Source organism: Pristiophorus japonicus, chromosome 31 (assembly GCF_044704955.1).
Source record: "Pristiophorus japonicus isolate sPriJap1 chromosome 31, sPriJap1.hap1, whole genome shotgun sequence".
In the NCBI taxonomy this organism is placed as follows: Eukaryota; Metazoa; Chordata; class Chondrichthyes; family Pristiophoridae; genus Pristiophorus; species Pristiophorus japonicus.
This window is the reverse complement of record NC_092007.1, coordinates 7,627,735-7,699,360: the sequence shown is the minus strand read 5'-3', so window position 1 is coordinate 7,699,360 and position 71,626 is coordinate 7,627,735. Positions and strand designations below refer to the sequence as shown.

The 71,626-nt window shown below is 54.0% G+C and overlaps 2 protein-coding genes across 2 annotated transcripts in view; both read right to left on the bottom strand.

Moving 5' to 3' along the window:
* LOC139240432 (apolipoprotein A-IV-like) overlaps positions 1-2,923 on the bottom strand; it is a 41,761-nt gene extending 38,838 nt beyond the window's left edge. The window contains exon 1 of the mRNA XM_070868954.1: positions 2,882-2,923. The gene's annotated coding sequence lies outside the window, so the exon portion shown is untranslated. The remainder of the gene's footprint in view (positions 1-2,881) is intronic.
* Positions 2,924-20,476: 17,553 nt separating this feature from the next.
* On the bottom strand, positions 20,477-51,410 carry LOC139240388 (mitochondrial import receptor subunit TOM40 homolog). The gene is made up of 9 exons (XM_070868882.1): positions 51,107-51,410; positions 36,836-36,903; positions 35,155-35,247; positions 34,485-34,586; positions 32,485-32,590; positions 26,810-26,932; positions 23,753-23,829; positions 23,499-23,601; positions 20,477-21,791 (listed from the first exon to the last, which is right to left on the bottom strand). The coding sequence occupies exons 1-9, from the start codon at positions 51,282-51,284 to the stop codon at positions 21,652-21,654; spliced, it is 990 nt and encodes a 329-aa protein (XP_070724983.1). The 5' UTR covers positions 51,285-51,410; the 3' UTR covers positions 20,477-21,651.
* Positions 51,411-71,626: the final 20,216 nt, after the last annotated feature.

Sequence of the window (71,626 nt, the reverse complement as noted above, 5' to 3'; positions counted from 1 at the left end):
GGAGCGTGTGGGAGTTATACTGACAGGAGTGTGTGGGAGTTATACTGACAGGGGCATGTGGGAGTTATACTGACAGGGGCATGTGGGAGTTATACTGACAGGAGTGTGTGTAAGTTATACTGACGGGAGCGTGTGGGAGTTATACTGACAGGGGCATATGGGAGTTATACTGACAGGAGTGTGTGGGAGTTATACTGACAGGGGCATGTGGGAGTTATACTGACAGGAGTGTGTGTAAGTTATACTGACAGGGGCATATGGGAGTTATACTGACAGGAGTGTGTGGGAGGTATACTGACAGGAGTGTGTGGGAGTTATACTGACAGGGGCATGTGGGAGTTATACTGACAGGAGCGTGTGGGAGTTATACTGACGGGGACGTGTGGGAGTTATACTGACAGGGGCATGTGGGAGTTATACTGACAGGAGTGTGTGTAAGTTATACTGACGGGAGCGTGTGGGAGTTATACTGACAGGGGCATATGGGAGTTATACTGACAGGAGTGTGTGGGAGTTATACTGACAGGGGCATGTGGTAGTTATACTGACAGGGGCATGTGGGAGTTATACTGACAGGAGTGTGTGTAAGTTATACTGACGGGAGCGTGTGGGAGTTATACTGACAGGGGCATATGGGAGTTATACTGACAGGAGTGTGTGGGAGGTATACTGACAGGAGTGTGTGGGAGTTATACTGACAGGGGCATGTGGGAGTTATACTGACAGGGGCGTGTGGGAGTTATACTGACAGGAGCGTGTGGGAGTTATACTGACAGGGGCATGTGGGAGTTATACTGACGGGAGAGTGTGGGAGTTATACTGACAGGAGTGTGTGGGAGTTATACTGACAGGGGCGTGTGGGAGTTATACTGACAGGAGCGTGTGGGAGTTATACTGACAGTTGCATGTGGGAGTTATACTGACAGGAGTGTATGGGAGTTATACTCACAGGAGTGTGTGGGAGTTATACTGACAGGAGCGTGTGGGAGTTATACTGACGGGACCGTGTGGAAGTTATACTGACAGGAGCGTGTGGGAGTTATACTGACAGGAGTGTGTGGGAGTTATACTGACAGGAGCGTGTGGGAGTTATACTGACGGGGACGTGTGGGAGTTATACTCACAGGAGTGTGTGGGAGTTATACTGACAGGAGCGTGTGGGAGTTATACTGACAGGAGCGTGTGGGAGTTATACTGACAGGAGTGTGTGGGAGTTATACTGACAGGAGTGTGTGGGAGTTATACTGACGGGAGCGTGTGAGAGTTATACTGACGGGAGCGTGTGGGAGTTATACTGACAGGGGCATGTGGGAGTTATACTGACAGGAGTGTGTGGGAGTTATACTGACGGGAGTGTGTGGGAGTTATACTGACAGGAGTGTGTGGGAGTTATACTGACCGGGGCATGTGGGAGTTATACTGACAGGGGCATGTGGGAGTTATACTGACAGGAGTGTGTGGGAGTTATACTGACGGGAGCGTGTGGGAGTTATACTGACAGGGGCATGAGGGATATATACTGACAGGAGTGTGTGGGAGGTATACTGACAGGAGTGTGTGGGAGTTATACTGACAGGGGCATGTGGGAGTTATACTGACGGGGACGTATGGGAGTTATACTGACAGGAGCATGATGGGTGTATACTGACAGGAGTGTGTGGGAGTTATACTGACAGGAGTGTGTGGGAGTTATACTGACAGGGGCATGTGGGAGTTATACTGACAGGAGTGTGTGGGAATTATACTGACAGGAGTGTGTGGGAGTTATACTGACAGGGGTGTGTGGGAGGTATACTGACAGGGGCATGTGGGAGTTATACTGACAGGGGCGTGTGGGAGGTATACTGACAGGAGTGTGTGGGAGTTATACTGACAGGAGTGTGTGGGAGTTATACTGAAGGGACCGTGTGGAAGTTATACTGACAGGAGCGTGTGGGAGTTATACTGACAGGGGCATGTGGGAGTTATACTGACAGGAGTGTGTGGGAGTTATACTGACAGGAATGTGTGGGAGGTATACTGACAGGAGTGTGTGGGAGTTATACTGACAGGAGTGTGTGGGAGTTATACTGACAGGAATGTGTGGGAGGTATACTGACAGGACCGTGTGGGAGTTATACTGACAGGAGCATGTGGGAGTTATACTGACAGGGGCGTGTGGGAGTTATACTGACAGGAGCATGATGGGAGTTATACTGACAGAGGCATGATGGGAGCCATGCCGACGGCAGTGTGTGGGAGTTATACTCACAGGTGCATGATGGGAGTTATACTGACGGGAGCATGCTGGGAATTATACTGACGGGAGCGTGTGAGAGTTATACTGACGGGAGCGTGTGGGAGTTATACTGACGGGAGCAGCGTGCTTGGAGATATACTGACAGAGGCGTGTGGGAGTTATACTGACAGGAGCACACTGGTAATTATACTGATGGCAGCGTGTGGGAGTTGTACTGACGGTAGCATGTGGGAGTTATACTGACAGCGGCGTGTGGGCGCTGTCTGTCACATGTCTGTAATTGGGGAGAGGAATCTTGTTGGTCGTGAGCTAGTTGTCGGTCACGATAACAAGTTGCTTCTGATAAATCCACCGTGTGCTGCCCGAAGTGGGTGAAAGGTCTCGACGAGGGTTTGTTGACGTGATTCTGGATCCCGGGTTAATGACCTGAAGTAATCCCGAGGCACCGCTCCCGTGTGTTGTGATAGTTGAGCAATGTTTGTGCAGTCGCCTCTGCCTGAGTCATTGCCTTCCTAACCATCGCACGCTGTGGGCCTCCTGTCCCCCCGAGCTAAAACCAGAGCACACAACAAGCCACACAAAGAAAGAAGAAGAAAAACCCATGGCTCAGCATTAACCCCTGCCGGGCCATCGGAATCAAACCGCACAAAACTCCTGCCGGGAAGCGGGAGTCCTGCCGAGGGGTCAAGGGGCACCGACAGGCGGTCTGAAACATAGCAACATAGAAACATAGAAAATAGGTGCAGAGTAGGCCATTCGGCCCTTCGAGCCTGCACCGCCATTCAATAAGATCATGCCTGATCATTCCCTCAGTACCCCTTTCCTGCTTTCTCTCCTTAGCCGTAAGGGCCATATCTAACTCCCTCTTCAATATATCCAATGAACTGGCATCAACAACTCTCTGCGGCAGGGAATTCCACAGGTTAACAACTCTCTGAGTGAAGAAGTTTCTCCTCATCTCAGTCCTGAATGGCTTACCCCTTATCCTAAGACTGTGTCCCCTGGTTCTGGACTTCCCCCAACATTGGGAACAATCTACCCGCATCTAACCTGTCCTGTCCCGTCAGAATCTTGTATGTTTCTATAAGATCCCCTCTCATCCTTCTAAACTCCAATGTATAAAGCCCCAGTTGATTCAGTCTCTCCTCTCATCCCGGGAATCAGTCTGGTGAACCTTCGCTGCACTCCCTCAATAGCAAGAACGTCCTTCCTCAGATTAGGGGACCAAAACTGAACACAATATTCCAGGTGAGGCCTCACCAAGGCCCTGTATAACTGCAGTAACACCTCCCTGCTCCTATACTCAAATCCCCTCGCTATGAAGGCCAACATACCATTTGCCGCCTTCACCGCCTGCTGTACCTGCATGCCAACTTTCAATGACTGATGAACCATGACACCCAGGTCTCGTTGCACCGCCCCTTTTCCTAATCTGCCACCATTCAGATAATATTCTGTCTTCGTGTTTTTGCCACCAAAGTGGATAACCTCACATTTATCCGCATTATACTGTATCTGCCGTGCATTTGCCCACTCACCTAACCTGTCCAAGTCGCCCTGCAGCCTCTAAGCATCCCCCTCACAGCTCACACCGCCACCCAGCTTAGTGTCATCTGCAAACTTGGAGATAATACACTCAATTCCCTCGTCCAAATCATTGATGCATATTGTAAATAGCTGGGGCCCCAGCACTGAGCCCTGCGGCACTCCACTAGTCACTGCCTGCCACTCTGGAGCAATTCCGGGAGAGTGAAGAGATCGGGGAAAGTGAGTCAGCTCGGTAAACGAAGAAACTTCATCTTAAAGTGCGGATTTTTTTAACGGAGGGTGGCTGTTGCACACCAGCCAGCACGCGGGCTTGACAGAGCGAGGTCTTGGTCCAATGGCAAGGGGGCCCGAGATGACTGGAGACCAGGCTCCATTGTATGGGCCTACGAAGAAAAGGATAGGATCGATGGGCCGAATGGTCATTGTCCATATCTTATCCTTCGGGTGAAAATGCTCTGCCAGACTTACTGTTAACCTTTAAATTGTTTTTGTTGTATCTGCAGGCCATAGATATACTCTCTGTGTAGTCACTGTACAGTTGCATAAGATGGAGACTTGTTACCTGATGTACTATCAATAAGGTTTACACTGTGTATATACTATGCTGGCACCACTAGAGGGTGCAACTGGTGGAGACTGGGGTTTCCTGCCCCTGTGGCAGATACTGTCCATCAGAGGGCACTGTGGTGGGAGAACTGAGGGTCACCTGCCTAGGTGTGCAGGGCCCAGTATAAAAGGCTGCCCACCATGCTTGTTCCTCACTCTGGAGTTACAAATAAAGGATCGAGGTCACTACAGTTTGAGTACAACACATTGCCTCGTGGAGTCATTCATAGGTACATTGCAGACATAATAGTTTTCATACAATGATACCACACAGGAGGAGGCCACTGGGCCCCTCGAGCCCGTGCTGTGCCGGCTCTGTGACAGAGCGACCCAATCAGTCCCACTCCCCCCCCCTGCTCTTTCCCCACAGCCCGGCACATTTCCCCCTTCCAGTATTTACCCAATTCCCCCCGTTTGAAAGTCACTATTGAACCTGCTCCGACCGACCTTTCAGGCAGCGCGTTCCCGATCACAACAACTCGCTGCGTACAAACATTCTCCTCATCTCCCCCTCGGGTTCTTTACCGATTATCGTCAATCTGTGTCCCTCTGGTTACCCTCCCTCCTGCCCCGGGGAACAGTTCCTCCTGATTTACTCCATCAAAACCCCCCTCGTGATTCTGAACACCTCCCCTTGGCCTTCTCTACTCGATGGAGAACAACCCCAGCTTCTCCCGTCTCTCCAGGTCACTGAAGTCCCTCATCCCCGGAACCATCCCCCCTAGAGTGTGGCAGTGCCCAGAATCGAGACGCAGACCTGTACAGTATTGGAGCAGCATTATGGCCACCATGGGCCGCTCCTCAGTTAAATGAGACTCGGGGTAAACCTGGGGGTTGGTCGCTATGGGAGGGGACGGATGGTGAGGTTGAGGGGGGGGTGGGCGCAGGAGAAGGGACAGAATGGATTGAGAGGCACGGGGGCTGGTGATCGAGCATTGCTCAAAGCACTGGAGAAATACCACCAACGATGTCTTCGCACGATCCTGCAAATCCCCCGGGAGGACAGACGCACCAACGTTAGCGTCCTCGACCAGGCCCAACATCCCCAGCATCGAAGCACTGACCACACTCGACCAGCTGCGCTGGGCAGGGCCACATCGTCCACATGCCTGTAAGGATTGCACACTTTTACAGAAGGCACAGGAAGAGGCCACAAACTAAAAATGATTTAATACAAGCTTTTGGGAGTGACTGGACAAAGGGAGTAGAAGGAACCAAGCCTGGGGCACGTGTGACTCAGCACCAATTATAACCAAGTCTCTGCGGTTGAGAACCAGACCTGTTTATGCAGCGAAACAAAGCGGTTGATACAATTCATAGAAACCCACAGAACAGTCCCGGGATTAATCGGCCGGAGGGGGAAAAACAATGCTCTCTGGAGACTCCACGTCTTCAAGGAATCAGAACAACAAAGAATCCCACAAGGCGTGCATTTTTGGAGAAGGGGGTGCTAAAGATGAGGAGTTATCTTTTGCCCTGTGGACTCCGTGTCTAAATTGTGGCGATCCAGGTTCATCGTCACAACCAGTCAAACGGACCACCACAAACAACGTATTGGTCCAGACACATTAGCGGAAACCGGAGCTCGGCGGGTGATTTATTCATAAAATATATACACGAGCTGGGAGCAGCTCAGCGAACCAAAAAGAACGGAACGACCGCGGAAGAAACGGAAGAGAAAAGAATGATCAGAAGAGGGAACAACCGATGACAGAACGAACGACCACGAACCTACAATCTACGATAACAGCTGCCAACTGGAAGGGTGATTGTATGTCTTCAGTCAATTCTCTCAGAAGTCTAGTTCTGCAGGGTTTTAGTTAGTTTTTGCGTAATAGAACTGACACTGGGTTAACTTTGCGTCACGTGTCGTCCTTTCCTGTAATTCCCGAGATCTACAAACCAAGGTAGAGTGTAAAGCGAAACACCCTTACATTGCCCGACACGAGACTCCCAAAGCGAGCGCTCTACATGGACACGGCAAGCGAGCCCCAGGTGGGCAGAGAAAACGTTACAAGGGACCACCCTCAAAGCCTCCCTGATAAAGTGCAACATCCCCCACCGACACCTGGGAGTCCCTGACCCAAAGACCAGCCCGCCCGAAGTGGAGGAGGTGCATCCGGGAGGGCGCTGAGCACCTCGAGTCTCGTCGCCGAGAGCGTGCAGAAAGCAAGCGCAGGCAGCGGAAGGAGCGTACGGCAAACCAGTCCCACCCTCCCCTTCCCTCAACCACTGTCTGTCCCACCTGTGACAGGGACTGTGGTTCTCGTATTGGGACTGTTCAGTCATCCGAGAACTCACTTTTAGAGTGGAAGCAAGTCTTCCTCGACTCCGAGGGACTGCCCGCGATGGTGGTGATGGAGCATGAACGTGGGATAGCTGTAAATCTCGAACCGGAGCAGCTCAGATATCAGAGCGACTGGGATTGGCGACTCCATACATAACTGGGTTTTACGGTGGGACTGGGCGTCCCCTCTGTCGGCTGGCTGTGTGAGGCTGTGTGGGACCGACAGCATAACGCTGCCTCAGTCCAGACCCTCGGAGTTCTCTCACCCTCTCCGTCAGAAGGTCCTGGGTTCGAGCCCCACCCCAGAGACTTGAGATTTTTCGGATGAACGTTAAACCGACAGCCCCTGTCTGCGCTCTCAGGCGGCCACTATTTGGAAGAAGAGCAGAGGGAGTTCTCCCCGGTGTCCTGGGCCGATAATCATCCCTCATCCCAGGCCACTCAAAAACAGATGATCTAGGTCATAGGTGTCAGCTGTGGCTCAGTGGGATGAGCACTCTGGCCTCCGAGTCAGAAGGTTGTGGGTTCAAATGCAGTACTGAGGGAGTACAGCACTGTCGGAGGGGCGGTACTGAGGGAGTGCTGCACTGTCGGAGGGGCGGTACTGAGGGAGTGCCGCACTGTCGGAGGGGCGGTACTGAGGAAGCGCCGCACTGTCGGAGGGGCGGTACTGAGGGAGCGCCGCACTGTCGGAGGGGCAGTACTGAGGGAGCGCCGCACTGTCGGAGGTGCAGTACTGAGAGAGCGCCGCGCTGTCGGAGGGGCGGTACTGAGGGAGCATCGCACTGTCGGAGGAGCAGTATTGAGGGAGTGCTGCACTGTCGGAGGGGCAGTACTGAGGGAGTGCCGCACTGTCGGAGGGGCAGTACTGAGGGAGTGCCGCACTGTCGGAGGGGCGGTACTGAGGGAGCGCCGCACTGTCGGAGGGGCGGTACTGAGGGAGCGCCGCACTGTCGGAGGGGGAGTACTGAGGGAGCGCCGCACTGTCGGAGGGGCGGTACTGAGGGAGCGCCGCACTGTCGGAGGGGCAGTACTGAGGGAGCGCCGCACTGTCGGAGGGGCAGTACTGAGGGAGCGCCGCACTGTCGGAGGGGCAGTACTGAGGGAGCGCCGCACTGTCGGAGGGGCCGTCTTTTGGATGAGACATTAAACCGAGGCCCCGTCTGCCCTCTCAGGTCCTGGGGTCAATATTTATTCCTCAATCAACATAACAAAAAACAGATGATCCGGGTCATTATCACGCTGCTGTGTGTGGGAGCTTGCTGTGCGCAAATTGCCTGCCGCGTTTCCCACAATACAACAGTGACTGCTGTGAAGTGCTTTGGGACATCCGGTGGTTGTGAAAAGCGCTATATAAATGCAAGTCTTTTCTTTATCTGCAGAGATCAGATCCTGGGATATGAGAATGAGACTTGTAGTCAGTCTAAAAGCATCAACAAAAAGTCTGTAATCTTTGGACGAGCTAAGACAAGCTTTGATACAGCTGCGTGTTGCACACCTACATTTCATAACAAAAACCGCACGCACACACAGAAAGCTTTCTCACAGAGAGGGCTGGAACACAAAGGGGCGGATGTTGTCTTGCAGTTGCACATCACCATCATCATAGGCAGTCCCTCGGAGTCGAGGAAGACTTGCTTCCACTCTAAAAGTGAGTTCTTGGGTGACTGAACAGTCCAATACGAGAACCACAGTCCCTGTCACAGGTGGGACAGACAGTGGTTGAGGGAAGGGGAGGGTGGGACTGGTTTGCCGCACGCTCCTTCCGCTGCCTGCGCTTGGTTTCTGCACGCTCTCGGCGATGAGACTCGAGGTGCTCAGCGCCCTCCCGGATGCACTTCTTCCACTTAGGACGGACTGGTCTTTGGCCAGGGGACTCCCAGGTGTCGGTGGGGATGTTGCACTTTATCAGGGAGGCTTTGAGGGTGTCACCTGAGGAAGAGAGTGTTTGAAGACCAGGCCCTCAAATCCACCACCGAGCTCATGGTCGACAGGGCTGTGGTGATACCCGCCCTCCTGTGCGGCTCAGAGACACGGACCATGTACAGCAGGCACCTCAAGTCGCTGGAGAAATACCACCAACGATGTCTCTGCAAGGTCCTACAAATCCCCTGGGAGGACAGACGCACCAACGTTAGCGTCCTCGACCAGGCCAACATCCCCAGCATCGAAGCACTGACCACACTCGACCAGCTCCGCTGGGCAGGGCCACATTGTCCGCATGCCCCAGACACGAGACTCCCAAAGCAAGCGCTCTACTCGGAACTCCTACACGGCAAACAAGCCAAAGGTGGGCAGAGGAAACGTTACAAGGGACCACCCTCAAAGCCTCCCTGATAAAGTGCAACATCCCCCACCGACACCCGGGAGTCCCTGGTCAAAGACCGTCCTAAGTGGAGGAAGTGCATCTGAGAGGGTGCTTAGTGTTATGTATATAACTCTTGGCAACCTGCATCACACCACCACCAGAGGGCCTATCTGTTGGAGTCCCAAGGGATCCCAGATCCCATACAGTACTCAGTTTCATCCTTTATTATGAGCATAATAATTGGTGACGAGGTAACGAACAACCGCGCAAAAATGCAAAGAACAGTCGGTATCCTGGAGAAGTTCTCAGAAGGGGACGATTGGGAGGCCTGTCGTGGGGAAACTTGACCAATACTTTGTGGCCAACGAGCTGGAAGGGGACGAGAACGCTGCCAAACGAAGGGCGATCCTCCTCACTGTCTGTGGGGCAACAACCTCTGGCCTCATGAAGAATCTCCCAGCCCCGGTGAAACCAACAACCAAATCGTATGAAGAATTGTGTACGCTGGTCCGGGAGCACCTAAATCCTAAGGAAAATGTTTTGATGGCGAGATATCGGTTCTTCACGTGTCAGCGGTCGGAGGGCCAGGAAGTGGCGAGCTACATCGCCGAACTAAGGCGCCTCGCAGGACATTACAAATTCGATAGATTCCTTGAACAAATGCTAAGAGACTTTTTTGTGCTTGGCATTGGTCATGAGACAATCCTTCCCAAACTGCTGACTGTTGAAACACCGAATCTGAGCAAAGCTATAACGATAGCCCAGCCATTTGTGTTCACCAGGGACAACACCAAACAGATTTCGCAGAGTAAAGAGGTTTCGGCCAGTACTGTGCACAAAGTAACGTCGGTCTCGAGCAGGAATATACATGGCAGGACGTACACGCCGGCTGCTGCTGCCCAACCTCAGATGACCCAGAGTCCGCCATCAATTGTTAATGTGAGGCAGTTAACACCTTGTTGGTGTTGTGGAGGTGATCATTGGCCCCATCAATGCCGCTTCAAGCACTATGCGTACAACGGCTGCAGGACAATGGGACACCTCCAGCGGATGTGCAGGTGAGCTGCAAACCCTGCAAACCACCAGGTTGCAGAGTAAGATCGATCCACGGTGGATCAGGCTGAATTGGAGACTCGTACCGAGGAGGCAGAAGTGTACGGGGTACACACCTTCACCACGGAATGTCCACCGATCATGTTGAAAGTTGAACTGAACGGAATTCCAGTATCCATGGAACTGGACACGGGTACGAGTCAGTCCATAATGAGTAAAAAGGCCTTCGACAGGCTGTGGTGCAACAAGGCACACAGGCCCAAGCTTAGCCCCATTCACACCAAGCTAAGGACTTACACCAAGGAACTAATCCCTGTAATTGGCAGCGCAGAAGTCAAAGTCTCCTATGATGGAGCAGTGCATGAACTCCCGCTGTGGATTGTGCCAGGGGATGGCCCCACACTGTTCGGCAGAAGCTGGCTGGGAAAAATCCGCTGGAACTGGGACGATATCCGAGCGCTTTCATCCGTCAACGACGCCTCATGTGCCCAGGTTCTGAGCAGAGTCCCGTCGTTGTTCGAGCCAGGCATTGGAAGCTTCTCGGGGGCGAAGTGCAGATCCATTTGGTTCCCGGTACGTGACCAATCCACCACAAGGCACGGGCGGTACCGTATGTGAAGCGTGAGAAAGTGGAAATTGAGCTGGACAGGCTGCAGCGAGAACGCATCATCGCACCGGTGGAATTCAACGAGTGGGCCAGTCCGATTGTCCCGGTACTTAAAGAGGACGGCACGGTCAGAATTTGTGGGAACTATAAAGTAACGATTAGCCATTTTTCGCTGCAGGAGCAGTACCCGCTACTCAAGGCAGACGACCTATTTGCAACCCTGGCTGGAGGGAAGACGTTCACCATGTTGGACCTGACCTCGGCCTACATGACGCAGGAGCTGGAGGGGTCTTCGAAAGGCCTCACCTGCATCAAACGCACAAAGGTCTGTTCATCTATAACAGATGCCCGTTTGGGATTCGGTCGGCCGCGGCAATTTTCCAATGGAACATGGAGCGCCTGCTAAAGTCGGTTCCACGCACGGTGATTTTCCAGGAATACATACTGGTCACAGGTCGGGACACCATCGAACACTTGAAGAACCTGGAAGAGGTTTTAAGGCGGCCAGATCACGTGGGACTCAGGTTGAAACGCTCGGTATGTTTTCCTGGCGCCGGGGGTCGAGTTCTTGGGAAGAAGAATCACGGCAGACGGCATCAGACCCACCGACGCCAAGACGGAGGCCATCAAGAACGTGACGGAGCTGCAGTCGTTCCTGGGACTGCTCAACTATTTCAGTAATTTCCTACCCGGGTTAAGCACCTTGCTCGAACCCCGACATGTGCTACTGCGCAAGGGAGATGGCTGGGTATGGGGGAATTCACAAGAGGCTGCCTTTGAGAAAGCCGGAAATCTGTTGTGTTCTAACAAACTGCTTGTCCTGTATAACCCATGTAAAAGATTAGTGTTAGCTTGCGATGCGTCGTCATACGGGGCCGGGTGTGTGTTACAACAGGCTAATGAATCGGGGATTTTGCAACCGGTCGCTTATGCGTCCAGGAGTTTGTCCAAGACCGAAGGGGCCCACAGCATGAGTGAAAAAGAGACTCTGGCGTGCGTTTACGGGGTGAAAAAATGCACCAGTATTTGTTTGGTCTCAAGTTTGAGCTTGAAACTGACCACAAGTCGCTCATATCACTGTTCCCAGAGAGCAAAAAGATTAACACCAATGCCTCTGCCCGCATCCAAAGATGGGCGCTCACGATATCGGCAGACAACTATGTAATCCGCCACAGACCGGGCAGAGAACTGCGCAGATGCTCTCAGTCGGCTACCATTGCCCACCACCGGGGTGGAAATGGCACAGCCAGCGGACTTGCTCATGGTCAGGGAGGCATTTGAGAATGAGAAGTCCCCCGTCACGACCCGTCAGATCAGGACCTGGACCAGCCAGGATCGTGTACTGTCCTTGGTAAAAAAACTGTGTTCTCCATGGGAGCTGGTCCAGTGTCCCAGTGGAGATGCAGGAAGCGATTAAGCCGTTCCACAGACGCAAAGACAAAATGTCCCTGCAGGCCGACTGTCTTTTGTGGGCTAATCGCGTAGTCTTGCCCAAGAAAGGCAGAGGATCGTTCATACATGACCTGCACTGCTCCCACCCAGGCATTGTAATGATGAAAGCCACAGCCAGATCCCATGTGTGGTGGCCCTGCATCGACTCAGATTTAGAGTCATGCGTGCGCCAATGCAACACTTGCTCTCAACTGAGCAATGCACCCAGAGAGGCACCGCTAAGTTTGTGGTCTTGGCTCTCCAAACCGTGGTCGAGGATCCATGTAGACTATGCGGGCCCGTTTCTAGGCAAATTGTTTTTGGTTGTTGTGGATGCTTACTCAAAATGGATTGAATGTGCGATAATGTCTGTAAGCACGTCCACGGCCACTATTGAAAGCCTATGAGCCATGTTTGTCATGCACGGCCTGCCTGATGTCCTGGTCAGCGACAATGGGCCGTGTTTCACCAGTGCTGAATTCAAGGAATTCATGATCCGCAATGGGATCAAGCACGTCACATCTGCCCTGTTCAAGCCCACATCCAGGCAGAACGGGCAGTTCAGACCATCAAGCAAAGCTTGAAACGTGTGTCGGAAGGCTCCCTGCAGACCCGACTGTCCCGAGTCCTGCTCAGTTACCACACCACACCCCACTCGCTCACCGGGGTTCGCCCAGCCGAGCTGCTCATGAAAAGGGGCGCTCAAAACAAGGCTCTCTCTTGTCCACCCTGATCTACATGATCACGTCGAGGGCAGGCGGCATCAACAAAGTGTGTACCATGACCGCGCAAATTTGTCACGTGATATTGAGGTCAACGACCCTGTGTTTGTACTCAGTTATGGACATGGTCCCAAATGGCTCGCTGGCACGGTCACAGCCAAAGAGGGGAATAGGGTGTTTCAGGTCAAATTGGCCAACGGACTAACATACAGAAAACATCTGGACCAAATCAAATTGCAGTTCACCAACAGTTACGAACAACCCGAAGAAGACACCACCAACTTTGACCCTCCAACACACACATAAGTGGCAACTGATATCACAGTTGACCACGAAGCTGAACTCACCATCCCCAGCAGCCCGGTAAGGCCGGCTGCCCAACAGCCCAACGAAGAACCGACCAATTCACCCACAGCAGCATTTGTACCGAGACGATCGACAAGGGAGCGAAAAGCCCCAGATCGTCTCACCCTGTAAATAAGTGTACTGTTGACTTCACGGGGGAGTGATGTTATGTATTTAACCCCTTGTAACCTGTATCACACCACCACCAGAGGGCCCAGCTGTTGGAGTCCCAAGGGATCCCAGCATCCCTTGGGAGCACGGTATATAAGCAGGCCACCCACGCTGTACGTGCACTGTGGAGTCTAATTAAAGGAGCTAAGGTCACTCTTACTCATTGCATACAGTATTCAGTTTCATCCCTTATTATGAGCATAATACTGAGCACCTCGAGTCTCGTCGCCGAGAGCGTGCAGAAGCCAAGCGCAGGCAAGCGGAAGGAGCGTGCGGCAAACCTGTCCCACCCTCCCCTTTCCCTCAACCACTGTCTGTCCCACCTGTGACAGGGACTGTGGTTCTCGTATTGGAATGTTCAGCCAGCTAAGGACTCACTTTTAGAGTGGAAGCAAATCTTCCTCGACTCCGAGGGACTGCCTCAGAAGAAGGATAGATTGCCCCGGTGTATGAGGACGGAGAGAAGCCCATTCAGGAGTATTATCGATGCGGAAGAGGCCAATGACTGATGCAAGAGAGAAGTGGATTTGCATTAAGCTTTCTCTCAAGTCTCGAGCCTCCTGGTTCAACAGCTGTGTCCACTTCCCCTTTCACTGTTGCATCACATCTCCTCCTAATCCACTATCTTAACACCGAGCTGTGTCTCCAAAGGTGCATCCATGCCATGGGTCAAGTGGCCATGGACGGGTAAGTTGGACAGAGATTTGGGGTGAGTGACCCGAGGGAGGGAGGTGAAAGAGAAGTCAAATTACTCTCTCGCCCATACAAAAACAAATGGCTCTTTTCCCCTCCCTACATCTATATAGCGCCTTTCACGACCGCCGGACGCCTCACAGCGCTTTACAGCCAATGAGGTACTGTTGGAGTGTAGTCACTATATCAATGTAGGAAACATGGCAACCAACTTGCAAGCTCCCACAAACAGCGCAATGATAATGACCCGGATCATCTGTTTTTATGTTATGTTGATTGAGGGATAAATATTGGCCCCAGGACACCGGGGAGAACTCCTCCTGCTCTTCTTCCAAATACTGGCCGTGGGATCTTTTACATTCACCTGAGAGGGCAGACGGGGCCTCGGTTTAACGTCTCATTCGAAAGACAGCACCTCCGACAGTGCGGCGCTCACTCAGTACTGCCCCTCCGACACTCTCAGTACTGCCCCTCCGACAGTGCGGTGCTCCGTCAGTACTGCCCCTCCGACAGTGCGGTGCTCCCTCAGTACCGCCCCTCCGACAGTGCGGCGCTCCGTCAGTACTGCCCCTCCGACAGTGCGGTGCTCCGTCAGTACTGCCCCTCCGACAGTGCGGCGCTCCGTCAGTACTGCCCCTCCGACAGTGCGGCACTCCCTCAGTACCGCCCCTCCGACAGTGCGGCGCTCCCTCAGTACTGCCCCTCCGACAGTGCGGCGCTCCCTCAGTACCGCCCCTCCGACAGTGCGGCGCTCCCTCAGTACTGCCCCTCCGACAGTGCGGCGCTCCCTCAGTACTGCCCCTCCGACAGTGCGGCGCTCCGTCAGTACTGCCCCTCCGACAGTGCGGTGCTCCCTCAGTACCGCCCCTCCGACAGTGCGGCGCTCCCTCAGTACTGCCCCTCCGACAGTGCGGCGCTCCCTCAGTACTGCTCCTCCGACAGTGCGGCGCTCCCTCAGTACTGCCTCTCCGACAGTGCGGCGCTCCCTCAGTACTGCCCCTCCGACAGTGCGGCGCTCCCTCAGTACTGCCCCTCCGACAGTGCGGCGCTCCCTCAGTACTGGACTGGGAGTGTCAGCCTGGAATTTTGTGCTCCAGTCCCTGGAGTGGACTCGAACCCACGATCTGCTGACGCAGAGGCGAGAGTGCTGCCCACTCGCTGACGTTTGAAATTTAGACGGAGAGAAATTTCAAGACCATCAGAAGTTGAAAGAGTACTCCTGCAAAAAAGGGCACAGGTCGCCAATCAGCTCCTCGAGATGTTCCGCCATTCAATTAGATCGTAGAATCATTGAACAATACTGCGCAGGAGGCCATTCAGCCCATCGGGTCTGCGCCCCCTCTTTCGAGGAACAATCCAGTTCGTACCACTCTTTCCCCATACCGCTTCACATTTTTTCTCCTGCAAATATTTATCCAACTCCTTTTTGAAGTCTACTGTATCCATCACTCTATTGGGCAGTGCATTCCAATTCCTAGCCACTTGTTGCACAAAAATACTCCATGACTCCTCTGGTTCTTCTGCCAATCACCTTAAATCTGTCATCATCATGGGCAGTCCCTCAGAATCGAGGAAGACTTGCTTCCACTCTAAAAGTGAGTTCTCAGGTGGCTGAACAGTCCAATACGGGAATTACAGTCTCTGTCACAGGTGGGACAGACAGTGGTTGAAGGAAGGGGAGGGTGGGACAGGTTTGTCGCATGCTCCTTCTGCTGCCTGCGCTTGGCGACAAGACCCGAGGTGCTCAGCGCCCTCCCGGATGCACTTCCTCCACTTAGGGTGGACTGGTCTTTGGCCAGGGACTCCCAGGTGTCGGTGGGGATGTTGCACTTTATCAGGGAGGCTTTGAGGGTGGTCCCTTGTAACGTTTCCTCTGCCCACCTTTGGCTCGTTTGCCGTGTAGGAGTTCCGAGTAGAGCGCTTGCTTTGGGAGTCTCGTGTCGGGCGTGTGGACGATGTGGCCTGCCCAGCGGAGCTGGTCGAGTGTGGTCAGTGCTTCGATGCTGGGGATGTTGGCCTGGTCGAGGACGCTAACGTTGGTGCGTCTGTGCTCCCAGGGGACTTGCAGGATCTTGCGGAGATATTTCTCCAGCGACTTGAGGTGTCTACTGTACATGGTCCATGTCTCTGAGCCATACAGGAGGGCGGGTATCACTACAGCCTTGTAGACCATGAGCTTGGTGGTGGATTTGAGGACCTGGTCTTCGAACACTCTCTTCCTCAGGCGGCCCAAGGCTGCACTGGACTTAAATCTGTGCCTCTGGTTATCACATACATCAACTCACCCTACGTCTCTCGATACCCTTCCACAACAAAAATCTATCGCTCCCAGTCTTGACATTTCCAATTGGCCCCTGGCCTTGACAGCTTTTTTGGGGGGCTGGGGGGAAGGGAGTTCCAGATTCCCGCTGTCCTTTGTGTGAAGAAGTGCTTCCTGACATCACCCCTGAACGGCCTGGCTCTAATTTTAAGGTGACACCCCATTGTTCTGGACTGTCCCCACCAGAGGAAACAGTTTCTCTCGCCATCTACCCTATCAATTTCTCACGACATTTGAGACACCGAAGGCAACAAGCTTAACAAAGTTGGACACAATGCCGAGCCCCACTTTGAGGGGTTGCTACACCGATAGCCTTGCCCTCTATAAAGTGTTGCTTCAGGAGGTCCGATGCAAAGTAGGGTAACTCCGCAGTGTATCGCCTCCCCTCATGCCCCAATACGATGGTTGAGCCTCGCCCCATGGCCACTTCCAGCACCAGGAGCCAAATCCACTCCAATACCTACTGCTGGCAAAGATCCAGATTATTCACCTGTAGAGGGAGCTTTACTCTGCATCTAACCCCAGGCTGCACCTGTACCTGCCCTGGGAGTGTTTGATGGGCAGGTGTAGAGGGAGCTTTACTCTGTATCTAACCCCGTGCTGTACCTGCCCTGGGAGTGTTTGATGGGACAGTGTAGAGGGAGCTTTACTCTGTATCTAACCCCGTGCTGTACCTGCCCTGGGAGTATTTGATGGGACAGTGTAGAGGGAGCTTTACTCTGTATCTAACCCCGTGCTGTACCTGCCCTGAGAGTGTTTGATGGGACAGTGTAGAGGGAGCTTTACTCTGTATCTAACCCCTGTACCTGCCCTGGGAGTGTTTGATGGGACAGTGTAGAGGGAGCTTTACTCTGTATCTAACCCCCTGTACCTGTACCTGCCCTGGGAGTGTTTGATGGGACAGTGTTGAGAGAGCTTTACTCTGTATCTAACCCCGTGCTGTACCAGTATCTGCCCTGGGAGTGTTTGATGTACGACACTGGGAAGAGTTCGAAAAGCATGTGAACTGTAAGTAACCTGGAATCGTTAACCTGGGATCGGTGCAAATGCAGGCAACTTCGAGAAGCGATGTTGGATTATGAATAAATGACGGGACAGAGAGAAAGACCACAGTTGGGCTTCTCCATGTTGTTTATTAACACAGTACAACGCAAAACATAATTTGCAAAAACAGTTTGTGTGTTTTAAGTTATCAAACATGATTTACACGCAGTGTCCTTATACAGTATCAAACACTCTGTACATCCCTTCCCCAGGGCCCCAAGTGTCTCAGCTTTCCACCCGAGGGGCTCGGATGGAGCAACGGACAAGCAGCTCGGGCCAACCGTTGGTTCCGTGTCTGGACGCGGGTCGCGAGGGGGAACCAGTCTCGCGCGATCCCTCGCCGCCGACGGAGGCAAGGTGCCTGGAATCGCAGCGCCGAACGGGTGTAGGACGTTGCCGGAAACGCCGGGGGGGGAAGCCTCCACACCCCCACCCTTAGGCCTACCCCGCCCGACACTCCCAAAGCAGGTGGTGGCTGGGCAGATCCCGCTGTCTGTTTGAAGAGGGCGGGCGAGGGCAAAGCGCTTGTCCTTCGCCAGAGAGCCTGGAGGTTTACTATTCTTCACACGCGCCCCCCCCCCCTCCCCACCCATCCCCCAACACCCTCGCTCGTGGCAGGGGGTGCGATGGAGGCCGGGGGGGGGGGGTGGCAAGTGAGGGGACTCCCTTCCCGGCATGTTGGAGCGTGGCCATTGCTGCTCCAACAAATAACGGGCGGAGGGGACAAAAGAACACAGGGATGGGACGGGGGCAGTTATCGTGGCAATGTTGGAGAGGCAGAGGGGGGGTGGGAGCCTGGCTGGTCACAGGGTTGACCGGGGGGGGGGCGGAGGGAGGGGTGGAGGGCGGGGGGGGGTGGTGAGTGCTACCTCCCCAAAGCCCACCACAGACGTGAGGGGTGCAAAATCTTAAAAGCAGAGGCTCCACCTTTCCTGGGACTGCGAATCTCACCGCCCACCCCCCCCCCATAGGCCAGTACAGTTCAAACCCCCCCCCCACCCCCGGACCAAATATTTCACCTATCCAGCGGCCAGAAGCATGCAGAGAGAGAGGAGAGAGGGGTGATAAAGGAGAGATCAGTTTCGCCGTGTGTACAAGTCCCAATGCAGCAAAGATTTGGGGTGTTGAAGAAGGTTGAAGGATTGGATCGGGGAGATCGAGAGAGAAACTGTTCCCTCAGGTGGGGGCAGTCCAGAACAAGGGGGGCGTCACCTTCAAATTAGAGCCAGGCCGTTCAGGGGTGATGTCAGGAAACACTTCTTCACACAAAGGACAGCGGGAATCGGGAACTCTCTCCCCCAAAAGGTTGTCGAGGCCGGGAGGGTCAATTGCAGCTTTCGAGACTGAGATGGATTTTTGTCAGCCAACGGTTACAGAACCAAGGTTAAGACACAGATGAGCCGTGATGTGATTGAATGGCGGAACAGGCTCGAGGGGCTGAATGGGCCTCCTCCTGTTCCTGTGTACCAGGCTCGAGGGGCTGAATGGGCCTCCTCCTGTTCCTAACAGGCTCGAGGGGCTGAATGGGCCTCCTCCTGTTCCTGTGTAACAGGCTCGAGAGGCTGAATGGGCCTCCTCCTGTTCCTGTGTACCAGGCTCGAGGGGGCTGAATGGGCCTCCTCCTGTTCCTAACAGGCTCGAGGGGCTGAATGGGCCTCCTCCTGTTCCTGTGTAACAGGCTCGAGGGGCTGAATGGGCCTCCTCCTGTTCCTGTGTACCAGGCTCGAGGGGCTGAATGGGCCTCCTCCTGTTCCTATCAGCCCCAATTCTGTTACAAAGTCTGTTTTTGTTCGTGCCCCAATTTAGAGTCTTGTTTTAAATATAATCGCAAATGAAAAACCCAAATGGACACCGAGATACACAGCACTATGGGAGCACCTTCACCACATGGACTGCAGCGGTTCAAGGGGCGATTAGGGATGGGCAATAAATGCCGGCCTTGCCAGCGACACCCACATTCCAGGAACGGATAATAAAAAAATAAAGCACGATCTTAATATAAAACGGTATTTAAGATGAATCTGAAAAGATCCCAAACTCATTGAAGGATTGAGCTTTAAATTAAAAAGGAGATTGGGAAAATAATAAAGCAGGGTTTGAGGGGAGGGGCAAGAGCGCTTCAAGATTGAAGCGTGGCTAAAGGGACTGCCTTTCACACTATCCCAGTGTTATACAGTGACAGGCCTGTACCCACCAGTACTGTACCCCAGTGTTATACAGTGACAGACCTGTACCCACCAGTACTGTACCCCAGTGTTATACAGTGACAGACCTGTACCCCCCAGTACTGTACCCCAGTGTTATACAGTGACAGACCTGTACCCTCCAGTACTGTACCCCAGTTATACAGTGACAGACCTGTACCCCCCAGTACTGTACCCGTGTTATACAGTGACAGACCTGTACCCTCCAGTACTGTACCCCAGTGTTATACAGTGACAGACCTGTACCCACCAGTACTGTACCCCAGTGTTATACAGTGACAGACCTGTACCCACCAGTACTGTAGCCCAGTGTTATACAGTGACAGACCTGTACCCACCAGTACTGTACCCCAGTGTTATAGTGACAGACCTGTACCCACCAGTACTGTACCCCAGTGTTATACAGTGACAGACCTGTACCCACCAGTACTGTACCCCAGTGTTATACAGTGACAGACCTGTACCCACCAGTACTGTACCTCAGTGTTATACAGTGACAGACCTGTACCCACCAGTACTGTACCCCAGTGTTATACAGTGACAGACTGTACCCACCAGTACTGTACCCCCTTAGTGTGTGGAGGGTCCGAGTGATCTGCATGCAGTACAGCTAGAGGTCAGTAGGTGGCGCCGTGATTCAGAATGGGGCAGTGCATGTGACCCGGGAGGCAGAGACTGCACCTCTCGGCCACTGGGGGGAGACAGAGCGCGGCTCTTAGTGCAGTGACTGATGCAGCTCAACTTCCCCCCTTCCCCCACAACTGTGCAATGGCTTAACTCTTCCTCTGCCCCCGCACCCCGTGCGACGGCTTATCTCTTCCCCCCCCCCCAAAACTGTGCAATCGCTCAATTCCCCGCCCGATCGCCTTACTCTCTTACCCCTCCCCCCACTCCCCCTTGACAGTCTAACTGCCTAACCCTTCCCCACCCCTCTACATTATGGGGAGGGGGCAGGAGGAATATTCAGCCTGAATTAAGGCCCCAGTTTCTGGGAGCCGAGGGAAACAACTCCCAGTTCATTGCTCGGGGGGGAAGAGAAGGCACCGCGTCGTTGCCTAAACACGTCGTTCTCATTCCCCCTCGGCTTCCCTCCTGCCCCTCCCTCACACCCCGGGGGTTCTGAAGGTGTGACAATTCATTCCGTCAAAGCCAACCGTGTACATGACCCACAGGCGCTGACGGAGCGGAGCGGGTTGGGGGGGGGGGGGGGAATAGGAGAGCTTGGACTCGCGAGGCAAACGGACACGGGAGTAGGGTAGCTCACCCTGCCGTGTCTCGGATTCTCCCGATCCGAACCACGGCCGCCCCTTCCCGTTGGTTGGCCGGGGGGGGGGGGTCGGAAGAATCCCCCTCCGCCCCGGACTGCCTTGGAATATCCGCGCCGTTTCTGCTGGAAGATCAGCGGCTGATGGGGCCCGGGGTGATATCGATCGTGTTTCCGGGGACAGGGGAAATCGAGAGTTTCGGAAAGGGGCCGGGGGGGAAGCGAGTGAGCACGGGGCGGGAGAGCGAGAGAAGGGAGAAACCGGGTGAAGCGTAGGAGAGAGAGAGAGAGAGAGAGAGAGAGGGGGAAACCAGGCAGAGCAGCGCCATCAACAAACACCGAGAAAGGGTCCCAGCGCCAGAGGGCAGTCCGTTCCGTTGGGACGCAGCCCCTTCGAGACGCGAGGGGGAGGGGCTGCGTTGGAACAGACCCCGCTACCCCCTCCCTCGAGACGGCAGAGACCTGACCGAACGCCTCCGACTAGAACAAGAAGCAGGCCCGGCAGAGATGGCGGGCACGATTCCCGCGTAACCTCCTCCCCGCCCGAGTCCCCAGTTACTCGCTGGGCCTCGCGCACTCGCTGTCTCGCCGCTGAGGGGGAAATTGCGTACGCTCTTCCCCCCTCCCTCCCCCCCGTGACGACACGGGTCACGTTCCCTTAGTGAATGACACCCGCCCCCTCCCACATAACAAGGTCTCTGTACATTCCAGTAAAAATAAAGCTGTCTCCTGCGCGCGCCCCCCTCCCCCTCCTCTCCTCCCCAAGGCAACAGGCATGGGCTGGCTCTGGCTCGGACCCCGGGGCTCGCTTAGCCGATGGTGAGGCCAAATCCGCATTGGAATTTGTTCTTTCTGTGGTTCAGGAAGGCTCCCATCGCCAAGGTCAAAGGTAAGGGGAGGAGCTTCTTCTCCAAACTCGCTCCGACAACCCAGTTGCTGTCGACAGAGCCTGTGCAGAGAGAGGGGGAAGAGAGACAGAGAGAGAAGATTTACACGTTCCCAAAGGTTGCATACAGCGCGGTCGGAAATGCGAGGTTACACCCATCAGTCACGGGGTTCTTTGCTCTTGAAAGGGGAACATAAGACATAGGAGGAGTTGGCCATTCGGCCCATCGAGCTGCTCCGCCATTCAATACCATCACGGCCGATCCTCTACCTCAACTCCACTTTCCTGCACTCTCTTCATATCCCTTGATTCCCTTAATGTTCTATCGATCCCAGCCTTGAATATACTCAACGACCGAGCCTCCCCTGCCCTCTGGGGCAGAGAATTCCAAAGATTCACCCCCCTCTGAGTGAAGAAATTCCTCCTCATCTCAGTCCTCAATGGCTGACCCCTTATCCTGAGACTGTGTGACCCCTGGTTCTAGACTCCCCAGCCCGGGGTGGGGGAAACACCCTCCCTGCATCTACCCTGTCGATCCCCCTCAGAATCTGCTATGTTTCAATGGGATCACCTCTCATTCTTCTAAACTCCAGAGAGTATCGGCCTGGTCTGCTCAGTCTCTCCTCATAGGACAATCCCCCCATCCCAGGAATCAGTCTGGTGAACCTTCGCTGCACTCCCTCTATGGCAAGTATATCCTTCCTTAGGTAAGGAGACCCAAACTGTGCACAATACTCCAGGTGTGGGCACACCAGGGCCCTGTATAACGTCTTTACTCGTATACTCAAATCCTCTCGAGGCCGACTTGATAGAGAACGTTAAACTTATGAAAGAGTGGATACAGAGAGAGTGTTTCCACTTGTGGGGAACAGCATAACTAGAGGCCATCAATATAAGATCGTCAGCGAGAAACCCAATGGGGAATTCAGGAGAAACTTCTTTGCCCAGAGAGGGGTGAGAATGTGGAGCTCGCTGCCACAGGGAGGGGTTGAGGCGAGGAGCAGAGATACATTGAAGGGGAGGCTGGACAAGTATATGAGGGAGAAGGGGATAGAGGGTTATGGTGATATATTTAGATGGGGAAAGACGGGAGGGGGCTCGAGTGGGGCATAAACACCGGCCTGGACTGGTTGGGCCGAACAGCCTGTTTCTGGGCTGTATATCCTGTGTAAAACCACCATTTGTGGCTAGAATGGAGCTGATTGGGTATCTCCCTGGTCAATCACGGCTGTCAGTGACGGTGCTGATGTCACGCACATCATGTGACGATCCTCCACTCACTGCACATCGCTGTCGTTGAGAGTCGAGAAATAGACTCTGTTTACAGACTGCACATTTTCCCCTTCGAGTATTTCCCCCGTTTGAAAGTCACTATTGAACCTGCTCTGACCGACCTTTCAGGCAGCGCGTTCCCGATCACAACAACTCGCTGCGTACAAACATTCTCCTCATCTCCCCCTCGGGTTCTTTACCGATTATCCGTCAATCAGAGACAGGAGTCAGTGCAAACATCAGGGCCCACACAAACCCCACCCAGGTTTGACGTGGGGCTGGGCTGAGCCCAGTTGGGGTTGCAAGCCCTGGGGGGGGGGGGAGAATCTCCGAGGGTTTCTCACGGGTGATCACGGCGCAGAGAGTCCTGTTCCGGACTACAAACTGCCGTGACGCCTCCTGCAGTGGAACACCCGACGGTGAAACGCAAGGAACGCCGCTGGTGGGGACCACGCACGGCCGAGTCCCGTGGGGAGGGAAAGAGAGACTGAAACCCACCTTTGAACAGGAGGTTAGCTTTGGGGAGGTCCAGCTGGTAGCCAAGCGTCACACTGGTGTCCTGCATCCGGAGGCTGGCTTCAAGCTCCACACCGACTTGTAACTGTGGGAGAAAGAGAGATGAGAGAGACCAAGGACGTGAGAGATTGGGAGGGGTGCGGGGGAAGCCCGCGACAGAGGGAGAGAGAGGAGAGGAGAGGAGAGGAGAGGAGGCGGCCCATTAATCACAGCCAACTCCAGTCACCAATACCGACCTGTTCGCTGGCTCTGTGGTAGTATGTTGCGTGAGCGCCTGCCTTGCTCAGGGTCAGGGTCCCGATCCAATTGCTCCCTGCAGGCGAGGGTGACAGGAGGAGAGGGGTCAGACCCACCACAATGACAATTCCACACAGCGGCCACCATGCAACAGGTACATAGCCAAACCTCTCCGTCACCGAGTCCGCATACTCCCACCCCTGTATCAGCTCATCCGCTGCTGAAGCCCTCAGCCGCGCATTTGTTACCTCCAGACGCACTCCTGGCCGGCCTCCCACATTCTACCCAACGTAAACTAGAGGTGATCCAAAACTCAGCTGCCCCCGTGTCCTAACTCACACCGAGTCCCGCTCACCCATCACCCCGTGCTCACTGCCCCATGTCCTAACTCGCACCGAGTCCCACTCACCCATCACCCCCTGTGCTCACTGCCCCCGTGTCCTAACTCGCACCGAGTCCCGCTCACCCATCACCCCCTGTGCTCACTGCCCCGTGTCCTAACTCACACCGAGTCCCACTCACCCATCACCCCCTGTGCTCACTGCCCCGTGTCCTAACTCACACCCAGTCCCACTCACCCATCACCCCCTGTGCTCACTGCCCCCGTGTCCTAACTCGCACCGAGTCCCACTCACCCATCACCCCCTGTGCTCACTGCCCCGTGTCCTAACTCACACCCAGTCCCACTCACCCATCACTCGCTGTGCTCACTGCCCCGTGTCCTAACTCTCACCCAGTTCCACTCACCCATCACTCGCTGTGCTCACTGTCCCGTGTCCTAACTCACACCGAGTCCCGCTCACCCATCACCCCCTGTGCTCACTGCCCCGTGTCCTAACTCACACCGAGTCCCACTCACCCATCACCCGCTGTGCTCACTGTCCCGTGTCCTAACTCACACCGAGTCCCGCTGACCCATCGCCCCCTGTGCTCACTGACCTACATTGGCTCCCGGTTAAGCAACGCCTCGATTTCAAAATTCTCATCCTTGTTTACATATCCATCCATGGCTCTCGCCCCCTCCCTATCTCTGTAACCTCCTCCAGCCCCTACACCCCTCCCTATCTCTGTAACCTCCTCCAGCCCCTACACCGCTCCCTATCTCTGTAACCCCCTCCAGCCCCACACCCCTCCCTATCTCTGTAATTTGTTCCAGCCCCTACAACCCTCCCCCGGCCCGAGATCTCTGCCCTCCTCTAATTCTTCCCTCTTGACCATCCCTGATTATAATCGCTCCACCATCGGTGGCCGTGCCTTCTGTTACCTGGGCCCCATCTCTGGAACTCCCTCCCTAAACCTCGCTACCTCCTTTAAGACGCTCCTTAAAACCGACCCAGCCTTTGATCACCTGTCCCCAATATCTCATGTGGCTCAGTGTGAGATGTTTTTGGATAATCGCTCCTGTGAAGCGCCTTGGGACATTCCACTACGTTAAAGGCGCTATATATTAATGCAGGTTGTTGCAGAAACATCCCATGAGGGCAGAACAACTCCACAAGGGATGTCGGCAGGAGGGTCCTGCTGAGCGGAGGCGCGCACTATCCCGGCTGCGGACTGAGGGGGTTAACTCGCGGGACAGCCAGTCTGGAGAGCGAGTGGGTGCGAGCGTCAGGCAGGAGTTTGCAATGGGCTCAGAAACCATCGTCACTGAACGTGGGACTTGGCAGGGTGCAACACCACCATCTGGTGGCTGCAACCAGCAATTACAGGAGCAGCAGGAGGCCATTCAGCCCCTCGAGCCTGTTCCGTCCTTCAACTGGGTCAGGGCTCAACTCCATTAACCTACCTTGGTTCCGTAACCCTTACCCAACAAAAATCTATCGACATCAGGCTTGAAAGCACCAATTGACCCCCCACCCCCCATAACTCACTCATTCTCTCTCTCTCCCCCCCACCTCTCTTTCTCTTCACCCGCGCCCCCCATTCCCTACTCCCTGCCCCCAAACTCCCGAATCTCCCTCCCCACCTCTTCCACCCTCCCTCCCCAACCTCGCTCTCCTCTCTTCCCCGCCCCCACCACCAGCCGACTCTCCCCCTCCACTCCCGACTCCCCCTCCCGCGCACTCCCACCTCTACCCCCACCCCCGACTCTCCTTCCTTCGGCTCTCCCCCCACTCCGCCTCCCGCCCGCATTCCCGACTCTTCCCCCCCCCCCCCCACCCCGGATCAATCCTATCACTGCTTTCCAAATGCGCTGCTATTTCATCCTTAATGATTGATTCCAACATTTCCCCCACCACTGATGTCAGGCTAACCGGTCTATAATTACCCCTTTTCTCTCACCCTCCTTTTTTAAACAGTGGTGTTACATTAGCAACCCTCCAGTCCATAGGAACTGATCCAGAGTCGATAAGACTGTTGGAAAATGATCACCAATGCATCCACTATTTCTCGGGCCACTTCCTTAAGTACTCTGGGATGCAGACTATCAGGCCCTGGGGATTTATCGACCTTCAATCCTGTCAATTTCCCTAACAGAGGAAATATCTACCCCATCAACTCCTTTAATCATCAGAAACCCCTCGATCAGATCACCCGTTAATCTTTTGTACTCGAGGGAACACAAGCCCTGAGAAATCTGTCCTCATAAATCAACCGCCTTAGCCCTGGGTATCTTCCCAGTGAATCCCAAACCCCCTCAATCGGCCCGAAAGAGCTCCTGATCCATCCACTTCAGTGCCGACCACATTATCCACCAACCACAGCCTACGATTTCTGTCAGTGTGACCGGGACGTGGGTCCGTGTCGACTTGGGGCAGACACACGTTTAATGATACCTTTTTTTTTTTAAATATTCGGGCGTGGTCCCTTTAAATGCTGCGCGGACGTTCCCCGCGTGCACAGTTTCCTGTGGGAAAGCTGACCGGCAGCCTGGGCGAGACCTCCAGGCCACGCTCGGCCGCACAGCTTAGCGGGCACGTTGCTACCCGTATATCCGTGAGACGACCCGTGTAACTGCACACCCGGACCCAACGCAGCTTTCCAGGTCCCCGCGCAGACAGTGAGCCTGGAATTTTCAGCGGACCCGCGCAGCCCCTGCCGGAGTTGGGACGTACCTGTATACCGGCCGGCAACGGACATGACGGCACCCTCCTCGCCGGGCCGGCGGTGAAAGACGAGCTCCCCTCCCAGTGCGATGCTGGACGTGATGCTCTGCATGAAGTGAGCTACTACGATACCTGCAAAATACACGGGAGAGGCTCACGCAGCGCCCCCAGTCAACTCACATGGCTTCGATACACTGGGGTACAGTACTGGTGGGTACAGGTCTGTCGCTGTATAACACTGGGGTACAGTACGAGTGGGTACAGGTCTGTCACTGTATAACACTGGGGTACAGTACTGGTGGGTACAGGTCTGTCACTGTATAACACTGGGGTACAGTACTGGTGGGTACAGGTCTGTCACTGTATAACACTGGGGTACAGTACGAGTGGGTACAGGTCTGTCACTGTATAACACTGGGGTACAGTACTGGTGGGTACAGGTCTGTCACTATAACACTGGGGTACAGTACTGGTGGGTACAGGTCTGTCACTGTATAACACTGGGGTATAGTACTGGTGGGTACAGGTCTGTCACTATAACACTGGGGTACAGTACTGGTGGGTACATGTCTGTCACTAACACTGGGGTACAGTACCGGTGGGTACAGGTCTGTCACTGTATAACACTGGGGTACAGTACTGGTGGGTACAGGTCTGTCACTGTATAACACTGGGGTACAGTACTGGTGGGTACAGGTCTGTCACTGTATAACACTGGGGTATAGTACTGGTGGGTACAGGTCTGTCACTATAACACTGGGGTACAGCACTGGTGGGTACAGGTCTGTCACTAACACTGGGGTACAGTACTGGTGGGTACAGGTCTGTCACTGTATAACACGGATACAATACTGGTGGGTACAGGTCTGTCACTGTATAACACTGGGGTACAGTACTGGTGGGTACAGGTCTGTCACTGTATAACACTGGGGTACAGGTCTGTCACTATAACACAGGGGCACAGTACTGGTGGGTACAGGTCTGTCACTGTATAACACTGGGGTACAGGTCTGTCACTGTATAACACTGGGGTACAGTACTGGTGGGTACAGGTCTGTCACTGTATAACACTGGGGTACAGTACTGGTGGGTACAGGTCTGTCACTGTATAACACTGGGGTACAGTACCTGTGGGTACAGGTCTGTCACTGTATAACACTGGGGTACAGTACTGGTGGGTACAGGTCTGTCACTGTATAACACTGGGGTACAGTACTGGTGGGTACAGGTCTGTCACTGTATAACACTGGTACAGTACTGGTGGGCACAGGTCTGTCACTGTATAACACTGGGGTACAGTACTGGTGGGCACAGGTCTGTCACTGTATAACACTGGGGTACAGTACTGGTGGGCACAGGTCTGTCACTGTATAACACTGGGGTACAGTACTGGTGGTTACTGGTCTGTCACTGTGTAACACTGGGGTACAGTACTGGTGGGTACAGGTCTGTCACTGTATAACACTGGGGTACAGTACTGGTGGGCACAGGTCTGTCACTGTATAACACTGGGGTACAGTACTGGTGGGCACAGGTCTGTCACTGTATAACACTGGGGTACAGTACTGGGGGGTACAGGTCTGTCACTGTATAACACTGGGGTACAGTACTGGTGGGTACAGGTCTGTCACTGTATAACACTGGGGTACAGTACTGGTGGGTACAGGTCTGTCACTGTATAACACTGGGGTACAGTACTGGGGGGTACAGGTCTGTCACTGTATAACACTGGGGTACAGTACTGGTGGGTACAGGTCTGTCACTGTATAACACTGGGGTACAGTACTGGTGGGCACAGGTCTGTCACTGTATAACACTGGGGTACAGTACTGGTGGTTACTGGTCTGTCACTGTATAACACTGGGGTACAGTACTGGTGGGTACAGGTCTGTCACTGTATAACACTGGGGTACAGTACTGGTGGGTACAGGTCTGTCACTGTATAACACTGGGGTACAGTACTGGTGGGCACAGGTCTGTCACTGTATAACACTGGGGTACAGTACTGGGGGGTACAGGTCTGTCACTGTATAACACTGGGGTACAGTACTGGTGGGTACAGGTCTGTCACTGTATAACACTGGGGTACAGTACTGGTGGGTACAGGTCTGTCACTGTATAACACTGGGGTACAGTACTGGGGGGTACAGGTCTGTCACTGTATAACACTGGGGTACAGTACTGGTGGGTACAGGTCTGTCACTGTATAACACTGGGGTACAGTACTGGTGGGTACAGGTCTGTCACTGTATAACACTGGGGTACAGTACTGGTGGGTACAGGTCTGTCACTGTATAACACTGGGGTACAGTACTGGTGGGTACAGGTCTGTCACTGTATAACACTGGGGTACAGTACTGGTGGGTACAGGTCTGTCACTGTATAACACTGGGGTACAGTACTGGTGGGTACAGGTCTGTCACTGTATAACACTGGGGTACAGTACTGGTGGGTACAGGTCTGTCACTGTATAACACTGGGGTACAGTACTGGTGGGTACAGGTCTGTCACTATAACACTGGGGTACAGTACTGGTGGGTACAGGTCTGTCACTGTATAACACTGGGGTACAGTACTGGTGGGTACAGGTCTGTCACTGTATAACACTGGGGTACAGTACTGGGGGGTACAGGTCTGTCACTGTATAACACTGGGGTACAGTACTGGTGGGTACAGGTCTGTCACTGTATAACACTGGGGTACAGTACTGGTGGGCACAGGTCTGTCACTGTATAACACTGGGGTACAGTACTGGTGGGTACAGGTCTGTCACTGTATAACACTGGGGTACAGTACTGGTGGGTACAGGTCTGTCACTGTATAACACTGGGGTACAGTACTGGTGGGTACAGGTCTGTCACTGTATAACACTGGGGTACAGTACTGGTGGGCACAGGTCTGTCACTGTATAACACTGGGGTACAGTACTGGTGTGCACAGGTCTGTCACTGTATAACAGTGGGGTACAGTACTGGTGGGTACAGGACTGTCACTGTATAACACTGGGGTGCAGTACTGGTGTGCACAGGTCTGTCACTGTATAACACTGGGGTACAGTACCTGTGGGTACAGGTCTGTCACTGTATAACACTGGGGTACAGTACTGGTGGGTAGAGTCTGTCACTGTATAACACTGGGGTACAGTACTGGTGGGTACAGGTCTGTCACTGTATAACACTGGGGTACAGTACTGGTGGGTACAGTCTGTCACTGTATAACACTGGGGTACAGTACCTATGGGTACAGGTCTGTCACTGTATAACACTGGGGTACAGTACGAGTGGGTACAGGTCTGTCACTGTATAACACTGAGGTACAGTACTGGTGGGTACAGGTCTGTCACTGTATAACACTGGGGTACAGTACTGGTGGGTACAGGTCTGTCACTGTATAACACTGGGGTACAGTACTGGTGGGTACAGGTCTGTCACTGTCTTAACACTGGGGTATAGTACTGGTGGGTACAGGTCTGTCACTGTATAACACTGGGGTACAGTACTGGTGGGTACAGGTCTGTCACTGTATAACACTGGGGTACAGTACGAGTGGGTACAGGTCTGTCACTGTATAACACTGGGGTACAGTACTGGTGGGCACAGGTCTGTCACTGTATAACACTGGGGTACAGTACCTATGGGCACAGGTCTGTCACTGTATAACACTGGGGTACAGTACTGGTGGGTACAGGTCTGTCACTGTATAACACTGGGGTACAGTACTGGTGGGTACAGGTCTGTCACTGTGTAACACTGGGGTACAGTACTGGTGGGTACGGGTCTGTCAGTGTATAACACTGGGGTACAGTACTGGTGGGTACGGGTCTGTCAGTGTATAACACTGGAGTACAGTACTGGTGGGTACAGGTCTGTCACTGTATAACACTGGGGTACAGTACTGGTGGGTACGGGTCTGTCACTGTATAACACTGGGGTACAGTACTGGTGGGTACAGTCTGTCACTGTATAACACTGGGGTACAGTACTGGTGGGTACGGGTCTGTCACTGTGTAACACTGGGGTACAGTACTGGTGGGTACAGGTCTGTCACTGTATAACACTGGGGTACAGTACTGGTGGGTACAGGTCTGTCACTGTATAACACTGGGGTACAGTACTGGTGGGTACAGGTCTGTCACTGTATAACACTGGGGTACAGTACTGGTGGGTACAGGTCTGTCACTGTTATAACACTGGGGTACAGTACTGGTGGGTACAGGTCTGTCACTGTATAACACTGGGGTACAGTACTGGTGGGTACAGGTCTGTCACTGTATAACACTGGGGTACAGTACTGGTGGGTACAGGTCTGTCACTGTTATAACACTGGGGTACAGTACTGGTGGGTACAGGTCTGTCACTGTATAACACTGGGGTACAGTACTGGTTTTCAGGTCTGTCACTGTATAACACTGGGGTACAGTACTGGTTTTCAGGTCTGTCACTGTATAACACTGGGGTACAGTACTGGGGGGTACAGGTCTGTCACTGTATAACACTGGGGTACAGTACTGGTGGGTACGGGTCTGTCACTGTATAACACATGCAGATAGTGACAGTTGTAAGTCGGTCCCTGGTGTGAGCTGAGTCAGCAGATTGGAGCCAGCGAACATGGGATGTTGTGGTGTGCACGCGCACGGGGGAGTGGGGGGTAAGGAGTCAATTAAACGGCAGGGGTGTCACCTGTAAGTGAGGCGTTGAATAGCTCAGGCCCGGGCACGTGGCGAGTCGTCAGTTGGCAAAGGTGGAGGGAGTCATTGGACACCAGCAAGGGAGACTAACTTGGAGCTAAACAAGTCAGCAAACAAATTACATTTATATAGCGCCTTTAATGTAGTAAAACATCCTGAGGCATTTCACAAGAGCGATTATCAATCAAAATCGGACCCCGAGAGATATTAGGCACAGGTGACCAAAAGCTCGGTCAAAGAGGTCGGTTTTAAGGAGTGTCTTAAAGGACGAGAGAGAGGCGGAGAGGTTTAGGGAGGGAGTTACAGAGCTCGGGGCCCAGGCAGCTGAAGGCGCAGTGCAAAAGGCGCTTGAATGGACCTCCTCCTGTTCCTGTGCAACAGGCTCGAGGGGCTGAATGGGCCTCCTCCTGTTCCTGTGTAACAGGCTCGAGGGGCTGAATGGTCCTCCTCCTGTTCCTGTGTAACAGGCTCGAGGGGCTGAATGGTCCTCCACCTGTTCCTGTGTAACAGGCTCGAGGGGCTGAATGGGCCTCCTCCTGTTCCTGTGCAACAGGCTCGAGGGGCTGAATGGGCCTCCTCCTGTTCCTGTGCAACAGGCTCGAGGGGCTGAATGGGCCTCCTCCTGTTCCTGTGTAACAGGCTCGAGGGGCTGAATGGGCCTCCTCCTGTTCCTGTGTAACAGGCTCGAGGGGCTGAATGGGCCTCCTCCTGTTCCTGTGTAACAGGCTCGAGGGGCTGAATGGGCCTCCTCCTGTTCCTGTGCAACAGGCTCGAGGGGCTGAATGGGCCTCCTCCTGTTCCTGTGTAACAGGCTCGAGGGGCTGAATGGGCCTCCTCCAGTTCCTGTGTAACAGGCTCGAGGGGCTGAATGGGCCTCCTCCTGTTCCTGTGTAACAGGCTCGAGGGGCTGAATGGGCCTCCTCCAGTTCCTGTTTGAAAGGTTTTGGGGCATCCCGAGGTGATGTAAGGCACTGCACGAGTAAGACATTTTTTTTACCTGATCCCAGTAAAACATCCGGGTTTCCTAAGGTCAATGTCGCTGTGTAGTCATCTCCCCGATACTCCGAGTCCACCTGCCAGTTTATAAACTTTGACTGTTGCGTCTGCAGAGAACGGTCAGATACAGCACACGGGTTAGATACAGAGTAAAGCTCCCTCTACACTGTCCCATCAAACACTCCCAGGGCAGGTGCAGCACGGGGTTAGATACAGAGTAAAGCTCCCGCTACACTGTCCCATCAAACACTCCCAGGGCAGGTACAGGTACAGGTAGAGCACGGGGTTAGATAGAGTAAAGCTCCCTCTACACTGTCCCATCAAACACTCCCAGGGCAGGTCCAGGTACAGCACGGGGTTAGATAGAGAGTAAAGCTCCCTCTACACTGTCCCATCAAACAGTCCCAGGGCAGGTACAGGTACAGCACTGGGTTAGATACAGAGTAAAGCTCCCTCTACACTGTCCCATCAAACAGTCCCAGGGCAGGTACAGGTACAGGTAGAGCACGGGGTTAGATACAGAGTAAAGCTCCCTCTACACTGTCCCATCAAACAGTCCCAGGGCAGGTACAGCACAGGGTTAGATACAGAGTAAAGCTCCCTCTACACTGTCCCATCAAACACTCCCAGGGCAGGTACAGCACGGGGTTAGATACAGAGTAAAGCTCCCTCTACACTGTCCCATCAAACAGTCCCAGGGCAGGTACAGCACAGGGTTAGATACAGAGTAAAGCTCCCTCTACACTGTCCCATCAAACACTCCCAGGGCAGGTACAGCACGGGGTTAGATACAGAGTAAAGCTCCCTCGACACTGCCCCATCAAACACTCACAGGGCAGGTACAGCACGGGGTTAGATACAGAGTAAAGCTCCCGCTACACTGTCCCATCAAACACTCCCAGGGCAGGTACAGGTACAGCACGGGGTTAGATACAGAGTAAAGCTCCCTCTACACTGTCCCATCAAACACTCCCAGGGCTGGTACAGGTACAGCACGGGGTTAGATACAGAGTAAAGCTCCCTCTACACTGTCCCATCAAACACTCCCAGGGCAGGTTCAGGGGGTTCGATACAGAGTAAAGCTCCCTCTACACTGTCCCATCAAACACTCCCAGGGCAGGTACAGGTACAGCACGGGGTTAGATACAGAGTAAAGCTCCCTCGACACTGTCCCATCAAACACTCCCAGGGCAGGTACAGGGGGTTAGATACAGAGTAAAGCTCCCTCTGCACTGTCCCATCAAACACTCCCAGGGCAGGTACAGGGGGTTAGATACAAGTAAAGCTCCCTCTACACTGTCCCATCAAACACTCCCAGGGCTGGTACAGGTACAGCACGGGGTTAGATAGAGTAAAGCTCCCTCTACACTGTCCCATCAAACACTCCCAGGGCAGGTTCAGGGGGTTCGATACAGAGTAAAGCTCCCTCTACACTGTCCCATCAAACACTCCCAGGGCAGGTACAGGTACAGCACGGGGTTAGATACAGAGTAAAGCTCCCTCTACACTGTCCCATCAAACACTCCCAGGGCAGGTACAGCACGGGGTTAGATACAGAGTAAAGCTCCCTCTACACTGTCCCATCAAACACTCCCAGGGCAGGGACAGGTACAGCACGGGGTTAGATACAGAGTAAAGCTCCCTCTACACTGTCCCATCAATGTCCCCACACGAGCCGTTCTGTGGCCACCCATTAGTGCATTTTTAACCGTGCCTGATACACGTTACGAATCAGATCGAGACGGCACATCTCACTGCACACTGGAACACGACGGGCTGGGAAGGGTGGGCCTTCCGTTCACGTATTGGGCTCGATCCATCACGTTGGAGCAGTATGTAACCCACTGCCCAAGGATGGCCGATTTTCAGTGACCAGGATCGGAGCCGAGACTATCCGTGTGACAGGGCAGACTTCGATCACACTGCCCCAGCCCAACGATCAGCCCGCGCCCCTCACGTACGTAGCGGAACCCCAGCGACCGGCGCTTTCGCCATCTTCACCTGTAACACCATTTTCGAGCGCACTCGATTTGTTAGCTGGTGGATCAGCTGTGCATTCAGACTGCCTGTGTTGTCCATGTCTCCCACTAACACTGGGAACGCCTGTAACACAAAAGCAAACCAGATGTCCATCACTGGGGTATCTGTTATTCTATATATAAACCCCCTGAACCCCTCAATTAGATTCCAGCCTGTAACTCACTCCCAGGTATCTGTTATTCTATATATAACCCCCCCGAACCCCTCGATTAGATTCCAGCCTGTAACTTACTCCCAGGTATCCGTTATTCTATATATACCACCCCCCCCCTCCCCGAACCCCTCGATTAGATTCCAGCCTGTAACATACTCCAGGGTATCCGTTATTCTATATATAAACCCCCCCCCTCCGAGCCCCTCGATTAGATTCCAGCCTGTAACTCACTCCCAGGTATCTGTTATTCTATATATAAACACCCCCTCCGAGCCCCTCGATTAGATTTCAGCCTGTAACACACTCCTGGGTATCTGTTATTCTATATATAAACCCCCCGAACCCCTCGATTAGATTTCAGCCAGTAACTCACTCCTGGGTATCTGCAATTCTATCTCTGAGCCACCTGGGCCTGTTGATCGGCCTTCGACAGGATATGCTGTCTGTTTCGCTGCTGATCTCTGCGTTGGGACTTACCTCGGTGGGACTGAGCTGTTTCGTGCCGACATACGTTGCTCCGAAGTGATAGCTGGATTCTGCTAACGTGCTCAGAGAAACTGTGTGATTTACCTGCAGCGAGAGAGGGGAATATTCAGATTTCAGGTAACGCGAGGAGTTGGATTAAAGACATCACCATGTAAAACGCATCATTTTTCCCAGCAGCAGGGTTTTTTTCTGCAAATGGTTGCATTACAAATTCCATTTATATACAAGTGCCAGCCATGTCCCAGTGGGTAGCATTCTTCGGTTGGAAAATCATGGGTTCGTGTCCCACACAAGCCTGTTACAGGCTGACACACTCCCAGTGCAGTACTGAGTGGGCGCTGCACTGTCGGAGGGGCGGTACCGAGGGAGCGCCGCACTGTCGGAGGGGCAGTACCGAGGGAGCGCCGCACTGTCGGAGGGGCAGTACCGAGGGAGCGCCGCACTGTCGGAGGGGCAGTACCGAGGGAGCGCCGCACTGTCGGAGGGGCAGTACCGAGGGAGCGCCGCACTGTCGGAGGGGCAGTACCGAGGGAGCGCCGCACTGTCGGAGGGGCAGTACCGAGGGAGCGCCGCACTGTCGGAGGGGCAGTACCGAGGGAGCGCCGCACTGTCGGAGGGGCAGTACCGAGAGAGCGCCGCACTGTCGGAGGGGCAGTACCGAGGGAGCGCCGCACTGTCGGAGGGGCAGTACCGAGGGAGCGCCGCACTGTCGGAGGGGCAGTACCGAGGGAGCGCCGCACTGTCGGAGGGGCAGTACCGAGGGAGCGCCGCACTGTCGGAGGGGCAGTACCGAGGGAGCGCCGCACTGTCGGAGGGGCAGTACCGAGGGAGCGCCGCACTGTCGGAGGGGCAGTACCGAGGGAGCGCCGCACTGTCGGAGGGGCTGAACCGAGGGAGGGCCGCACTGACGGAGGGGCTGAACCGAGGGAGCGCCGCACTGATGGAGGGGCTGAACCGAGGGCGCGCCGCACTGTCGGAGGGGCAGTACCGAGGGAGCGCCGCACTGTCGGAGGGGCAGTACCGAGGGAGCGCCGCACTGTCGGAGGGGCAGTACCGAGGGAGCGCCGCACTGTCGGAGGGGCAGTACCGAGGGAGCGCCGCACTGTCGGAGGGGCAGTACCGAGGGAGCGCCGCACTGTCGGAGGGGCAGTACCGAGGGAGCGCCGCACTGTCGGAGGGGCAGTACCGAGGGAGCGCCGCACTGTCGGAGGGGCAGTACCGAGGGAGCGCCGCACTGTCGGAGGGGCTGAACCGAGGGAGGGCCGCACTGACGGAGGGGCTGAACCGAGGGAGCGCCGCACTGATGGAGGGGCTGTACCGAGGGAGGGCCGCACTGACGGAGGGGCTACACTGAGGGCGCGCCGCACTGTCGGAGGGGCAGTACCGAGGGAGCGCCGCACTGTCGGAGGGGCAGTACCGAGGGAGCGCCGCACTGTCGGAGGGGCTGTACCGAGGGAGGGCCGCACTGACGGAGGGGCTACACTGAGGGAGCGCCGCACTGACGGAGGGGCTACACTGAGGGCCGCACTGACGGAGGTGCCATCTTTTGGACGGTGCGGCCCTCCCTCAGTGCCGCCCATCCTCTCACGTGGACGTAAAAGACTCTCTATCTCTATCGACTGATTATTTTAGTTGTATTGGAAACATTGGGTGTATTGCACTGCACACTGACCTGGAAGTGATTGCTGAGACCTTTGTTTACGATGAGTTTCACCCCTTCCATCTGGACTGGAAAAAGTTCTGAGAAATGCGAGGAGAAAAAACACAATTAACAGTCCATGCATGAAAAGGTTACCCCCATACAGATACGGAACAGACAGAACGTTTAGAATGCCTCATCCGTGCCTTTGTTGCATAGAAACATAGAAAATAGGTGCAGGAGATGGCCATTCGCCCCTTCGAGCCTGCACCACCATTCAATAAGATCATGGCTGATCATTCACCTCAGTACCCCATTCCTGCTTTCTCTCCATACCCCTTGATCCCTTTAGCCGTAAGGACCACATCCCTTTTGAAACTATCTAATGAAGTGGCCTCAACAACTTTCTGTGGTAGAGAATTCCACAGGTTCACAATCCTCTGAGTGAAGAAGTTTCTCCTCATCTCGGTCCTAAATGGCTTACCCCTTATCCTGAGACTGTGACCCCTGGTTCTGGACGTCCCCAAAATCCGATCGGACAAAGGGCTGGCACACGTAAGCAGTTCTCTTTCGCTCGTCTAGAGCTTCCTTCGGTAAAGCATGGGATCACACAAAGTGTTCGACCAGCTCAACTTTGGTTCCGCCGTCCAAAACTGTACACAATACACCAGGTGTGGTCTCACCAGGGCTCTATATAATTGCAGTAAGACGTCTTTACCCTTATACTCAAATCCTCTTCTAATTAAGGCCAACATACCATTTGCTTTCTTAATTGTTTGCTGTGCCTGCATGTTATCTTTCAGTGATTCATGTACAAGGACACCCAGGTCACTTTGAACACCAACATTTTTCAATCTCTCACCATTTAAAAAATAGTCTTCTTTTCTATGTTGCCTACCAGAGTGGATTTCTCCACATTATATTCCATTTGCCATATTCTTACCTATTCACTTAGCCTGTCTATACCTCTTGAAGCCTCTCTGCATCCTCCTCATAACTTACATTCCCACCTAGCTTTGTATCATCTGCAAACTTGAATATATTACATTTGGTTCCCTCATCCAAATCATTGATACAGATTGTGAATATCTGGGGCCCAAGCACCGGTCCTTGTGGTACCCGAGTTACAGCCTGCCCACCTGAAAATGACCCACTTATTCCTGTTTTCTGTCCGTTAACCAATCCTCAATCCATGCTAGTATATTACCCCCAATCCCGTGAGCCCTAATTCTGTTTAAAAATCTCTTGCGTGGCACCTGATCGAATGCCTTCCGAAATTCCAAATACACCACATCCACTGGTTCCCCCTTATCTATTCGACCCGTTACAAGCTCAAAAACTCCTAACAGATTTGTCAAACATGATTTCCCTTTCATAAGTCCGTGTCTACCCTGCCCTTAATCATAGATTCTAGCATTTCCCCAACTGTTGAGGTCAGTCTAGGGTTTGCAGTTCCCCGTTTTCTCTCTCCCTGCTTTCTTAAAGTGGGGTTCCATTTGTTACCTTCCTATCTGCGGGAACCGTTCGAGAAACTCTGAAATTTTGGAAGATAACAACCAAAGCATCCACTATCTCTATAGCCATCTCTTTCAAAACTCTAGGATGTCGGCCACCAGGTCCAGTGGATTTATAAATAACTACTTTTATTTATATAGGGCCTTTAACGTAGCAAAACATCAAGGTGCTTATCAGCTTTCAGTCCCATTAATCTCTCCAGCACCAATTTTTTACGAATACTAATTTATTTCTGTGCCTGATTCTCACTAGAACTGTTCTCCACTATTTCCGCCAAATATTTTGCGTCTTCTTCTGTGAAGACAGACACAAAGTATTTGTTTAATTCCCCATTATAATTCCTCCTGTCTCAGCCTGTAAGAGACCCACGTTTACGTTGGCTAATCTTTTGCTTTTTACATACCTATGGAAGCTTTTGCAGTCTGTTTTTAATGCCTCTCGCTAGTTGACTCTCATATTCTATTTTCCCTTTCTTTATCACTTAGTCCTCCTCTGCTGAATGCTAAAATCCTCCCAATCCTCAGGCTTACTCCTCTGTTTGGCTTCATTATTATTGTCACTCTCCCTTAAAAGCCCCTTTACTACAAGCTTATTACCCTTTTCTCATTGCACAATACTAGATCTAAAATAGCCTGTTCTCGAGTTGGTTCCTCAACATACTGATCTGGAAAACTATTTTGTATACAATCCACGAATTCGTCCTCTACACTATTACTGCAAATTTGGTTTTACCCAGTCTATGTGTAGATTAAAGTCCCCCATGATTTATACTGTGCCCTACATTACAACTACTGTTTGGGGGCCTATAAACAACTCCCACCAATGTTTTCTGCCCCTTGCTGTTTCTTAGTTCCACCCAAACTGATTCTACTTCTTGGTTTTTTCGAGCAAAGATCCTTTCTCTCCACTTTCTTTATCCCATCCTTTATTACAAGAGCTACCTCTCCTCCTTGTCCATTTTGCCTATCTCTTGTGAAAGTTAAGTATCCTGCAATATTTAGTTCCCAACCACATTTCCGTAATGGCTATTAGATCAAACCTATTCATTTCATCGGTGCAGCAGTTCAAGAAGGTGGCTAGCCACCATCTTCTCAATCTTCTACTTAACATAAATAGGAGTCGTCGGCCATTCGGCCCCTCGAGCCTGCTCCGCCATTCAATAAGATCATGGCTGATCCGATCATGGACTCAGCTCCACTTCCCCGCCTGCTCCCCATAACCCCTTATTTCCTTATCGTCTATCTCTGTCTTAAATGTATTCAATGACCCAGCTTCCACAGCTCTCGGAGGCAGAGAATTCCACAGATTTACAACCCTCAGAGAGAAGAAATTCCTCCTCATCTCAGTTTTAAATGGGCGGCCCCTTATTCTAAGACCATGTCCCCTAGTTCTAGTCTCCCCCATCAGTGGAAACATCCTCTCTGCATCCACCTTGTCAAGCCCCCTCATAATCTTATACGTTTCAATAAGATCACCTCTTATTCTTCTGAATTCCAATGAGCAGAGGACCAAACTCCTCAGCCTTTCCTCATAAGTCAACCTTCTCATCCCCGGAATCAACCGAGTGAACCTTCTCTGAACTGCCTCCAAAGCAAGTCTATCCTTTTGTAAATATGGACAGCAAAACTGCACGCAGTACTCCAGGTGTGGCCTCACCAATACCCTGTATAACTGTAGCAAAACTTTCCTGCTTTTATACTCCATCCCCTTTGCAATAAAGGCCAAGATACCATTGGCCTTCCTGATCACTTGCTGTACCTGCATACTATCCTTTTGTGTTTCATGCACAAGTACCCCCAGGTCCCGCTGTACTGCGGCACTTTGCAATCTTTCTCCATTTAAATAATAACTTGCTCTTTGATTTTTTTTCTGCCAAAGTGCATGACGTCACATTTTCCAACATTATACTCCATCTGCCAAATTTTTGCCCACTCACTTAGCCTGTCTATGTCCCTTTGCAGATTTTTATGTCCTCCTCACACATTGCTTTTTCTCCCACCTTTGCGTCGTCAACAAACTTGGCTACGTTACACTCTGTCCCTTCTTCCAAGTCCTTTATATAGATTGTAAATAGTTGGGGCCCCAGCACTGATCCCTGCAGCACCCCGCTGGTTACTGGTTGCCAACCAGAGAATGAATCATTTATCCCGACTCTCTGTTTTCTGTTAGTTAGCCAATCCTCTATCCATAATATATTACCCCCAATCCCGTGAACTTTTATCTTGTGCAGTAACCTTTTATGTGGCACCTTGTCAAATGCCTTCTGGAAGTCCAAATACACCACACCCACTGGTTCCCCTTCATCCACCCTGTTCGTTACATCCTCAAAGAACTCCATAAAATTTGTCAAACATGACTTCCCTTTCATAAATCCATGCTGACTCTGCCTGACCAAATTATGCTTTTCCAAATGTCCGGGCGACTGCTTCTTTAATAATGGACACCAGCATTTTCCCAACCACAGATGTTAGGCTAACTGGTCTATAGTTTCCTGCTTTTTGTCTGATATTGTTAGTGTCCTCTACCGTAAAGACTGATACAAAATATTTGTTCAGAGTGTCTGCCATCTCCATGTTCCCCATTACTAATTCTCCGGACACGTCCTCTAAGGGACCAACATTTACTTCAGCCACTGTTTTCCTTTTTATATACCTAAAGAAACTCTTGCTATCTGTTTTTATATTTTGTGTTAGTTTACTTTTGCAGTCTATCTTCCATTTTTTGCTGACTTTTAAAAACTTCCCAATCTTCTGTCCTCCCATTAGTTTTTAATTGGATACCACCTTTATTTCTTTAGTTAGCCAGACTTGACTATTCCAACGCACTCCTGGCCGGCATCCCACATTCTACCCGACGTAAACTAGAGGTGATCCAAAACTCGGTTGCCCCCGTGTCTTAACTCGCACCGAGTCCCGCTCACCCATCACCCCCTGTGCTCACTGCCCCGTGTCCTAACTCGCACCGAGTCCCGCTCACCCATCACCCCCTGTGCTCACTGCCCCGTGTCCTAACTCGCACCGAGTCCTGCTCACCCATCACCCCCTGTGTTCACTGCCCTGTGTCCTAACTCGCACCAAGTCCCACTCACCCATCACCCCCTGTGCTCACTGCCCCGTGTCCTAACTCGCACCGAGTCCCACTCACCCATCACCCCCTGTGCTCACTGCCCCGTGTCCTAACTCGCACTGAGTCCCGCTCACCCATCACCCCATGCTCACTGCCCAGTGTCCTAACTCGCACCGAGTCCCACTCACCCATCACCCCCTGTGCTCACTGCCCCGTGTCCTAACTCGCACCGAGTCCCGCTCACCCATCACCCCCTATGCTCACTGCCCTGTGTCCTAACTCGCACCGAGTCCTGCTCACCCATCGCCCCCCCCGGTGCTCGCTGACCTACATTGGCTCCCGGTTAAGCAACGCCTCGATTTCAAACTTCTCATGCTGGTTTACTAAACCCTCCATGGCCCTCACCCCTCCCTATCTCTGTAATCTCACCACCCCAGAGATGTCTGGTTCCTCTAATTCTGCCCTCGAGCATCCCTGATTATAATCACTCCACCATCGGTGGCCGTGCCTTCTGTTGCCTGGGCCCCAAGCTCTGGAACTCCCTCCCTAAACCTCCGCGTCTCTTTTCTCCTTCAAGACGCTCCTTAAAACCGACCTCGAATGAAGCATTTGGTCACCAGCCATAATTCCTTCTTCGGTGTCAAACTTATTTGTTTGGTCCTGAAACACTCGTGTTCCGCCTTGAGACATTTTACTTCGGGAAAGGTGCTACAAAAATACATGTTGTTGTAGTAATTTACTACAGAACCTTTAACGTAGTAAAACGTCCCAAGGTGCTTCACAGGAGCGTCAATCAGACAACAATTTGAGAGAGCCACACAAGGAGATATTAGGTGAGTGAGACAGGTAGGTTTTAGGGGATGTCTCAAAAGAGGAGAATGTGGCAGAGAGGTTTAGACAAGGAATTCCAGTACTGTACCCCAGTGTTAGTGACTGACCTGTACCCAGCATTACGGTACCCCAGTGTTATACAGTGACAGACCTGTACCCACCAGTACTGTACCTCAGTGTTAGTGACAGACCTGTACCCAGCATTACTGTACCCCAGTGTTATGCAGTGTCAGACCTGTACCCACCAGCACTGTACCACAGTGTTAAGACAGTGACAGACCTGTACCCACCAGTACTGTACCCCAGTGTTATACAGTGACAGACCTGTACCCACCAGTACTGTACCACAGTGTTATACAGTGACAGACCTGTACCCACCAGTACTGTACCCCAGTGTTATACAGTGACAGACCTGTACCCCAGTGTTATACAGTGACAGACCTGTACCCACCAGTACTGTACCCGTGTTATCGTGACAGACCTGTACCCACCAGTAATGTACCCCAGTGTGAGTGACAGACCTGTACCCACCAGTACTGTACCCCAGTGTTATACAGTGACAGACCTGTACCCACCAGTACTGTACCCCAGTATTATCGTGACAGACCTGTACCCACCAGTAATGTACCCCAGTGTTAGTGACAGACCTGTACTGTACCCGTTATAGTGACAGACCTGTACCCACCAGTACTGTACCCCAGTGTTAGTGACAGACCTGTACCCACCAGTACTGTACCCACCAGTACTGTACCCCAGTGTTATACAGTGACAGACCTGTACCCACCAGTACTGTACCCCAGTGTTATACAGTGACAGACCTGTACCCACCAGTACTGTACCCCAGTGTTAGTGACAGACCTTTACCCACCAGTACTGTACCCCAGTGCTATACAGTGACAGACCTGTACCCACCAGTACTGTACTCCAATGTTATACAGTGACAGACCTGTACTGTACCCCAGTGTTATAGTGACAGACCTGTACCCACCAGTACTGTATCCCAGTGTTACAGTAACAGACCTGTACCTACCAGTACTGTACCCCAGTATTATACAGTGACAGACCTGTACCCACCAGTACTGTACCCCAGTGTTATACAGTAACAGACCTGTACCTACCTGTACTGTACCCTAGTATTATACAGTGACGGACCTGTACCCACCAGTACTGTACCCGTGTTATACAGTAACAGACCTGTACCCACCAGTACTGTATCCCAGTGTTATACAGTAACAGACCTGTACCTACCAGTACTGTACCCCAGTGTTAGTAACAGACCTGTGACCTCCAGTACTGTATCCGAGTGTTATACAGTGACAGACCTGTGCCCACCAGTAGTATACTCCAGTGTTACACGAAAACATAGAAAATAGGTGCAGGAGTAGGCCATGTGGCCCTTCGAGCCTGCACCACCATTCAATAAGATCATGGCTGATGATTCCCTCAGTACCCCATTCCTGCTTTCTCTCCGTACCCCTTGATCCCTTTAGCCGTAAGGGCCATATCTAACTCTCTCTTGAATATATCCAATGAACTGGCAACAACAACTCTCTGCGGTCGAGAATTCCACAGGTTAACAACTCTCTGAGTGAAGAAGTTTTTCCTCAACTCAGTCCTAAATGGCTTACCCCTTATCCTTAGATTATGTCCACTGGTTCTGGACTTTCCCAACATCGGGAATATTCTTCCTGCATCTAACCAATCCAGTCCCGTCAGAATTTTATTTGTTTCTATGAGATCCCCTCTCATCCTTCTAAACTCCAGTGAATACAAGCCTAGTCGATCCAGTCTCTCCTCATGTCAGTCCTGCCATCCCAGGAATCAGTCTGGTGAACCTTTGCTGCACTCCCTCAATAGCAAGAATGTCCTTCCTCAGATTAGGGGACCAAAACTGAACAGAATATTCCAGGTGAGGCCTCACAAAGGCCCTGTACAACTGCAGTAAGACTTCCCTGCTCCTATACTCAAATCCCCTAGCTATGAAGACCAACATACCATTTGCCTTCTTCACCGCCTGCTGTACCTGCATGCGAACTTTCAGTGAATGATGCACCATGACACCCAAGTCTCGTAGCACCTCCCCTTTTCCTAATCTGCCACCATTCAGATAATAGTGACAGACCTGTACCCACCAGTACTGTACCCCAGTGTTATACAGTGACAGACCTGTACCCACCAGTACTGTACCCCAGTGTTATAGTGACAGACCTGTACCCACCAGTACTGTACCCCAGTGTTATACAGTGACAGACCTGTACCCACCAGTACTGTACCCCAGTGTTATACAGTGACAGACCTGTACCCACCAGTACTGTACCCCAGTGTTATACAGTGACAGACCTGTACTCACCAATACTGAACCATAGTGTTATACCCCTCAAAACTGTCTCTGCATACATTTCAGATTGGAAGGACAGATAACAATTGGTTGTTTCCACACGCAAAGCACAACTCTTCCCTGAAATTAGAGTACCATACATTTACAGCACAGCAAGGTGGCCGTTCAGCTCATTCGGTCTGTGCCGGCTCTTTGCTAAAACAGTCCAAGATTAATGCCGTTGCCCTGCTCTCGCCCCATATCATCCAGTCAGGACATTGCACAACCGCTCGATTACACAGGTCGTGGGTTCACACCCACTCCAGAGACTCGTGAACATAATCCACCCGACACTCCCATGTGGCAGTACTGAGGGAGCACCGCACTGTCGGAGGGGCAGTACTGAGGGAGCACCGCACTGTCGGAGGGGCAGTACTGAGGGAGCACCGCACTGCCGGAGGGGCGGTACTGAGGGAGCGCCGCACTGCCGGAGGGGCGGTACTGAGGGAGCGCCGCACTGCCGGAGGGGCGGTACTGAGGGAGCGCCGCACTGCCGGAGGGGCGGTACTGAGGGAGCACCGCACTGCTGGAGGGGCGGTACTGAGGGAGCACCGCACTGCTGGAGGGGCGGTACTGAGGGAGCACCGCACTGCCGGAGGGGCGGTACTGAGGGAGGGCTGCACTGACGGAGGGGCCGTCTTTTAGACAAGACATTAAACCAAGGCCCCATCTGATCTCAGGTCGACATAACAGATCGCACAGCCACTGTTGGAAGAGCAGAGGAGTTCTCACATTGCTGTGTGTGGGAGTTTGATGTGCCCAAGTTGGCGGCCGGGTTTCCCACATTACAACAGTGACTACACTTTAAAAAGTACGTCATTGGCTGTGAAGCGCTTTCGGACGTCCGGAGGTGGTGATGGGACGGCCTGTACACAGAGCTGGGATTTAATGTGAGGTGAGGAGGTTTAGGGAGGGAATTCCAGAGCTTGGGGCCCAGGCAGCTGAAGGCACAGCCACCAATGGTGGAGCGATGGAAATCGGGGATTGCTCAAGAGGGCAGAATTGGAGAGACGCAGAGATCTGGGAAGGTTGTAGGGGCTGGAGGAGGTTACAGAGATAGGGAGGGGGTCGGGGCTGGAGGAGGTTAGAGAGATAGGGAGGGGTGTCGGGGCTGGAGGAGGTTACAGAGATAGGGAGGGGTGTAGGGATTGGAGGAGGTTACAGAGATAGGGAGGGGTGTAGGGGCTGGGGGAGGTTACAGGGAAAGGGAGGAGTGTAGGGGCTGGAGGAGGTTACAGAGATAGGGAGGGGTGTAGGGGCTGGAGGAGGTTACAGAGATAGGGAGGGGTGTAGGGGCTGGAGGAGGTTACAGAGATAGGGAGGGGTGTAGGGGCTGGAGGAGGTTACAGAGATAGGGAGGGGTGTAAGGGTTGGAGGAGGTTACAGAGATAGGGAGGGGTGTAGGGGCTGGAGGACGTCTTCCCTTCCTACACCTGACCTTATTTCATTATTTCCATGCGATGGTGAGAGAATCTTAGCACGTTGCAGTGCAGTGCAGAGGTTGCCATTTGGCCCATCACACCGCCAGGGGTCTGTGTCCAATCAGACACTGCCCTGCCCTTTTCCAATTCTGTTCACACCTCCCTTCTAAATGCTTTGATGGATTCAGATCACACCACTGCTTGTAGTCGGCCATTCCATGCCCCAACAGCCCAGTGTGTAAAATAGTTTCAGCTCACCTCTGGCATTGCCCCTTGGGTCCTCATCTTAAATTGATGCGCCCCTCCTGCCCCCAGTTACCCATCCAACACCAGAAGTAGATTTTCCTGAATTAGCTGATAAAAACCTCGGTTTTGAACTCCTTAATTCTAATAAAGACTTTGCAGATGACACTAAGCTGGGTGGCAGTGTGAGCTGTGAGGAGGATGCTAAGAGGCTGCGGGGTGATTTGGACAGGTTAGGTGAGTGGGCAAATGCATGGAAATGCAGTATAATGTGGATAAATGTGAGGTTATCCACTTTGGGGGCAAAAACACGAAGGCAGATTATCTGAATGGTGACAGATTAGGAAAAGGGGAGGTGCAATGAGACCTGGGTGTCATGGTTCATCAGTCATTGAAAGTTGGCATGCAGGTACAGCAGGCGGTGAAGGCGGCAAATGGTATGTTGGCCTTCATAGCTAGGGGATTTGAGTATAGGAGCAGGGAGGTCTTACTGCAGTTGTACAGGGCCTGGGTGAGGCCTCACCTGGAATATTGTGTTCAGTTTTGGTCTCCTAACCTGAAGGAGGACGTTCTAGTTACTGAGGGAGTGCAGCGAAGGTTCACCAGACTGATTCCCGGGGTGGCAGGATTGACATATGAGGAGAGACTGGATCAACTGGGCCTTTATACCTTGGAGTTTAGAAGGATGAGAGGAGATCTCATAGAAACATGTAAGATTCTGACGGGTTCGATGCAGGAAGAATGTTCTCGATGTTGGCAAAGTCCAGAACCAGGGGACACAGTATTAGGATAAGGGGTAGGCCATTTAGGACTGAGATGAGGAGAAACTTCTTCACTCAGAGTTGTTAACCTGTGGAATTCCATGCCTTAGAGTTGTTGATGCCAGTTCGTTGTATATATTCAAGAGATTTAGATGTGGCCCTTATGGCTAAGGGGATCAAGGGATATGGAGAGAAAGCAGGAAAGAGGTACTGAGGTGAATGATCAGCCATGATCTTACTGAATGGTGGTGCAGGCTCGAAGGGCCAAATGGCCTACTCCTGCACCTATTTTCTATGTTTCTATAGCGCCTTTTATCACCGGACGTCCCAAAGCGCCTCACAGCCAATTAGGTACTTTTTAAAGTGTAGTCACTGTTGCAATGTGGGAAATGCAAGAGCCTATTTGCGCACAGCAAGCTCCCACAACAGCAATGAGATAAATGATGAGATTATGGTTTTATTTGAAATCTGACGTTGGTCGAGGGATAAATGCTGCCCCAGGACACCGGAGAGAACTCCCCTGCTCTTCTTCGAAATAGTGCCGTGGGATCTTTTACATCCACCCGAGGGGACAGACGGGTCCTGAGGGAGTGCGGTGCTCCCTCAGTACTGCCCCTCCGACAGTGCGGCGCTCCCTCAGCACTGCCCCTCCGACAGTGCGGCGCTCCCTCAGCACTGCCCCTCCGACAGTGCGGCGCGCTCCCTCAGTACTGCCCCTCCGACAGTGCGGCGCGCTCCCTCAGTACTGCCCCTCCGACAGTGCAGTACGGCGCTCCCTCAGCACTGCCCCTCCGACAGTACGGCGCGCTCCCTCAGTACTGCCCTTCCGACAGTGCAGTACAGCGCTCCCTCTGTACTGCCCCTCCGACAGTGCAGTACGGCGCTCCCTCAGTACTGCCCCTCCGACAGTGCAGTGCGGCGCTCCCTCAGTACTGCCCCTCCGACAGTGCAGTACGGCGCTCCCTCAGCACTGATCTGTATCTCAACTCCATTTACTTGCCTTTGCTCCATGTCCGTCGATACCTTTAACTCACAAAAATCTAGAGGTCTCCGACTTGAAATCTTCAATTGACTATCAGAGGAATGTAGGAACAGGAGGCAAAATTATCTTTCATTTCTGAAGCTAATAAATGGTAAAGGAGCATCGGGACAACAGGGGCCGGCCATTCAGCCCCTCAAGCCTGCTCCGCCATTCAATGAGATCATTGGCTGATCTGCGACCTAACTCCATACACTCACCGTTGCCCCATATCCCTCATACCTTTGGTTAACAGAAAGCTACCAATCCCAGATTTAAAATTAACAATTGACCCAGCATCAATTGCCATTTGCGGAAGAGAGTTCCAAACTTCTACCACCATTTGCGTGTAAAACGCAAGGCAACAACTTGCCTTTATACAGCACCTTTAATGTAGTCAAACATCCCAAAGCACTTCACAGGAGCGATTATCAAACAAAATTTGACACGGAACCACATAAGGAGATATTCGGGACAGGCGACCAAAAGCTGGGTCAAACAGGTCGGTTTTAAGGAGCGTCTTAAAAGGAGGAGAGAGAGGCAGAGAGGTTTCGGGAGGGAGTTCCAGAGCTTGGGGCCCAGGCAGCTGAAGGCACGGCCACCGATGGTGGAGCGATAGAAATCGAGGGATACGGAAGAGGGTAGAATTGGAGGGACGCAGAGATCGCGGAGGGGTGCAAGCCACATTTTTATAAAGGGACCTAAGGGGGACAATTGAAGCCCATTAAAGGCTTTATTTCAAGGCATATTTTTTATAAAGGCAGATTAGGGGGTGAATTTTGGGCAGATGGAGTTTAATGTGGGAAAATGTGAGGTTATCCACTTTGGTAGGAAGAATCAAAAAGCAAATTATTTAAATGGGGAGAGGTTACAAAATGCTGTGGTACAGAGGGACCTGGGGGTCCTTGTACATGAAACACAAAAAGTTAGTATGCAGGTATAGCAAGTGATCAGGAAGGCAAATGGAATGTTGGCCTTTATTGCAAAGGGGATGGAGTATAAAAGCAGGGAAGTCCTGCTACAACTGTACAGGGTATTGGTGAGGCCACACCTGGAGTACTGCGTACAGTTTTGGTCCCCATATTTAAGGAGGGATATACTTGCATTGGAAGCTATTCAGAGAAGGTTCACTCGGTTGATTCCAGAGATGAAGGGGTTGACTTATGAGGAAAGGTTGAGTAGGTTGGGCCTCTATACTCATTGGAGTTTAGATGAGAAGTGATCTTATTGAAACGTGTAAGATTCTGAGGAGGCTGGACAGGGCAGATGTAGCGAGGATGTTTCCCATCGTGGGGGAGACGAGAACTAGGGGCCATAGTTTCAGAATAAGGGGCCGCCCATTTAAAACTGAGATGAGGAGGAATTTCTTCTCTGAGGGTTGTAAATCTGTGGAATTCTCTGCCCCAGAGAGCTGTGGAGCTCATTGAATATATTTAAGGCGGAGATAGACAGATTTTTGAGCGATAAGGGAGTGAAGGGTTATGGGGAGTGTGCGGGGAAGTGGAGCTGAGTCCATGATCAGATCAGCCATGATCGTATTAAATGGCAGAGCAGGCTCGAGGGGCCGAATGGCCAACTCCTGCTCTTATTTCTTATGTTCTTATGAATTAAAGTCCCTTAAAAGGTTTTATTTTAACCCACATTTTTTATAAAGGGATGAATTAGAGTCCCTTACAGGTTTATTTCAAGCTACATTTTAATAGAGTGATGAATGAAAATCCCCCAAAAGTTTTATTTTAACCCAGATTTTTATCAAGGGACACAAGGTGAATTAAAGTTCCTTAAAGGTTTTACTGCAAACCACATTTTTATCAACGGGTGAATTAAAGTCTCTTAAAGGTTTATTTTACGCCACATTTTAATAGAGGGAATGAATGAAAGTCCATGAAAGGTTTTATTGTAAGGCACATTTTTTATAAAGGGTGAATTAAAGTCCATGAAAGGTTTATTTTAAGCCACATTTTTATCAAGGGACATGAGGGGATGAATTAAAGTCCCGTAAAGGTTTATTTTATACCACATTTTAATAGAGGGACACGAGGGGTGAATTAAAGTCGAATAATGGTTTTATTTTACACCACATTTTAATAGAGGGAATGAATGAAAGTCCATGAAAGGTTTTATTGTAAGGCACATTTTTTTTTATAAAGGGTGAATTAAAGTCTCTGAAAGGTTATATTTTAACCCACATTTTTATCAAGGGACATGAGGGGGTGAATTAAAGTCCCTCAAAGGTTTATTGTGAGCCACATTTTTATGGAGGGGGTGAATTAAAGTCCCTTAAAGGTTTTATTGCGAGCCACATTTTTAATCAAGGGACATGAGGGGATGAATTAAAGTCCCTCAAAGGTTTATTGGTGAGCCACATTTTTATGGAGGGGGTGAATTAAAGTCCCTCAAAGGTTTATGGTGAGCCACATTTTTATGGAGGGGGTGAATTAAAGTCCCTCAAAGGTTTATTGTGAGCCACATTTTTATGGAGGGGGTGAATTAAAGTCCCTTAAAGGTTTATTGTGAGCCACATTTTTATGGAGGGGGTGAATTAAAGTCCCTTAAAGGTTTATTGTGAGCCACATTTTTATGGAGGGGGTGAATTAAAGTCCCTTAAAGGTTTTATTGTGAGGCACATTTTTAATCAAGGGACATGAGGGGGATGAATTTAAAGTCCCTTAAAGGTTTTATTGTGAGGCACATTTTTAATCAAGGGACACGAGGGGGATGAATTAAAGTCCCTCAAAGGTTTATTGCGAGCCATATTTTTATGGAGGGGATGAATTAAAGTCCCTTAAAGGTTTTATTGTGAGGCACATTTTTAAGCAAGAGACATGAGGGGGATGAATTAAAGTCCCTTAAAGGTTTTATTGTGAGGCACATTTTTAATCAAGGGACATGAGGGGGATGAATTAAAGTCCCTTAAAGGTTTTATTGTGAGGCACATTTTTAAGCAAGAGACATGAGGGGAATGAATTAAAGTCCCTTAAAGGTTTTATTGTGAGGCACATTTTTCTGGAGGGGGTGACTGAAAGTGGCTGAGAGCCCCCCGCGGGCCCTCTCTGTCCCCCCCACACGCACCTTTACACTTGCGGTGACACTCCTCGAAGGTGCCGGGGTTGGGCAGGCCGCCCTGGGCCGCTGTCCCCGCCAGCGCCGCCCGCTGCTGCTCGGGCCCGGCCACCGGGGGCACGGCGAAGCCGGGCGGCACCGTCACCCCCGCCAGGCCCGGGCCGCCGGCCGCCAACACGTTGCCCATGGCTGGCTAACTAGCAAAGACCCAGCCTCGCTAACTAGCGGAACTAGCGGCCTTCTCCTCCCTCTCGCCGCTGCTGCCGCCGCCGCCGCCGCCGACCTGACTCGCTGGGGCTGGGGCCGCGCCGCGCAAAGAAACCCCGCCCCCCCGCTCCCGTCCCATTGGCTCACCCGGCGCCGCCGACGTGCCCGACGCGCGCTCTCATTGGTCCAGGCGCCCCGTCAATCGCCCCGCGCCGGCTGGCTTGCGCGCGCAGCCGGCCGAGCGCCCGGTCTCCTCTCCACCTTCCCGCCGCCCCCATTGGTCGCTCGCCGACGTCACCCGCAAACGCGCCTTGCGATTGGTCGGCCGCGCTGTCGCTCATCTGACTCCACCCCCCCCCCCCCGCTGCTCTCCCCGCTCGCCCGCTCTCAACCTTGCCGCCGTCCCATTGGTCCATCCGCGGCGCCGACGTCCCACCTCCTTTGAACAAACGCGCGAGGCGATTGGTCCGCCGCGCTGTCGCTCAGCCCACGCTGGCGCCCGCCCGCCCTCTCTCACCTGGCCGCCGCCCCATTGGTCCAGCGCGCCGTCAGTCATCGATCACCCGCCCGCCCCCACCAGCGCCGCCGCTGATTGGCCGCGCCGACCCCGGCCGCGCCGCCCGCCGATTGGGCGCGGCGCCTGCCTGTTATGTTAATGAGGTTGCAAGTTGGGTTGCGCCCCCCCCCACGCGCGCCCCGCCCCCCTGGTTCATGTTCGGCTGCACCGCGGCAGCAGGCCATGTGCTGCTGAAGGTCAAGAGCCGGGCAGCCTGGAGCTCTCTCACTCAATCCCTGAATGGAGGTCAGGGCGGCTGCACCGCCTCCCTCTGCACATGGCCACCGCCTCATGGGCCTGCATTTAGGCCTTTGCAAAGATAGAAAGCTAGAAACCAAGAAAATAGGTGCAGGCAGTGACTAGTGGAGTGCCGCAGGGCTCAGTGCTGGGGCCCCAGCTATTTACAATATACATTAACGATTTGGACGAAGGAATTGAGTGTAATATCTCCAAGTTTGCAGATGACACTAAGCTGGGTGGCGGTGTGAGCTGTGAGGGGGATGCTAAGAGGCTGCAGGGTGACTTGGACAGGTTAGGTGAGTGGGCAAATGCATGGCAGATGCAGTATAATGTGGATAAATGTGAGGTTATCCACTTTGGGGGCAAAAACACAAAGGCAGAATATTATCTGAATGGTGACAGATTAGGAAAAGAGGAGGTGCAACGAGACCTGGGTGTCATGGTACTTCAGTCATTGAAAGTAGGCATGCAGGTACAGCAGGCGGTGAATGGCATGTTGGCCTTCATAGCGAGGGGATTTGAGTATAGGAGCAGGGAGGTCTTACTGCAGTTGTACAGGGCCTTGGTGAGGCCTCACCTGGAATATTGTGTTCAGTTTTGGTCTCCTAATCTGAGGAAGGACGTTCTTGCTGTTGAAGGAGTGCAGCGAATCACGTGGCTCCAGTTGGGATGGAGTGCAGAATGTTTCAGTTTAAGGGGTGTCGCAGTTGTGTGGGGGGCGGGCTGGTTGGGCCGGGTGCTCTTTGCCTTTAAGCCATTGTTCGTTGTTCATAGTAACCTTCAGGGCTGCTGAGCGAGGGCCGTGTGGTTCTTTCCGGCCGGGGCAGACACAATGGGCCAAAATGGTCTCCTTCTGCGCTGTAAATTTCTATGTTTCTAAGTGTATGCCTCCCCCAGCCGAAGTGCCTTACCCCAGCGCAAGTGCATCCTTCCCCCCCACCACCCCACCATAGACGGGGCAGGCATTGTGTACGGATTGTTAACAGGTTTCTTGGGTATGAAGTGAATAGTGACAGTGTGACTTCTGGATATCATCCACTCCAACAATGTCCCTTGTAGGGCGTTGGAAGAATGTGATCCGTCTTCCCTGAGTTCCCCCTCTCCCCTCCGATCCTACCCACACCTCCCCCGTTCCACCACCCGTGTCTCACTCCCCTCCCCTCCCCCCACCGTGTCTCACTCCCCCCCGCGTGTCTCACTCCTCCCCCCCCGTGTCTCAATCCCCTCCCCCCACCCCAGTGTCTCACTCCCCTCCCCCCCCCCCGTGTCTCACTCCCCACCCCCCCCCCCGTGATCTTATTGAATGGCGGAGCAGACTCGAGGAGCCTTATGGCCTACTCCTGCTCCTATTTCTTATGTTCTCCCCTCCCCCCCGTGTCTTCCTCCCCTCCCCTCCCGTGTCTCACTCCCCTCCCCTCCCCCCCCCCCCGTGTCTCACTCCCCTCCCCTCCCCCCCCCCCGTGTCTCACTCCCCTCCCCTCCCCCCGGTGTCTCACTCCCCTCGTGTCTCACTCCCCTCCCCTCCCCACCCCGTGTCTCACTCCCCTCCCCTCCCCCCGGTGTCTCACTCCCCCCTGTTGTCTCACTCCCCCCCCCCCCGCTGTCTCCCTCCCCCCCGTGTCTCACTCCCCCCTGTTGTCTCACTCCCCCCCCCCCCTGTGTCTCACTCCCCCCTGTTGTCTCACTCCCCTCCCCTCCCCCCGGTGTCTCACTCCCCCCTGTTGTCTCACTCCCCCCCCCCCCCAGCTGTCTCCCTCCCCCCCGTGTCTCACTCCCCCCTGTTGTCTCACTCCCCCACCCCCCCTGTGTCTCACTCCTCCCCGTGTCTCACTCCCCCCCCCCCCGTGTCTCACTCTCCCCCCCAGCCTCTCTCACTTTCCCGCAGCTTCTCTCTCCACCCCAGTCTCTCTCTCTCTTCCCCTGTCTCTCTCTGCCCCCAGCGCCTCTCTCCCCCCATCCTCTCATTCTCCCCCACGGCCTCTCTCACTACCCCCCCAGTCTCTCTCACTACCCCCCCCCCGAGTCTCTCTCACTACCCCCCCCCTCCGAGTCTCTCTCACTACCCCCCCAGTCTCTCTCACTACCCCCCACCCCGAGTCTCTCTCACTACCCCCCCCCGAGTCTCTCTCACTAACCCCCCCCAGTCTCTCTCACTACCCTCCCCCCCCCAGTCTCTCTCACTACCCCCCCCCAGTCTCTCTCACTACCCCCCCAGTCTCTCTCACTACCCCCCCCAGTCTCTCTCACTGCCCCCCCAGTCTCTCTCACTACCCCCCCAGTTTCTCTCACTCTCCCTCCAGCCTCTTTCACTCTCCCTCCAGCCTCTTTCACGCTCCCTCCAGCCTCTTTCACTCTCCTCCCAGCCTCTTTCACTCTCCTCCCAGCCTCTTTCACTCTCCCCCAGCCTCTCTCACTCTCCCCTCAGCCTCCGACACCTGTCTGTCAAAAAAAGTGCAGTACACATAGCTACATTGGTGTTTTATACAATTCAAGCATAACCTCTCTGCTCTTGTATTCCATGCCTTGGCCAATAAAGGTAAGCATACAGTTAAAGGGATCAAGGGGCATGGAGCTAAAGCAGGAATGGGGTACTGAAGTTGCATGATCAGCCATTATCATATTGAATGGCGGTGCAGGCTCGAAGGGCCGAATGGCCTACTCCTGCACCTATTTCCGATGTTCGGGCCTTCTGAACCACCTTATCCACCTGGCCTGCTACTTTCAGAGATCTGTGGACATGCACTCCAAGGTCGCTTTGTTCCTCTACAGTTCTCAGTGGCCTACCATTTAATGTGTATTCCCTTTCCTTGTTAGGCCTCCCCAAATGCATTATCTCACACTTCTCCGGATTAAATTCTATTTGCCACTGTTCTGCCAACCTGACCAGTTGATTGATATCTTCCTGCAGTCCACAGCTTTCCTCTTCATTATCAACCACACGGCCGATTTTAGTATAATCTGCAAACTTCTTAATCATACCCCCTACATTCAAGTCAAGATCATTGATATATACCACAAAAAGCAAGGGACCTAGTACTGAGCCCTGCGGAACCCCACTAGATACAGTCGTCCAGTCACAAAAACATCCATCAACCATTACCCTTTGTGGAACGCTCATAATAAAGGATGAAACTGTGTACAATGAGCAAGTGTGACTTTAACTCCTTTAATAAGACTCCAGAGTGCAGGTACCTCGTGGGTGGCCTGCTTATGTACCGTGCTCCCAAGGGATGCTGGGATCCCTTGGGACTCCAACAAGTGGGCCCTCTGGTGTTCAGGTGTCATACAGGTTACAAAGGGTTAAATACATAAGACTTTGCTTCCTGCCTCTGAGCTAATTTTGGATCCAACTTGCCACTTTGCCCTGGATCCCATGGGCTTTTACTTTTGTGACCAGTCCGGTGGAGACAGAAAGCGATTTGGGCATTCTAGTGCATACATCCTTAAAGGTACACGAACAAGGCCGTGCACTGATAGCTAGAGCTTTAAACTAAATAAGGGGGGCGGGGCGGGGCTGGGGGGGTGGGGGCAGGGGAGGATAGTCGCAGTAGAGAGCAATCTAGAAAGCTAAAGAGAAAAGTAAAGGAAGCAATGTTGGAAAGTGATTGTGGTAAGGATAACCAGATTATGTCAGGAAGGGACAGAGCATTCAAGCAAAAGAGTGCACGATCAAATAGGTAAGAACAAATAGAGATAAGACAAATAGGGCTATAGTGCAAAATAATGTTAAGATATCTAATAATGTTAAAAAGACAAATTTAAAAGCATTGTATCTGAATGCACGAAGCATCTGTAATAAGGTAGATGAATTAACCGTGCAAATAGATGTAAACGGGTACGATAGAGTTGCAATTACAGAGACGTGGTTGCAGGGTGACCAGGCATTGGGAACTGAATATCCAAGGATATTCGATATTTAGGAAGGACAGGCAAACAGGAAGAGAGGGTGTTGTGACGTTGTTGGTAAAGGATGTAATCAGAGCAATTGTGAGAAAGGATATTGGCTCAGAAAATTAAGATGTAGAATCAGTCTGGGTGGAGCTAAGGAGCACCAAGGGGCAGAAAACATTGGTGGGAGTTGTCTATAGGCCTGCAAACATTAGTGGTAGTGTAGGGGACGGCATCAAACAGGAAATTAGAGATGCATGTAGCAAGGGTACTACAGTAATTGTAGGTGACTTTAATCTACATATAGACTGGCCAAACCAAATTAGTACTAATACTGTGTACAGATGAATTCCTGGAGTGTGCACGAGATGGTTTTGTAGACCACTATGTTGAGGAGCCCACTAGGGAACAGGCTATCCTAGATTGGGTATTGTGTAATGAGAAAGGGTTAATTAACAGTCTTGTTGTGTGGGGTCCTTTAGGGAAGAGTGACCATAACATGGTTAAATTCTTTATTAAGATGGAAAGTGAAGTAGTCCAATCCGAAACTAGGGTCCTAAATCTAAACAAAGGAAACTGCGAAGGTATGAGGAATGAATTGGCTATGATATATTAGGAAAGTTCATTAAACGGCATGACGGTGGATAGGCAATGGCTAATATTTAAGGAATGAATACATGAATTGCAACAGTTACACATTCCTTTCTGGCGTAAAAACACAAAAGGAAAAGTGGCCCAACCATGGCTATCAAAAGAAATTAAGGATAGTATTAGATCCAAAGAGGAGTTATACAAAGTTGCCAGAAAAAATAGCAAGCCTGAGGATTGGGAACAGTTTAAAATTTAGCAAAAAAGGACCAAGAGATTGATTGAGGGGAAAAATAGAGTTTGAGAGTAAACTTGCAAGGAACATAAAAAGCGACTGCAAAAGTTTCGACAAGTACGTAAAAAGAAAAAGATTAGTGAAGGCAAATGTAGGTCCTTGACAGACAAAAACGGGAGAATTTGTAATAGGGAACAAGGAAATGGTAGAACAATTAAATAAATACTTCAGTTCTATCTTCACGGAAGAGGACACAAATAACGTCCCAGAAATGCTAGGGAACTAAGGGTCTAGTGAGCAAGAGGAATTAAAGGAAATGATTATTTGTAAGAAAATAGTGCTGGAGAAACTAATGGGACTGAAGGCAGATAAATCCCCAGGGCCTGATGATCTACATCCCAGAGTATTAAAAGAGGTAGCCTTGGAAATAGTAGATGCATTGGTTGTCATCTTCCAAAATTCTATAGATTATGGAACAGTTCCTGCAGATTGGAGGGTGGCAAATGTAAACCCACTATTTAAGAAAAGGAGGGAGAGAGAAAACAGGGAACTACAGACCGATTAGCCTGACATCAGTAGTAGGGAAATGCTAGAGTCTATTATAAAGGATGTGATAATGGCACACTTGGATAATATCAACAGGATTAGACAAAGTCAACATGGATTTATGAAAGGAAAATCATGTTTGACAAACCTACTGGAGTTTTTTGAGGATGTAACTGATAGAGTAGATAAGGGAGAACCAGTGGATGTAGTGTATTTGGATTTTCAGAAGGCCTTTGATAAAGTCCCACATAAGAGGTTAGTGTGTAAAATTAAAGCACATAGGATTGGGGGTAGTGTATTGGCATGGATTGAAAATTGGTTAACTGACAGGAAACAGAGAGTAGGAATAAACGGGTCTTTTTTGGGGTGGCGGGAAGTGACTAGTGGGGTACCACAGGGATCAGTGCTGGGGCCCCAGCTATTCACAATATATATAAATGATTTGGATGAGGGAACCAAATGTAATATTTCCAAGTTTGCTGACGACACAAAACTAGGTGGGATTGTGAGTTGTGAGGAGGATGCAAAGACGCTGCAAGGCGATTTAAATAGGTTGAGTGAGTGGGCAAACAAAGTCAACATGGATTTATGAAAGGAAAATCATGTTTGACAAACCTACTGGAGTTTTTTGAGGATGTAACTGAGTTTTGGATCACCATCATCATCATATGCAGTCCCTCGGAATCGAGGAAGACTTGCTTCCACTCTTAACATGAGTTTCTAGGTGACTGAACAGTCCAATATGAGAACCACAGACTCTGTCACAGATGGGGCAGACAGTGGTTGAGGCTCAGGGTGGGTGGGGAGTCTGGTTTGCCGCACGCTCCTTCCGCTGCCTGCGCTTGGTTTCTGCACGCTCTCGGCGACGAGACTCGAGCTGCTCAGCGCCCTCCCGGATGCACTTCCTCCACTTAGGGCGGGACTGGTCTTTGGCCAGGGACTCCCAGCTGTCGGTGGGGATGTTGCACTTTATCAGGGAGGCTTTGAGGTTGCCCTTGTAACATTTCCTCTGCCCACCTTTGGCTCGTTTGCTGCGAAGGAGTTCCGAGTAGAGCGCTTGCTTTGGGAGTCTCGTGTCTGGGCCATGCGAACAATGTGGCCCTGCCCAGCGGAGCTGATCGAGTGTGGTCAGTGCTTCGATGATGCAGGGCAGGGATTTTTCGCGGTTGGAGTAAAAACCCTCTTTCGCCTCATCTGTTGCATCGAGTATTGGGGCGTACGCACTGATGACTGTGGCACACTGGTTCCGGGATAGGGTGAGTCGAAGAGTCATGAGGCGTTCGTTAGCCCCGCAGTTGGAGTCTTTATGAGGCGGTTGACCAGCTTGTTTTTGATGGCGACGCCGACTCTGTGGAGGCGGCGTTCTTCCTCTGGTTTCCAATGCCAGAAGAAGATGAAACTTCCGCCTTGTTCCTTGAGCTGGCCTTCCTCTGGCCGCTGGGTCTCGCTTAGGCCAGCGATGTCAATATCAAGGTGTCTAAGTTCCCGGGCAACTATGGCGGTGCGGCGTTCCGGTCGGTCGTTGTTGGAGTTGTCCATGAGGGTCCTGACGTTCCAGGTCCCGAACTTCATGTTCGAGGAGTGGAAGATACCTGTGTGTGAGTTCTTTTAACGCGGGGTGGCCGTTGCATACCAGCTACCACACGGGCTTAGCTGAGGGAGGTCTTGGTCCAGTGGTAAGGGGGTCCAAGACGACTGGAGACCAGGCACTGCTGTATGGCCCTAGTTCCTATGTCGAGATGTTGGCCGTAGGCTTGGCACTGGGTAGATGGTCCAAGGCTTGGTTGGGGGCAGGCATTGGGAGGGTCAGTGGCCCACTGGGGTTCAGGGTGGGAGGGCAGGGTGGTCACGGCCTTGGTACTCACCACGTGTTGGAGGAGGAGAAGAGGCCAGGTCATCATTAGGGAAGGAGATCATCATCATCATAGGCAGTCCCTCGGAATCGAGGAAGACTTGCTTCCACTCCCTAAATGAGTTCTTTGATGGCCGAACGGTTCGATACGAGAGCCACAGACCCTGTTACAGGTGGGACAGACATTTGTCGAGGGAAGGGGTGGGTGGGACTGGTTTGCCGCGCGCTCCTTCCGCTGCCTGCGCTTGGCCTCTTCACGCTCTTTGCGTTGAGACTCGAAGAGCTCAGCGCCCTCCCGGATGCACTTTCTCCACCTCGGGCGGTCTGCGGCCAGGGTCTCCCAGGTGTCAGTGGTGATGTCGCACTTTACCAGGGAGGCTTTGAGGGTGTCCTTATAACGTTTCCGCTGTCCACCTTTGGCTCGTTTACCACGAAGGAGCTCCACATAAAACATTTGCTTAGGGAGTCTCGTATCTGGCATGTGAACAGTGTGGCCCGCCCAGCGAAGCTGATCGAGTGTGGTCAGAGCTTCAGTACTGGGGATGTTAGCCTGGTCGAGGACACTGATGTTGGTGCGCATGTCCTCCCAGGGGATCCGCAGGATCTTGCGGAGACATTATTAGTGATATATCTCCAGTGACTTGAGGTGCCTGCTGTACATCGTCCATGCCTCAGATCCATACAGGAGGGCAGTTATTACTACAGCCCTGCAGACCATGAGCTTGGTGGTAGATTTGAAGGCCTGGTCTTCAAACACTCTTTTCCTCAGACGGCCGAAGGCTGCACTGGCGCACTGGAGGCGATGTTGAATCTCTGCATCAATGTCTGCCTTTGTTGATAAGAGGCTCCCGAGATATGGGAAATGGTCCACGTTGTCCAGGGCCGCGCCGTGAATCTTGATGACTGGGGGGCAGTGCTGTGCGGCGAGGACAGGCTGGTGGAGGACCTTTGTCTTTCGGATGTTAAGCGTAAGGCCCATGCTTTCATATGCCTCAGTGAATACATTGTCTATATCCTGGAGTTCAGCCTCTGAATGTGCGCAGACGCAGGCATTGTCCGCGTACTGTAGCTCAACGACAGAGGTTGGGGTGATCTTGGACCTGGCCTGGAGGCGGCGTAGGTTAAACAGCTTCCCACTGGTTCTGTAGTTTAGTTCCACTCCAGCGGGGAGCTTGTTGATTGTGAGGTGGAGCATGGCGGCGAGGAAGATTGAGAAGAGGGTTGGAGCGATGACGCAGCCCTGTTTGACTCCGGTCTGGACGTGAATTGGGTCTGTAATGGATCCGTTGGTAAGGATCACGACCTGCATGTCATCATGAAGCAGGCGAAGAATTTCTGAGCCTCAAGCAACAACCCAACTCGGGAGCTGCAAAACAGCATTACAGACGGCTCAAGGCTCAGGTCCAACGAAAAACCCGGGACCTAAAGAACAGGTGGTGGATGGAGAAAGCACAGGAGATGCAACAACTGGCCGACAGCCATGATATGCGAGGATTCTTCACTGTAGTCAAGGCCACCTACGGTCCAAACTCCCAAGGCCCCACCCCACTCCTGGCCAAGAACGGGGAAACACTTATCAAGGACCTCGAGGCTGTCAGGGCCCGCTGGAAGGAACACTTTGAGGATTTCCTCAATCGAGACTCTGCCTTTGACTCGAGTGTTCTTGACTCCATCCCGCAGCATGTGACCCGCCACCAACTCAGTGAAACTCCAACGTTGCATGAGGTAGGCAAAGCCATGAAACAGCTGAAGAATAATAGGGCTGTGTGTGCGGATGGAATCCCTGCTGAGGCGCTAAAGTATGGGAAGGAGAGCTCCAGTCATCGCTGAAGGAGTGGGGGAGACCCAGGCTCCATCGTGGAGGAGAGGCCCATCTGCCACCGGTGGAGGTGTTCCGATCGCCGCTGGAGGGGGAGTGGAGGCCCGATAGTCAGGTCCAAACGCCGCAGGAGGCCCAGTCACCACAGGAGGCCCAGTCACCACAGGAGGCCCGATAGTCAGGTCCAATCACCGCAGGAGGCCCAGTCACCGCAGGAGGCCCGATAGTCAGGTCCAATCACCGCAGGAGACCCAGTCACCACAGGAGGCCCGATAGTCAGGTCCAATCACCGCAGGAGGCCCAGTCACCGCAGGAGGCCCGATAGTCAGGTCCAATCACCGCAGGAGGCCCAGTCACCACAGGAGGTCCAATCACCGCAGGAGGCCCAGTCACCACAGGAGACCCAGTCACCACAGGAGACCCAGTCACCACAGGAGGCCCAGTCACCACAGGAGGCCCAGTCACCACAGGAGGTCCAATCACCGCAGGAGGCCCAGTCACCACAGGAGGCCCAGTCACCGCAGGAGGCCCAGTCACCGCAGGAGGCCAGTCACCCCAGGAGGCCCAGTCACCGCAGGAGGCCCAGTCACCGCAGGAGGCCCAGTCACCGCAGGAGGCCCAGTCACCGCAGGAGGCCCAGTCACCGCAGGAGACCCAGTCACCGCAGGAGGCCTAGTCACCGCAGGAGACCCAGTCACCGCAGGAGGCCCAGTCACCGCAGGAGACCCAGTCACCACAGGAGGCCCAGTCACCACAGGAGGCCCGATAGTCAGGTCCAATCACCGCAGGAGGCCCAGTCACCGCAGGAGGCCCGATAGTCAGGTCCAATCACCGCAGGAGACCCAGTCACCACAGGAGGCCCGATAGTCAGGTCCAATCACCGCAGGAGGCCCAGTCACCGCAGGAGGCCCGATAGTCAGGTCCAATCACCGCAGGAGGCCCAGTCACCACAGGAGGTCCAATCACCGCAGGAGGCCCAGTCACCGCAGGAGGCCCAGTCACCACAGGAGGCCCAGTCACCACAGGAGACCCAGTCACCGCAGGAGACCCAGTCACCGCAGGAGGCCCAGTCACCACAGGAGGCCCAATCACCACAGGAGGCCCAGGCACCACAGGAGGCCCAGTCACCGCAGGAGACCCAGTCACCGCAGGAGGCCCAGTCACCGCAGGAGGCCCAGTCACCGCAGGAGACCCAGTCACCGCAGGAGACCCAGTCACCGCAGGAGACCCAGTCACCGCAGGAGGCCCAGTCACCACAGGAGACCCAGTCACCCAGTCACCGCAGGAGGCCCAGTCACCGCAGGAGGCCCAGTCACCGCAGGAGGCCCAGTCACCGCAGGAAGCCCAGTCACCGCAGGAGGCCCAGTCACCCAGTCACCGCAGGAGGCCCAGTCACCGCAGGAGGCCCAGTCACCACAGGAGGCCCAGTCACCCAGTCACCACAGGAGGCCCAGTCACCACAGGAGGCCCAGTCACCACAGGAGACCCAGTCACCACAGGAGGCCCAGTCACCACAGGAGGTCCAATCACCGCAGGAGGCCCAGTCACCACAGGAGGCCCAGTCACCGCAGGAGGCCCAGTCACCGCAGGAGGCCCAGTCACCCAGTCACCGCAGGAGGCCCAGTCACCGCAGGAGGCCCAGTCACCACAGGAGGCCCAGTCACCCAGTCACCACAGGAGGCCCAGTCACCACAGGAGGCCCAGTCACCACAGGAGACCCAGTCACCACAGGAGGCCCAGTCACCGCAGGAGGCCCAGTCACCACAGGAGGCCCAGTCACCGCAGGAGGCCTAGTCACCGCAGGAGGCCCAGTCACCGCAGGAGGCCAGTCACCCCAGGAGGCCCAGTCACCCCAGGAGGCCCAGTCACCCCAGGAGGCCCAGTCACCGCAGGAGGCCCAGTCACCGCAGGAGGCCCAGTCACCGCAGGAGGCCCAGTCACCGCAGGAGACCCAGTCACCGCAGGAGGCCCAGTCACCGCAGGAGGCCCAGTCACCGCAGGAGACCCAGTCACCGCAGGAGGCCTAGTCACCGCAGGAGACCCAGTCACCGCAGGAGGCCCAGTCACCGCAGGAGACCCAGTCACCACAGGAGGCCCAGTCACCACAGGAGGCCCGATAGTCAGGTCCAATCACCGCAGGAGGCCCAGTCACCGCAGGAGGCCCGATAGTCAGGTCCAATCACCGCAGGAGACCCAGTCACCACAGGAGGCCCGATAGTCAGGTCCAATCACCGCAGGAGGCCCAGTCACCGCAGGAGGCCCGATAGTCAGGTCCAATCACCGCAGGAGGCCCAGTCACCGCAGGAGGTCCAATCACCGCAGGAGGCCCAGGCACCGCAGGAGGCCCAGTCACCGCAGGAGGCCCAGTCACCGCAGGAGGCCCAGTCACCGCAGGAGACCCAGTCACCGCAGGAGGCCCAGTCACCGCAGGAGACCCAGTCACCACAGGAGACCCAGTCACCACAGGAGGCCCAGTCACCGCAGGAGGCCCAGTCACCACAGGAGGCCCAGTCACCACAGGAGACCCAGTCACCGCAGGAGACCCAGTCACCGCAGGAGGCCCAGTCACCACAGGAGGCCCAATCACCACAGGAGGCCCAGTCACCACAGGAGGACCAGTCACCGCAGGAGACCCAGTCACCCAGTCACCGCAGGAGGCCCAGTCACCGCAGGAGGCCCAGTCACCGCAGGAGACCCAGTCACCGCAGGAGGCCCAGTCACCCAGTCACCGCAGGAGGCCCAGTCACCGCAGGAGGCCCAGTCACCACAGGAGGCCCAGTCACCACAGGAGGACCAGTCACCGCAGGAGACCCAGTCACCCAGTCACCGCAGGAGGCCCAGTCACCGCAGGAGGCCCAGTCACCGCAGGAGGCTCAGTCACCGCAGGAAGCCCAGTCACCGCAGGAGGCCCAGTCACCCAGTCACCGCAGGAGGCCCAGTCACCGCAGGAGGCCCAGTCACCACAGGAGGCCCAGTCACCTCAGGAGGCCCAGTCACCACAGGAGACCCAGTCACCACAGGAGGCCCAGTCACCACAGGAGGCCCAGTCACCACAGGAGGCCCAGTCACCACAGGAGGCCCAGTCACCACAGGAGGCCCAGTCACCGCAGGAGACCCAGTCACCGCAGGAGGCCCAGTCACCGCAGGAGACCCAGTCACCGCAGGAGGCCCAGTCACCGCAGGAGGCCCAGTCACCGCAGGAGACCCAGTCACCGCAGGAGGCCCAGTCACCGCAGGAGACCCAGTCACCGCAGGAGGCCCAGTCACCGCAGGAGGCCCAGTCACCGCAGGAGACCCAGTCACCGCAGGAGGCCCAGTCACCGCAGGAGGCCCAGTCACCGCAGGAGGCCCAGTCACCGCAGGAGGCCCAGTCACCGCAGGAGACCCAGTCACCGCAGGAGGCCCAGTCACCGCAGGAGGCCCAGTCACCACAGGAGGCCCAGTCACCGCAGGAGACCCAGTCACCACAGGAGGACCAGTCACCACAGGAGGCCCAATCACCGCAGGAGGCCCAGTCATCGCAGGAGACCCAGTCACCCAGTCACCGCAGGAGACCCAGTCACCCAGTCACCGCAGGAGACCCAGTCACCCAGTCACCGCAGGAGACCCAGTCACCACAGGAGGCCCAATCACCGCAGGAGGCCCAGTCACCGCAGGAGACCCAGTCACCCAGTCACCGCAGGAGACCCAGTCACCCAGTCACCGCAGGAGACCCAGTCACCCAGTCACCGCAGGAGATCCAGTCACCCAGTCACCGCAGCAGACCCAGTCACCACAGGAGGCCCAGTCACCGCAGGAGGCCCAGTCACCGCAGGAGACCCAGTCACCACAGGATGCCCAGTCACCGCAGGAGGCCCAGTCACCGCAGGAGGCCCAGTCACCGCAGGAGACCCAGTCACCGCAGGAGGCCCAGTCACCGCAGGAGGCCCAGTCACCGCAGGAGACCCAGTCACCGCAGGAGGCCCAGTCACCTCAGGAGGCCCAGTCACCACAGGAGACCCAGTCACCGCAGGAGGCCCAGTCACCGCAGGAGGCCCAGTCACCGCAGGAGACCCAGTCACCGCAGGAGGCCCAGTCACCTCAGGAGACCCAGTCACCGCAGGAGGCCCAGTCACCGCAGGAGGCCCAGTCACCGCAGGAGACCCAGTCACCGCAGGAGGCCCAGTCACCTCAGGAGACCCAGTCACCTCAGGAGACCCAGTCACCACAGGAGGCCCAGTCACCACAGGAGGCCCAGTCACCGCAGGAGACCCAGTCACCGCAGGAGACCCAGTCACCACAGGAGACCCAGTCACCACAGGAGGCCCAGTCACCACAGGAGGCCCAGTCACCACAGGAGGCCCAGTCACCGCAGGAGACCCAGTCACCGCAGGAGACCCAGTCACCACAGGAGGCCCAGTCACCACAGGAGACCCAGTCACCACAGGAGGCCCAGTCACCACAGGAGGCCCAGTCACCACAGGAGACCCAGTCACCACAGGAGGCCCAGTCACCACAGGAGGCCCAGTCACCGCAGGAGACCCAGTCACCGCAGGAGGCGCAGTCACCGCAGGAGGCCCAGTCGCCCAGTCACCGCAGGAGGCCCAGTCACCGCAGGAGGCCCAGTCACCGCAGGAGGCCCAGTCACCGCAGGAGACCCAGTCACCGCAGGAGGCCCAGTCACCACAGGAGACCCAGTCACCCAGTCACCGCAGGAGGCCCAGTCACCGCAGGAGGCCCAGTCACCGCAGGAGGCTCAGTCACCGCAGGAAGCCCAGTCACCGCAGGAGGCCCAGTCACCCAGTCACCGCAGGAGGCCCAGTCACCGCAGGAGGCCCAGTCACCACAGGAGGCCCAGTCACCCAGTCACCGCAGGAGGCCCAGTCACCGCAGGAGGCCCAGTCACCGCAGGAAACCCAGTCACCGCAGGAGGCCCAGTCGCCGCAGGAGGCCCAGTCGCCACAGGAGGCCCAGTCACCTCAGGAGGCCCAGTCACCACAGGAGACCCAGTCACCACAGGAGGCCCAGTCACCACAGGAGGCCCAGTCACCACAGGAGGCCCAGTCACCACAGGAGGCCCAGTCACCGCAGGAGACCCAGTCACCACAGGAGGCCCAGTCACCACAGGAGGCCCAGTCACCGCAGGAGACCCAGTCACCACAGGAGGCCCAGTCACCACAGGAGGCCCAGTCACCACAGGAGGCCCAGTCACCACAGGAGGCCCAGTCACCGCAGGAGACCCAGTCACCACAGGAGGCCCAGTCACCGCAGGAGACCCAGTCACCGCAGGAGGCCCAGTCACCGCAGGAGGCCCAGTCACCGCAGGAGACCCAGTCACCGCAGGAGGCCCAGTCACCGCAGGAGACCCAGTCACCGCAGGAGGCCCAGTCACCGCAGGAGGCCCAGTCACCGCAGGAGACCCAGTCACCGCAGGAGGCCCAGTCACCGCAGGAGGCCCAGTCACCGCAGGAGGCCCAGTCACCGCAGGAGGCCCAGTCACCACAGGAGACCCAGTCACCGCAGGAGGCCCAGTCACCGCAGGAGGCCCAGTCACCACAGGAGGCCCAGTCACCGCAGGAGACCCAGTCACCACAGGAGGACCAGTCACCACAGGAGGCCCAATCACCGCAGGAGGCCCAGTCATCGCAGGAGACCCAGTCACCCAGTCACCGCAGGAGACCCAGTCACCCAGTCACCGCAGGAGACCCAGTCACCCAGTCACCGCAGGAGACCCAGTCACCACAGGAGGCCCAATCACCGCAGGAGGCCCAGTCACCGCAGGAGACCCAGTCACCCAGTCACCGCAGGAGACCCAGTCACCCAGTCACCGCAGGAGACCCAGTCACCCAGTCACCGCAGGAGATCCAGTCACCCAGTCACCGCAGCAGACCCAGTCACCACAGGAGGCCCAGTCACCGCAGGAGGCCCAGTCACCGCAGGAGACCCAGTCACCACAGGATGCCCAGTCACCGCAGGAGGCCCAGTCACCGCAGGAGGCCCAGTCACCACAGGAGACCCAGTCACCGCAGGAGGCCCAGTCACCGCAGGAGGCCCAGTCACCGCAGGAGACCCAGTCACCGCAGGAGGCCCAGTCACCTCAGGAGGCCCAGTCACCACAGGAGACCCAGTCACCGCAGGAGGCCCAGTCACCGCAGGAGGCCCAGTCACCGCAGGAGACCCAGTCACCGCAGGAGGCCCAGTCACCTCAGGAGACCCAGTCACCGCAGGAGGCCCAGTCACCGCAGGAGGCCCAGTCACCTCAGGAGACCCAGTCACCGCAGGAGGCCCAGTCACCTCAGGAGACCCAGTCACCTCAGGAGACCCAGTCACCACAGGAGGCCCAGTCACCACAGGAGGCCCAGTCACCGCAGGAGACCCAGTCACCGCAGGAGACCCAGTCACCGCAGGAGACCCAGTCACCACAGGAGACCCAGTCACCACAGAAGACCCAGTCACCACAGGAGGCCCAGTCACCACAGGAGGCCCAGTCACCACAGGAGGCCCAGTCACCGCAGGAGACCCAGTCACCGCAGGAGACCCAGTCACCACAGGAGGCCCAGTCACCACAGGAGACCCAGTCACCACAGGAGACCCAGTCACCACAGGACGCCCAGTCACCACAGGAGGCCCAGTCACCACAGGAGACCCAGTCACCACAGGAGACCCAGTCACCACAGGAGGCCCAGTCACCACAGGAGACCCAGTCACCGCAGGAGACCCAGTCACCGCAGGAGGCGCAGTCACCGCAGGAGGCCCAGTCGCCCAGTCACCGCAGGAGGCCCAGTCACCGCAGGAGGCCCAGTCACCGCAGGAGACCCAGTCACCGCAGGAGGCCCAGTCACCGCAGGAGGTCCAGTCACCGCAGGAGGCCCAGTCACTGCAGGAGACCCAGTCACCGCAGGAGGCCCAGTCGCCCAGTCACCGCAGGAGGCCCAGTCACCGCAGGAGGCCCAGTCACCGCAGGAGGCCCAGTCGCCGTCGCCGATGGGTGGTGTGATGGGAAGCCTGAGGTCAGCCTGTACTTGTGGGATTCACAGAATTGGGTTTAGAGTAGGGATTTAAGTCTTTAAGACCCCCTATTGGGCTCTAGGAAGTTTAGACAGTATAACATGGGTTAATGTAAAGTTATCCACTTTGGTAGGAAAAACATAAAGACAAAGTATTATTTAAATGGTGATGGCTTGGGAAGTGTCGATGTACAGAGGGACCTGGGTGTCGTTGTACACCAGTCATTGAAAACAAACATGTCGGTGCAGCAAGCAGTTAGGAAGGCAAATGGTATATTGGCCTTCATTGCAAGAGGGTTTGAGTACAGGAGCAAGGATGTCTTACTCCAGTTATACAGGGCCTTGGTGAGACCACACCTGGAGTATTGTGTACAGTTTTGGTCTCCTTACCTAAGGAAGGATATACTGCCACAGAGGGAGTGCAGCGAAGGTTCACCAGACTGATTCCTGGGATGGCAGGACTGTTGTATGAGGAGAGATTGGGTCGACTAGGCCTGTATTCACTGGAGTTTAGAAGAATGAGAGGGGATCTCATTGAAAGGTATAAAATTCTGACGGGGTTGGACAGACTCGATGTGGGGAAGTCTAGAACAAGGGGTCACACAGTCTCAGGATACAGGGTAGGAAATTTAGGCCCGAGATGAGGAGAAATGTTCTCACTCCGAGGCTGGTGAACCTGTGGAATTCTCTACCATGGAAGGCTGTGGAGGCCAAGTCACAATATATTTAAGAGGGAGATAGATAGATTTCTAGACACAAAAGGCATCAAGGGGCATGGGGAAAAAACGGGAATATGGTGTTGAGATAGAGGATCAGCCATGGTCATATTGAATGGCGGTGCAGGCTCGAGGGGCCGAATGGCCTACTACTGCTCCTATTTTCTATGTTTCTATGTTTCTAAATAGGGTGTGGGGTGTATCCATAGGACAGTTGAGGATAAGACGAGGCGTACTGTTGTGTCCGTGTACAAGACCTTGGTCAGGCCCCACTTGGAATACTGTGTCCAGCTGTGGTCTCCTCACGTGCTGGGTGATATTGACGCTCTGGAAAGGGTGCAGAAGAGGGCCACTAGACTAATTCCAAGTCTAAAGCATCTTAGTTATCGTGATAGGCTAAAAGAGTTGGGATTCTTTACCTAAGAGCAGTGGAGATTTAGAGGGATATGATTGAGGTTAATAAGATAACGAAGAGAACAGACAAGGTTCCAGCAGACCGTTTATTACAATTAAATAGGTTAGGCAGGACCAGGGGCACAAATTTAAGTTGTATAAGGCTAGATCTAGGTTAGATGTCAGGAGGTGGTTCTTTGCCCAGAGAATAGTAGCCCTCTGGAACAAGCTGCCCTCTCATGTGGTGGATGCTGACTCACAGAATTCCTTCAAGCGAAAGCTGGAATTGTTTCTGTCTGGGACGGAGATTAACTCTTACACAAGGTCGGTACTGCAGGGAATTCAAGGCCAGAGCGATGTCCTGGACTAATTCCAATCGCCTAAATGGATCAGAGAGGAATTTCCCGTATCTTTTTTCCCCTCAAATTGGCCTGGGTTGTTTATCTGTTTTTTGCCTCTCTCAGGCGATCACATGGTTTGGGGTGGGGTAGAGAGTATATACTGTGATACACAAGGTATCTCAATTATGTGGGACGGGTTGGATGGACCTGATGGTCGTTACCAGTCCGACATTGTTCGTATTTTGTATTAAAAACTCACCATCCACATGTATCTGTGGTATAACTAAGACCATCTATTTTCACCTCTGTAACATCGCCCGTCTCCGCCCCTGCCTCAGCTCATCCGCTGCTGAGGCTCTCAACTGTGCCTTTGTTGCCTCTAGACTTCACTATTCCAATGCACTCCTGGCTGGCCTCCCACGTTCAACCTTACATAAAACTAAGCTCATCCAAAATGCGTCAGCCCTGTGTCCTACCTCGCACCGAGTCCCGCTCACCCATCACCCTCTGTGCTCACTGCCCCGTGTCCTAACTCGCACCGAGTCCCACTCACCCATCACCCCCTGTGCTCACTGCCCCGTGTCCTAACTCGCACCGAGTCCCACTCACCCATCACCCCCTGTGCTCACTGCCCCGTGTCCTAACTCACACCGAGTCCCACTCACCCATCATCCCCTGTGCTCACTGCCCCGTGTCCTAACTCGCACCGAGTCCCGCTCACCCATCACCCTCTGTGCTCACTGCCCCGTGTCCTAACTCGCACCGAGTCCCACTCACCCATCACCCCCTGTGCTCACTGCCCCGTGTCCTAACTCGCACCGAGTCCCACTCACCCATCACCCCCTGTGCTCACTGCCCTGTGTCCTAACTCGCACCGAGTCCCACTCACCCATCATCCCCTGTGCTCACTGCCCCGTGTCCTAACTCGCACTGAGTCCCGCTCACCCGTCACCCACTGTGCTCACTGCCCCGTGTCCTAACTCGCACTGAGTCCCACTCACCCATCACCCCCTGTGCTCACTGCCCTGTGTCCTAACTCGCACCGAGTCCCGCTCACCCATCACCCCCTGTGCTCACTGCCCCGTGTCCTAACTCGCACCGAGTCCCGCTCACCCATCACCCCCTGTACTCACTGCCCCGTGTCCTAACTCGCACCGAGTCCCACTCACCCATCACCCCCTGTGCTCACTGTCCCCCGTGTCCTAACTCGCACCGAATTCCGCTCACCCATCACCCCCTGTGCTCACTGTCCCCATGTCCTAACTCGCACCGAGTCCCACTCACCCATCACCCCCTGTGCTCACTGCCCCCGTGTCCTAACTCGCACCGAGTCCCGCTCACCCATCACCCCCGTTGTTCGCTGACCTACATTCGCTCCCAGTTAAGCAATGCCTCAATTTCTAAATTTTCAGCCTTGTTTTCATCCTTGCAGCATTCCCTCAGTACTATCCCTCCGACAGTGCGGCGCTCCCTCAGTACTGCCCCTCCCACATTGCGGTACTCCCTCAGTACTCGCCCTCCAACAGTGCAGCGTTCCCTCAGTACTGCCCCTCCGACAGTGCGGCACTCCCTCAGTACTGCCCCTCCGACAGTGCAGCACTCCTTCAGTACTGCCCCTCCGACAGTGCAGCGCTCCCTCAGTATTGCCCCTCCGAAAGTGCAGCACTCCCTCAGTACTGCCCCTCCAATAGTGCGGCGCTCCCTCAGTACTGCCCCTCCGACAGTATGGCGCTCCCTCAGTATTGCCCCTCCGAAAGTGCAGCACTCTCTCAGTACTGCCCCTCCGACAGTGCAACTCTCCACCAGTACTAGCCCTCTGACAGTGCGGCACTCCCTCAGTACTGCCCCTCCAACAGTGCAGCGCTCCCTCAGTACTGCCTCTCTGACAGTGCAGCACTCCCTCAGCACTGCCTCTCCGACAGTGCAGCACTCCCTCAGCACTGCCCCTCCGACAGTGCGGCACTCCCTCAGTACTGCCTCTCTGACAGTGCGGCACTCCCTCAGTACTGCCTCTCCGACAGTGCGGCACTCCCTCAGTACTGCCTCTCCGACAGTGCAGCACTCCCTCAGCACTGCCCCTCCGACAGTGCGGCGCTCCCTCAGCACTGCCTCTCCGACAGTGCAGCACTCCCTCAGCACTGCCCCTCCGACAGTGCGGTGCT

What these genes read in the sequence shown, in the direction of transcription:
- LOC139240388 (XM_070868882.1), bottom strand. Translation starts at nt 51,284, where the DNA reads ATGGGCAACGTGTTGGCGGCCGGCGGCCCGGGCCTGGCGGGGGTGACG. An exon ending in CGTTGCCGGCCGGTATACAG is followed by an intron (nt 23,830 to 26,809) that starts GTACGTCCCAAC and finishes CCTCGCCTGCAG; the next exon opens with GGAGCAATTGGATCGGGACC. An exon ending in AGCTAACCTCCTGTTCAAAG is followed by an intron (nt 21,792 to 23,498) that starts GTGGGTTTCAGT and finishes CTCTCTGCACAG; the next exon opens with GCTCTGTCGACAGCAACTGG.